We start from the raw sequence: 72089 nt of genomic DNA on the forward strand, positions 1-72089 counted from the left end.
ATTTTAAAGTGATAATTTCATAGTTTTACAATTTACAAAGCAAGGTATTTTAAACATCTTGATTTAGTAAGAGCCTACTCTATCAGACGATATAATGAGCACCAGGGAAGTAAAATGTAGGTTGCTGAGCCTCCTCTCAATTGGAAAATGAACAGTAGATAAATAATTACAAGGACATGTGAGAAATGCTTTTTTTAAAAGAGCATGCTGGTTAAATTATATATGGCACATCTTTGTATGAACATAGTGGAGAGGTGTTAAAAATGCCTGAAGAGGTATATATTTTTAGCATGGGAATATGTCTATATTACTTTGATAAGTGAGAAAGGTGCATTCTAGAAGAGTAAGAAGAATATGGTTCAATTTAAAAAATTTATTTACTTGCACACACATACACAGTAGAAAATATATAGCAGTCTTCCATAAAATAGTAGCAGTGAATATCTTTATGTTGAACAAAGTGGGTAACTTTTTACAGATTTGATTTCTAATATGCTGTCTAAGGTGGGATGAGTGAAGAATCTCAAGAATGAAAGAATGCTTGACGGCATCAAATGTTGCTTGACGTGTCTTGTAAGATGTAGACTGCGTGCTGACCATTGGACTCAGCAGTGTGGGGGTCACTGTGATGTGAAGTGCAGTGGCATAGGAAAAATGCTGACTGGAGTGAGATCAAGAAAAATAGGGAGAAACGTGTTGAACTTTGTGTGTATAGAAAATGCTTTCAAGGTGTTTTAAAGTGATGGAGAGAGAAATAATAAGGAAAAGGAGAAGATGAGGAAGAGGAGCAGGACAAGGAAGAGGAAGAAAAAGAGAAAGAAGAAGAAGGAGAAGAAAGAGAGAGAGAGGCAGAGGAAAGGCTATAGCAGAATGTGGGTGCCAGAGGTTTTTCCCTCCTTCCCTTTCTCCCTTCCTTTCTTTAGATAGAACAAATATCAGAATGTATACAGATAGAAGTGAGCCTGTGAAGAAAAGAACTTGTGATGGAAAGGACAGAGAGAAGAAGAATATGTAGACCAATGTCCCAAAGTAGATGAAAGGAAAGGGAACTACTTCACCACGTCAAGGAATGAAACAAACCAGGAAAGAAGAGTCCAGCAATTTTACATAGTTCATCTCTTTCCAAATACAAATCTAGGGTTAGAAACTAAGATTGGTTTATTTTTCAGACTGAATGAGAAAGCTCACCAGGCCATAAAGAAATCAATCTCTTATTATTGATCAAAGACTTTAAAAATCATGACCCCAAGCTTCTCTGTGGACTTTCTCTAGAAACATACACTCATTGAGATATTTATCTAATCTCAGCAGTCTTTCACCTACTAGAGCTACTAGAGCCTGCCTCATCTACGACTAGAAATGTTGAGAAAACAATAGTTTGGTTTCCATTCCCAAAGTCATATCTCTTTTGGAAACAGGATATGAGTCACCTGGTCCCGGATCTGTTTGGTCTTGATTCCATAAATGATGGGATTCAGCATAGGTGGAGCCACAATGCAGACGTTAGCCAACAAGATGTGGACATGAGGTGGAATGTGGCGTCCAAACTGCTGAGTAAGGGTTGTGAAGATCTCAGGCCCATAAAAGAGGATGATGACGCAGACATGGGAGCCACATGTGTTGAGAGCTTTGTGGCGAGCATCTCGAGAAGGCATGCGGAAGACAGCACAGAGAATAAGCATATATGAGACAAAAATTAGCATAAGATCTAAGACCAATGTTGACATTAGGACAAAAAACCCATACCAGATGTTTACTCGTACGTCGTCACAGGAAAATTTTGCCAAGCCAATGTGCTCACAACCAGTGTGTGGAAGAATGTTACTTCTGCAAAAGGTCAGTCTTTTCAGAAGAAATATTATGGGGAAAATTGTACCATAACTTCTGAGAAATATTGACACTCCAATTTTCCGAATCAGTGCATGTGTAAGTATAGTGGTGTATCTTAGTGGGTAGCATATGGCAATGTAGCGGTCAAATGCCATCACCAGCAAGATGCCTGACTCAGAGATGAAGGTGGAATGGATGAAGAAGAGTTGAATGATGCAGCAATTCAGGGAGATCTCCCCAGCATGGAACCAGAAGATGGCCAAGGCCTGAGGTACCGTGCACGTGGAGAGGACAATGTCTGCTCCAGCCAGCATGCAAAGGAAGAGGTACATGGGTTCATGGAGGCTGCGCTTTGTGAGGATGATGAAGATGAGCAGGCTGTTCCCAAGCAGGGCGATGACATAGGAAATGAAGAAGGGGATGGAAATCCACATGTGCTGGTCCTCAAGTCCAGGGATGCCCAGCAGGTGGAAGACTGTGTGGCTAACAGCGGTGTGGTTTAAGGTAGCCATACTTGGAGCACTTAGCCTGGGACCTCACTTCCTGTTTACAGAGATTGTCAAAATTTCAGACTGAACTCAAAGCTTATGGCATCTACCTGAATCTTTTCCATAGTCGGTGTGCCAGGAAAGACACAGGATGAAAAAATGAATAAGATATTGCCTGTCTTTTCAATGAGGTAACAATCTTACAGAGAAGATAGATATTTACATAGCTAACTAAAATAATTTGTTAAGTAAACATATTAGTGGTACAAAAAAACTACTACGGGAACTCAGTGGAATAGGTAATTCAGTCTATCTGGCTGTAGGATCCATTGGATGGAGGTGAATCAGGTGGAGAATGTGATGAAGTCATTTGAGAGTTTAAGGATAGACTGCTGTCATACAAATATTTAACGCATTTAAACAGTTTGCAGCCCTGTGTGGTTGTGTGATTGCATACATTGTGCAATGGTAAAAAGATAGAAACAAAAATATTTTGGCTCTGATTACAAGTTAAGAAGCATGGATGCCATCCTGGGAGGAGATAGTCAACCACCATGAGTTTTTAAATTGGAGAGTTTCAGGAATATTTATCTGGAAATGGCTGGATAACGGATTGGAAGGGAGAAATCATCTAAAAGGAAAGTTGAGCCTTTTCCTTATTTGAAGAAAATCATGTGTTGACATAATATTTTCACTGTGAAATAGGATTAACGAAATGGCTTTTTACTTCATGTCAGGCACTCATGTTAAAACTTGACTTATAGTCACTCACTGATTACTTGTAACAATCTAGGGAAGTCGATATCATTTTCAGTTTTTTCAGACTAGGAAGTTGAAGCTTGTGGAACTTGGCACAATTGTTAAAATGTAGGTCTTGAATTTGGTGCTTCCCTAACTGTGGAATACATCATCTTATGATCTATGAAATGGTTCAAAGGTCAAGAGATTGTTCTGAACTGAGGAAAATTGACAAGTCTTGTGGCTAGAGGTAAGAGGTGGTGGCTAGAGTCCTTGAGAAGTTAGCCATGCCTTATCCTTTTTACCTCTGTATGTAGAGTATACTTAATACCATAAGAGTTTTGAAATAATTTATAATTGAAATTCCAGCAATTTTGATATTTTGTTCCCTTTTCTATGACCCTTTAGCCACCAGTAATAAAATTCTGGTAAAATCATAAAAGAATTGTGCACCCAGGGAGGCTGAAGGCTGGGAAATTGAGAAAAGGGTCTGCTTTCCAAAGTACTACAGAAAGAGGGGCTCAGGTGCTAACAAAGAAAAAGGGCAAGGGGACCCACCCCAAATAACTGGTGGAGAAAAATAAGTCAGACTGACTCAGATTTAGATAATCTAGAGGAAACTCAGGTGATTAAGTAGCCAGAGGGCTTGTTATTCCTATGGAGACACAAGTAGTATTTTATATGAAATAAATGCTTTTTCATTCTCAAGGCCAAATTTTAGGTCAGTGGTTTTCAAATGGAGGTGACTTTGCTCCTCAGAGGGACATTTAGCAATAACTGAAGACAGTTTGGTTGTCACACTGGGGAGTGATTGCTGCTGGTATCCAGTGGGTAGAGGCCAGAGATGCTGCTAAACAGTCTACAATGCACAGGATGACCCCTACAACAGCACGTCTGGCCCAAAATATCAGTAGTGCCAAGGTTGAGAAATTCTGCTCTAGATCTTACCCTCTCTCATACCCTCTTTGACTTAATGTTAAACTTGATGTTCCCATTCCCGTTGTCGGGAGATGAGCTTGGTGCAGAACTCAGGCAGTGAGAAATTCAGAGGTCATGAAAAGTTTGGGGATCCAAGGGATGAAGAAGCACACATAAACAACTGCCAGCCTCTCTGCATGTATTTAGTCAGTGTCTGACTCAGGGCCTAGTGCATAGAGAGCAACTAATCTTTAGTTTCCACCCCTACACGTTCGATTTTGCTTTTTTCTCATCTTCAATATCTGGAGGAGGAAATCCATCTATTCTTATTTGTCCCTCTGAGAAAAGGCAGAAACTTGTGTTGACCATAAAATCATATTCGGGAGAGCCAGGAGAGGCTGATGTTGGGATGAAGGATATTGGATGGGGACTAGTTGCTCAAGAGTGAGAATCAGGCCTGCTGTTGACATCAATTACCACAAGGTCAGTCTATGACCACGCGAATACTGTGAGAATACATGTTCGCCTGAGGAAAGCCATCCTCCTGGAGGAGGTGGAAGAAATTAAACAGAAATGAAAATGGCATAGGCAGCTGAAGGCCAACTATATGCACCACATTCCTGAAAAGAAATAGCAGGGAAAGGAGATGAAGATAAAGCAAAATAATTCTAAAGTAAATAAAAAGAGGATCTGGAAGAGAACTAGCTTCCAGATGTGGCTAGATGTTGAATGCTTTATGGGTAACAAAGGAGAATTTTCTTTTGGGAAGCAGATAGGCAAGACTAGGAAGCTTGGAGATTGGGGGTTGATCTATGGGAGAAATTGCCTAAACTAGCATGGCTGCTTGTCCAACTAACAGTCATCTGAAAAAAGCTTCTCAAGTGCCTTCTGAAGGTTTCCTCATGAAGGTTGATGAGATTCAGGTATCTTTAGCATCCAGAGAAGTCACCTCCATCCCTCTGCTTTGTGCTGTTCAGGGAACTGGTCCTATTCAGAGGACACCCACCATCTTCTAATGTTCACCATGACAGGAATGTGCTGGAGAGACCCATCTCCCCAAAAGTCACCCCTTTCCTCTACTTTTACAAGGAGTTTAATCATTACAATTCTTATTTCATTTATTGTGACCTCCTTGAGTTCTGAAACTTGTTTTTGATCTGTGCATGTCCAGAATCTAGCACACAGAAATATTAGATGAAAGTAAAAAAACAGCAGTAGAATATTCTCAGTAGGCAGGACCTGGGGCCTAAGCAGTCCTTTCTTGGGAGGGGCTCAGGGGTTCTTGGCACACCAGTCTGAGAAGGCTTCCAGAGCCTCTCATTATCCCCTCCCAAACACCACTTTCATTCTACTAGGATAACCCCCATTTGTGACTCTGGTCTCCTTCACTCTGCTTACTTAATGTCAGACAAATGTCCGAATATTCTCAAACACCTACGTTACACCCCATAACCCTCTAGTCTTGATGGAATACTCTCTTTTTTTCCTCCCATAGAAGTTTACCCCACATCAGTAAATAACTTACCTGTTCAAATGCAGTCTTCATGGCCTAGTGTGTGATGAATCAAGGAGGACTCGGATCATTGGGCACCTGGGAGCAGAGATTTTTATGCATTTTTCTGGAGACTCTAGGGTAAGCTACTACCCCAGGGAACCCAGATTTAAAGATGTACTTTCAACAACACCCCATCCATTGCATACACATGGGTCAAGTTATCATGTCTCTCCATGCCCGCCAATGCCACCCTCTCCTCAACTCTATCCCTAGATTGAGTGTGAACATGTATTAAATAAATTAATTAAAGTAAATCAATAAATAAAATGTCAGTGTTACTACACTAAATATTCCTGTTTCTATTTTAATGATAATTAGACAATATTAATCCCATTTTAAATCAGCACAAAGACATTGACTATTGAATATATAGATTATTTAAAAAACACATTCTTGTAAGGATTTCTTTGTAATTTTGACAAGCTTGAAGTGAAATTTGTATCCTATTTTTCATATCACTTCATATTCTAGAACATGAAATAATGTTTTATTAGGTAATGTGAGAAAATTTTAATGTCTTTAATGTATTTATATGAGTCAGTACATGACAAAGGAATAATCTCCATGCTTCTCTCCTTTGGCTGCCAGTAAATCTGCAGTTAATGCTCAGTAACCACATTTCCTAATATCTTTTTGCTGATAACATATCTCCACCCTTTAAAATATTCTCTGTGTCTTATTGTCACTAAATTAGACCAAGTAAGTGTTATGTAGATATTGGTAAAGAAGAGACAGCTTTGTGTGTACCTGTATGATGATAAATTCATGGGTTTCTATTTAAAATGGTGTACTGAGCTTACTCAGAAAGACTCCATGCCTATTTAACTTATAGAAATACTTTATAAAATATTATTTTTCTATTAAATGCTTATTTTGGTAACATTAACATGCAGAAAATCTACATAAATATTACTATAAATTCCAATAAAACTTTCATATGGATCCAGCCATTGTTAACATTTGCCCACATTCTCTCTCTCTCTCATTACTATTTTTTTAAAAAAATTTACTTCATTGAAGTCACATTGATTTATGACATTATGTAAATTTCAGGTGTACATCATTGTATTTTGACTTCTGTATAGACTGTGTCGTGTTTACCACCAAAAGTCTAGTTTCCCCCCGTCGTCGTACACATGTGCCTCTTTACCCCTTTCGCCTTCTTCCCACCCGTTTCCCCTCTGGTAACCACCAATCTCCTCTCTGTATCAATGCGTGTTTTTGTTTATCTTCCACATGTGAGTGAAGTCATGAACAAGGACAATCTCTTTCATATAGCAGTGCAATTACCAAATTTATGATATTTAACATTGGTACAATGCTATAATCCAACATGCAGTACATATTCAAAACTTGCCAGTTGTCTTAAAGTTATTTTTCATAGTTAATTATTATTTTTTTCAATTGAGGACCACATATTGTATTAAGTTGCCATATATTTACTCTCCTTTAATCTGGAACAGTTCTTCAACCTTTTATTGTCTTTCATGATAATGTCATTTTTAAAGAAGAATATAGTCCCATATTTTGTATAATGTTCCTCCATTTGAATGTATTCCTCGTGATAAGACTCAGACTACACTTATTTGGCCAGAATACTACATAAGTGATGCTGTGTCCTTCTTGTATCACACCAGCAGTTATCTGCTATAAGTTTTTTGTCACATTATTGGTGATGTTATCATTGACCAATTAATTAAAGTGGGTCCACCAGATTTCCCCACTAAAATGATGTCTCTTCCGCCCTTGTAATCAATGAAATACATAATATATGAGGCGATTCTTCGAGGCTGTGAAATACACTGTTCCCCAGAAAACCTACATCGAGGGGTTTTAGCATTCATTGATGATTCTTGCCAGAATCAATTTTTATTTTGTTGGTTGCAACACGGTGGTTTTCCAACTTGGTATTTCCTGTTACATTTACTAGTTGATATTCTACTGTAAAGAATAGGCTTCCTGTTTACTGTTTATTTGTTTTTTCAGGATTAGTGTGGACTCATGGTTTCTTTTTTATTCAATAATTTGTATAATTTAGTGCCATCATTACTCATTTTTACGCTCAAATTCTCCAAGATTTGACTAGTGAGAGCTACATCAAGCTGGCTCTTGCAACCTTTGCTATTTCCCTATCATTTTTTTGAGCACCTCCTTATATTTTAGCACAAGACGTTCCAGAAAAATCTAATAATATTCCACCTCAGCCTTGGAATAAACTAGTCTCTAAGATCCCTTAAATAATTTAATGGTGAATAGGATTTAGAAAACAAGTTTGAGTGCTAGGTGTGTTCATTGCTATTTTGGTGTCATTGCTTCTAGGTTCTTTCATTTATCAGAGTCAGGAAGAAGAAAAGCTTTTTTTCCCCTCTCCCTGAATGATTAATTCATACTGATGGCTCTAATTCCAATGAAACGTCACAGGATTCTTCCTTGCCTTCTTGAATTTCTCTCAGCAATGTTTTGTGGTTTTCAGTGAACAAGTCTTAACATCTCCTTGATTAAGTTTATTCATTAGCATTAATTTTTGACGGTATTGTAGATGAAACTGTTTTCTTAATTTCAATTTTTATTGCTAGCATATATAAATACAAACAATTTTTTGTATGTTTTGTGTTCTTTGAGCATGCATCCTGCCCTAGGCTTGAGTGAGGCTTTCTAGAGTCTCCATTATGAGTAGGAGCTTTTCAAAGCCCTTATTCTCCAAAGTATCTCTCTCCAGATTTCCTCACCAATCTCTTGGTGCATCTATTGTTTGCACCAACTGTAGTCTTTTGTCCCAGGTGGTAATGGCAGCAAACGCCCCAGGTCATTGCCTTTCAATGTTTTTGAGAAACATTCTCCATATAGCTGCTTTTATGCCCCAGAGAATTCAGAGTTAGACAAAACAAGTGAGAGCACCTTGTGTCAGTCTTTTAGGCAACACTCAGGTCAAAAAAGACAAATAGAGTTCCTTGGGAACAAGGTCTACCCTACTCCCTCCAGAAGCAGAGACCCACACAAGGAATGCTAGTTTCCTTTCTTCAAGATTGCCACTAAGTTGAGGAGAGAGGGATTGAGCAAGGGTAAGTTAAAATACTGCAAACTTCTCCTACCATGTTTAAGTCATCTTTTTATTGACAACATTTGCTTAGATGATGGAAACTTTTGAGTATTTTCCAGAGTTCTCAGAAAGTTGATTCTGTCAGTTTTTGTTGATTCTTTTTGGTGTTTCTGCCAAACAACAGATCCTTGGAGTCCTCTACTCTGTCCTCTTTGCTGAGTAGAGGATCTATTTTTGGCAAAAGTGACAAGGCAATGCAATGGGAATAGCATTCATTTTGACAGATGGTGCTTGAACATTTGGATCACCATATGACCAGAAAAATCAAAAACAGATCTTAATCCCTATCTCACACCATATACAAAAATTTAACTCCAAAGAATCATAGACCGACATGTAGGAGTTAAAACTATAAAAATTCTAGAGGAAATCGTCTAGAGGAGAAGATCTTAGTAATCTCAGGTTTGGCAAAAGATTTCTTAAATATGACATAAAACTCATAAAATATAAAAGAAAAAAATAAATTGAACTGTATTTATTCAGATTGGATAACAGATAAAACCTATACACTGCTTACAAAGAAATATCTTAAGTATAGAGACATGGAAAAGTTAGAAGTGAAAAGATGGAAAAACATGTATCATGCAAATACCAACTGAAATAAAGCCCATATTGCTATACTAAGAAAAAAGAGAGTGGAGGGGGCAGCTGGTCATGTAGTGGTCAAGTTCTCATGCTCTGGTTGGCCTGGGGTTTGCAGGTTCAGATCCCAGGTGTGGACCTATGCATCTCTTATCACACCATGCTGTAGCAATGTCCCACATACAAAATAGAGAAAGACTGGCACAGATGTTAGCTCAGGGACAATCTTCCTCTCACACACACATACAAAAACAAAAAAAGAGAGAGAGTGGACTTTAGGGTAAGAATCATAACTAGAGATATAGAGGGATATTTCATAATAATTAAGGCATAAGTTCACTAGAAAGACATGAATATTCTAAATCTGTATATGTCAAGTAGCATAGCTTCAAAATACATAAGTAAAAATTGACGGTAGTAAAAGGAAAATTAATCAAATCCAATATGATAGTGGGAGACTTTGACACATCTCCCAATTGATGGAAAACAGAGACAAAGACTAATAAGACTGATAGGACAGAGAGGGTAGTCAACGTAATTTAAAAAATGGACTTATTTGATATTTATAGAACACTGCATTCAATAACAAGAGAATACACAATCTTTTCATATGCACATGGAACAGTTACCAAAATTGGCCATGGGTTAAGTTATAAAGGAATCTTTACCAAATTTCAAAGAATTGAAATCACTCAGAGCATCTGGTCTGCCATTAGCAAAATTGAAACAGAAACCAATTACACAAAGATAATTTAAAAATCCACAACTTTATAAAAATATACTTCAAATAACATTGGGTTAAGAAGTCACATGGAAATTAGGAACATTTTGAACTATATTAAAATGAGAAAACAAAATATCAAAATCTGCAGGATGCAGCTAAAGAAGTGCTTAGAGAGAAATTTATAGGCTTTAATTGTGCATAGTAGAAGAGAGTAAAAAGTAGAAAACCAATTGTCTATAATTCCACCTCAGGAAGCTGGGAAAGGATTAACAAATCAACTTAAAAAATCTAGAAGAAATGAAATAATAAAGATAAAAAATCAGTACAATTAAAACTAAAATATTTTAGAGAAAATAACCAAAGGCAGAAGTTGGCACTTTCAAAAGGTTAATACACTTGATATACTCCAACACAGATCAAACAACAAGGCCCATCAACTGATTGGATGAGGCCCACCCACATTATGAAGAGTAATCTTGCTTTACTCAAGTTGAAAATCTGATTTAAATGTTAATCTCATCTAAAAATATCTTCACAGCAACATCCAGACCAGTGTTCGACCAAACGTCTGGGTACTGTGGCCTAGGCAAGTTTACTAGTGGATAGCATTAATCATCACAGCCTCCACCAATGAGAATGGATATATTCATACAACAGAAGTACAACTCATGATAATCATCAACAAGAACAAAAAACAAACAAGTAAGAATTTTTATTGAGCTCCTTTCTAATTTAAGCGGGAGTAGTTTTTTTTGAATCAACTTCTTACATCATTTCAATTAGAATTCTGTGTATTTCTTATCATACACAGACACAAAGATGATTGTTAGACACGAAGCTGTTTCTTCTTTACTAATATGTATGTAATATTTACTCGGACAAACTAAATAAAAATGAAAAGATGTGAACATGATATGAAAAGGAGGAGATAATTTTATCAACCAGAGGAGCTTTGCTAAATAAGATAACTGAAAATTAAATGTAGACTATTTGGTAGCCAAAGGAAAAGAGAGTACAGAGTATTTTTCGTAGTTGACGTTGAAAAACATGGGTAGTGTAAATAGATTAAAAAAGGATATTAAAGTATTCTTGTGTAAATATTTAAAACATTATTATTACAAATTCTAAAGTTTAAATGACTTTAAATGTACGGTATATATTTAATTTCCAGTTTGTCTAAACTTTGAAGGAATATATTTGTTATAATCAGTGCTTAAAAGTAATTTATATGTTAATTTCAAATTGCTCATACTGACTAAAAATGGAATTAATACTTGCTAATTCCCACTAAAATGGAAACAGGAATATTTGTGCAGTAATACTAAGAATCAATTAATTAAAAGAAAGCACATGTGCCCCCATAATCCAGGAATGGTGTTGTGGAGGAAGGAGTGGTGTGGGCAGAGTGGGAGGGACATAATGACAGTACCCAAATGTATGGGTCAGAAAGGGTGTTGTCGAAAGGACAGCTCTATGTCTGCACTGCCTGGGGTCATAGTTGTCCCTTAGGGCTTCAGGCAGATGTGTAAAATCTCAGCTCCCTGGCCCCTATCGCTCTGAGATCCTATTGCAACTAACCCCATTTTAGTCCTTGAGAACTCCGTTTGAAGCTGGTGAGTGAAATTTTTTTTGTGGTGAGGGGAAATTTCAGCGGGGAAGACCTACTCCTGACTATATGTTATAGGACCTAAAATAGGTGGCTGAAAATGTTAAGATCTTTTTTAGAGTCAAATAGATCCAGTTGGAGAGAATAGAGCAGTTGTGTCCTGGAGCCATTTACACGGATTCATGAGAGTCAATAGCGCATATTGCGACACATATTGGTTGCTTAAAATGGTCCATGGTGGGAGTACATACATCACGGAAATTGGCAAATGCTACAAATCAGTCTTTGTTTTATTTTATTCATTTGAATTTGTGTGTGTGTGTTTATATATATGTGTGTGTATATATATACACACACATATATATATATTTTAAAGATTTTATTTTTTTTCCTTTTTCTCCCCAAAGCCCCCCGGTACATAGTGGTATATTCTTCGTTGTGGGTCCTTCTAGTTGTGGCATGTGGGACGCTGCCTCAGTGTGGTTTGATGAGCAGTGCCATGTCCGTGCCCAGGATTCGAACTGACGAAACACTGGGCCGCCTGCAGCGCAGCGTGCGAACTTAACCACTCGGCCACTGGGCCAGCCCCTACACATATATATTTTTTGATGAGCCAGTTTACCAGCACACCACTGGACCAGATTACAATTATGGAATGTCCTAGTAGAGTGGAAAGTGCTATCATGGAGGGAGAGTGAGGAACCTCTGGGGTTGAGGAGCTCTTTAGCTCTTAATGTGCCAAAGAGCCCTGAGTCCCTACAGATAATGTTCCATATTGGCCTCAGATCTTGACTATTAAACATCCAAGGTATTTATTCATGACTTCATTGCCCATTACCACACTCATTTAATATTTGTCATTGGGTTGTTTTCTTGAACATTTTGAGGACTTACACTGTACTTCAGTGTGCTAGGTTCTGGAAATGCACAAAGGAAAAAGGCACTACTCAGACCACGGAAAGTTCACAATCAATTGGGGGATCATTGACAGGTAGTCAGATATGCTCCCATCTGTGAAATAAATACTCTGACATTAGACTCCTTATGGAAGCAGGCAAAAGAGTAACTTAAGGGGAGATGTGTCATGCACGAGGTGAGAAGTGCTCCAAATAGGGGTAATTCTCTTAGAAGAACAAAGCAGAAAGATTGAGATGACTTCTTCAGGATGCAGAAGGCATCTGGATCAAGGCTGTGAAAACCTTCATGAGGCGTTTGAGAAGTTTCTTAGAGTGACCTTGGGTTAGACAATCAACCTCTCTAGTACATGCAAGTTCACCTGTGGACCAGACCTTAACTCCTAAGAAGAATTCTCTTTGCCACTTCTTCCATCTATTGACATGTTACACTATCTGTAAGGGTGACTTCGGATATGTACTCATTCTCAAAAACTTCACAAATACAGAATGCATCACTTCTCTTGTGTTACTGTATTGGTTTTATTTTGTACAACTAAGATATTGATGTAATAATTTAATTTTCTTTAGCTATATAAATGTCTATCTTGTTTTGTGATTAAGATATCATTTAGAGAACAAACTAAGTCTTGTTCGTCAATACATATAACATAGCTCCTGGAATCCTCTGAACTGAATGGGATCAGGTAGGTGCCAAAAGTGCTGATGATACCAAAGAAAACCTTCGAATGTAATCTATATTTTTCTTGTCTCTGCTCACAGATGGTGGAGTCCCAAGTGGTCTTGCCAGGTATGACTATCTTAAACCATACTGGCGTTAGCCACACAGTCTTCCACCTGCTGGGCATCCCCGGACTAGAGGACCAGCACATGTGGATTTCCATCCCCTTCTTCATTTCCTATGTCATCGCACTGCTTGGGAATAGCCTGCTCATCTGCATTATCCTCATGAAAAGCAGCCTCCACGAACCCATGTACCTCTTCCTTTGCATGCTGGCTGGAGCAGACGTTGTCCTCTCCACGTGCACAGTACCACAAGCTTTGGCCATCTTCTGGTTCCATGCTGGGGAGATCTCCCTTGATCGCTGCATTACTCAGGTATTCTTCCTCTCTTCCACTTTCATCTTTGAGTCAGGGGTCTTGCTGGTGATGGCATTTGACCGCTACATTGCCATATGCTACCCACTGAGATACACCACTATCCTTACATATGCACTTACAGGTAAAATTGGTGTGACTATCTTTCTGAGAAGTTATGGTACAATTTTCCCCATAGTATTTCTTCTGAAAAGATTGACTTTCTGTAAAAGTAACATCCTCCCAAACACTGCTTGTAAGCACATTGTTTTGGCCCATGTTTCTTGTGATGACATACAAGTAAACATCTGGTATGGGTTTTTTGTTCTAATGTCAACCTTGGTCATAGATGTTGCACTAATTTTTATTTCTTATGTGCTCATTCTCCATGCTGTCTTCCACATCCCTTCCCGAGATGCTCGCCACAAAGCTCTCAACACATGTGGCTCCCATGTCTGTGTCATCATCCTCTTTTATGCACCTGGCATCTTCTCAGTCCTCACTCAGCGATTTGGACATCACATCTCACCCCATATCCATGTCCTGCTGGCCAATGTCTATATTCTTGTTCCACCTATGCTGAATCCCATCATTTATGGAATCAAGACCAAACAGATCCGGGATCATGTGGTTCATATGTTCTTCACAAGGCAGAAATGAATGTGATGATGGAAACATTGTACTTTTCTTGATAATTCTCTCCATGCATGAGGTGAGATTCAGCATCAGGATATGGGAATGTACAGCTGAGAAACTAGTTAAATGAATCCATGTATTAGTGTCTCTAGAGCAACAGCATTGGGACAATTTTGTTCACGTTTCTTCCAAAACCTCTAATCAGTCATTAATTTCAGTGTCTTTGGATGCTTAGTTTTTTCGTTCATAACATTAGGAACTAGATCAGTTCACCTCTTTAAATCACTTGCACCTCTACAATCTTAGACTGGCTATTGGAATAATATGAACTGGAGACAGCAGCACTTCCTGGATAGTTGCTGAAATTTCCTTTCCTGATGTGTTTTAAACTTTGAAGAGCTGTACATGTATTATTTCTCTTATGCACGTATCTTCTTCCATTCTTTTGAATGTCCTCTGCATATTCAAATTTTTACCTCTCACACAAATTATTACAATAAAATCATCTGTATCTTATAATTTTAGCATAAATTATATGTATATATTTTACTTCTGTTTTCTGGAACACAAAATGGAGTGAAACTTTATTATATGTTCATGACGTTTTTATTCCTACTGTTAATTGTTTGGAAATAAATATTTAACAATAGCCCACTGCTTGGCTAAGATGCATTATATACACAATAATAATATATTAAACAATTATTATCCAAAAATTATGGTGAAGTATAAGAAATGATTTCTAAAAAGTAACACTCCCTAAGTTAACGACAGCACGTGCATTACGTGCAATACAATAGAGCAGTGAGAAATAAACCCACGTTGTAGGTCTATGTCTTTGGTAATTGAGCTATGCTCTAAATATGTTTGTAGGATAGAGAAGTATGTTCCAGATCAGAAAGTTAAATGTTATTCATTAAAGTATATTTTCCTACACAAATATGCGTCAATCTATGTGAAAATCATATGAATGGTGAATATAGATGAATCATAAGATACAGGTGATTTTTGTAGTAATTTTAGTCTGAATTGTCTAAATTTATTCATTGAACATGATTTACACCAAAAAGGCTAAGTGAAAGTTTTTGAAAAGGAGATATGGTGGCTGTTCAACTTTGCTATTTTATAATCCTCCACAAAAGTGTATTTGCTATTTCTGTTGTATTTACCACTTAATGCTGTAAGATCTAATATTTTTAAATGTTTATTTACTGCTTTTGAAATATGCCACACCATTATATTAGCAAAATATTAGCATTCTATCTATAGAAACAAACATGAAATGAAGTATTATCAGGGGCTGGCCTGGTGGCACAGCGGTTAAGTTTGCACGTTCTGCTTCAGCAGCCTGGGGTTTGCTGGTTCGGATCCAGGATGCAGACGTGGCACCGCTTGGCAAGCCATGCTGTGGTAGGCATCCATCCCACATATAAAGTAGAGGAGGATGGGCAAGGATGTTAGCTCAGGGCCAGTCTTCCTCAGCAAAAAGAGGAGGATTGGCAGCAGATGTTAGCTCAGGGCTAATCTTCCTCAACAAAGAACAAAAACAAAAAAGAAGTATTATCAAACACCATTGATTAATATTTCTTTTATTGTAAGAATGTAAGAGATGAATTATTTCAAGTTTTGCTTATCTGAAGATGTTTAAATTTTGTCTTCATTTTAAAAGAATTACTCATGGGTATAGAATTTTTAATTGGCAGGGATTTTTTTTTTCAGAACTTGAAAAATTTTCTTCTAGTACCATCTTTCTCCTTTTGTATTGAAAACTCACCTAAAAATTTTATTGTTGCTCTTTTGAATGTATTGTGCTTTTATTTCTTGAAACATTTAAGATTTTATTTATTCATTTTTTTTTCAGAATATTTGTTACCATGTATGGTTTGCTTTGCATGTATCCTTCTTGGGATTTTCTGAGCTTCTTGAATATGTGAGTTTATACTTTTCATCAGTTTGGGAAAATTTTCAGCCATTATCTCCCTGAACATTATATCTGCCCCACTTTCTCTCTCCTCAATGTATTTAGAAATTTTGAGTGTATCTATTATGTGTCTTATTCTCATTTATTATTATTTTTGCCGTTACTTTTTTCTTCCTACTTCAGTTTCTATTATTTCTGTCAATCTATCTTCCAGTTCACTAACCCTGTTCTGCTGTGTAAAATCTGCTCATTCATTAAAGCTTATTCTCAGATAAGCATGTTTTTCAGTTCTATAATATTCATTTAAATGTTTTCCAGATTCTAATTCTCTCGATAAATTCTTCATACTCTTAAGTAATTTCACCATATTTTGCTCTCTTAAAGAAAATATTTATTAAAATTCTATAGTTCCTTGTCTGATAACTCCAGTTACCGAGTCATCTATCAGTCTGCGTTTCTTTTTAGCTTTTTCCTTGATCACTGATTGTCAAGTTTTTCCTCTTTCTATGTCTAGTAGTTTTTAAATCTTATGCTTGATATTCTAACAAAACACCCATAGAGGCTGCAGATAATGTTATCTTCTGTCGCAAGTGTTTTCTCTGTCTTCTGTTACACAGATAAGGCAAGCAGTGGACCACTCACTCTAATGAGGACTTAGCTTGAGTCGAGGCCAGGTTTCAGTCAGACTCAGTCTTTGTCTTTTATGCTCTTATTCCTAGAACAGAAGTCTTTAGAAATTTTAATTAAGATCCTGGAAGGCCCTTTTGTTCTCAGTCGGTTTTTTTTTTAGTTTATTTAAAAATTTTTTTTAAATTTTGGTAACATTGGTTTATAACATTATATAAATTTCAGGTGTACATCGTCATATATTTCCAATTCTGTGTAGATGACATCATGTTCACCATTCAAAGGCTAATTACAATCCATCACCACACACATGTGCCTAATCACCCCTTTCACCCTCCTCCCTTCCCCCTTCCCCTCTGGTAGCCACCAATCCAATGTCTGTTGCTATGTGTTTGTCATTGTTTTTATCTTCTACTTATTAATGAGATCATATGGTATTTGACTTTCTCCCTCTGACTTATTTCACTCAGCGTAATACCCTCAAGGTCCATCCATGTTGTCACAAATGGCCGGATTTCATAATTTCTTATGGCTGAATAGTATTCCATTGTGTATATATACCACATCGTCTTTATCCATTCGTCCCTTGATGGACACCTAGGTTGCTTCCAAGTCTTGGCCATTGTGAATAATGCTGCAATGAACACAGGGGTGCATGTATCTTTACACATTCGTGTTTTATATTCTTTGGATAAACACCCAGCAGTGGAATAGCTGGATCATATATGGTAGATCTATTCTTAATTTTCTCAGGAAACTCCACAGTTGGCTGGACCAGTTTGCATTCCCACCAGCAGTGTATGAGGGTTCCCTTCTCTCCACATCCTCTCCAATACTTATTGTTTCCTGTCTTGTTAATTATAGCCATTCTGATGGGAGTCAGGTGATATCTCATTGTAGTTTTGATTTGCATTTCCCTGATAGTTAATGACGTTGAACATCGTTTCATGTACCTCTTGTCCAAATCTTCTTTGGAGAAATGTCTGTTCCAATCTTTTGCCCATTTCTTAATTGGGTTGTTAGTTTTTTTATGGTTGAGATGTGTGAGTTCTTTGTATATTTTGGATATTAACCCCTTATCAGATATATGGTTTGCAAATATCTTCTTCCAATTATTAGGTGGTCTTTTTGTTTTGTCGATGGTTTCCTTTGCTGTGCAGAAGGTTTTTAGTTTGATGTAGTCCCATTTGTTCATTTTTTCTTTAGTTTTGCTTGCCTGCTCAGACATGAGAAGTACCATTTTTAATTACCCCAAAAGAAAAAAGTATTTAGGTGAAAAGCTAGCAAAGTATGTATAGGATCTGTATGCTGAAAATCAGAAAACGCTGATGAAATAAATCAAAGGAGACTTAAATAAATGGAGAGGTATACCAGGTTCATGAACTGGAAAACTCAACATAGTAAAGATGTCAGCAACACTCTTCCTCAAGCAAAAAGAGGAAGATTGGTAAAAGATGTTAGCTCAGGGGTAATCTTCCTCACCAAAAAAAAGAAAGGCAAAATACACAAACTGACATTTCACTGAAGAGGAATGTTCAGATGACAAATAAGGACATGGAAAATGTACAATATGTACATTCTTTAGCATTTAAAGAAATGCAAATTAAAACCACAATGAATAAACCTATTATAATGACTGAAATAAAAAATAGCAAGGACACCAAATGTTGATGAGGATATAGAGGAACTAGATGACTCACATATTGCTGGTGGGAATGTAAAATGGTAGAGCCACTCAGGAAATCAGCCTGGTGGTTTTTTATACAGTTAAATATGCAGTATTGTACAATTCAGCATTGCACGCTTAAGAATTTATCTCAGAGAAATGAAAACTTACATTTACACAAACACCTGTGCATGAATGTTCATAGCAGCTTTATTTATAATAGTCAAAAACTAGAAACAACTAAAATGTTATTTAACATACGAATGTTTAAAAACACTGTGGTACATCCATATCATGGAATTCTACACAACAATAAAAAAACCCAAATGATTGATACACAATTTGGATGGATCACAAGGGAATTATGCTGAGTGAAATAAACCCAGTCTCCAAAATTTATGTGCTGTACAATTTCATTTATATAACATTGATGAAATAGCAAAATTGTAGAGATGGAGGACCAATTAGTGGTTGCCAGAGGCTAGGTATGGAAAGAGAGGAATGTGGGTGAGGCTACAAAAGGAATCCATAAGTGGCGATGGAACAATTCTGTATCTGAATTATGGTGGTGGTTCCATGAATCTGTAATGTCATATAATAGAACTATACACACACAGACATAAGCACACACACAAGCAGTGCATGTAACATTGATGAAATCTAAGTTCTGTGGTTTGTACCAATGTCAACTTTACAGTTTTGATATGGTACTACAGTTATGCAAGATGTTACCATAGGGGAAAACTGGATGAAGGATAAACAGTACCTTCTAGTACATTACATATTTTTTGCAACTTCCTATAATTATTTCAAAATAAAAGATTAAAAAAATTGTTGAATGTGAAACAAAGATATTATGACAAATGAAAATAAATAACAATTATAATAGCAAATACATATAACACTACATGCCTGATGCCATTCTAAACACTTTATATACATTAACCCATTTAATCCTCAAAAGAACTCTATAATGTTGATAAAATAATCCTAATTTAGAGATGAGAAAATGAAAATAGAGAAGTGGATGTGAATAAAACTCAAATCCTAGCTTAAGGAGAATTTCCTGTGGTTAACCACTGGAAAAAGACAAAATAAAAGACATACATATAGCTACTGATATTTAAATCAGTTTATAAAAATATTAAGAATAAAAGACAAACATATTGGACAAATACTTAAATACGAGAGTGAAAACATACATCATTATCAATAAATTAAAAAAATATTGAAAAGCAATAAGGACAACATAGAGTTTTCAAGAGTTAAAGGGGCAAAAGCAAGAACAGCCAGAATCTTCTAGGAGATTTAGTAGGCAAGAGAAGAAACTTGAGAAATAAACAAGAAATGGATTTGTTCCTGCCTCTGCCATTTTCCTTGGTAGAGTTTCCATTTCCTCATCTTCAGTACTTATTTTATGGAGCTCAGATGAAGCTTATGTGAAGCAATGTACATAAAATGCTTAGCTTGGGTGCTGTAACATCACAAGTACTCAACAAATGTAGTTATCTCTACTTCGTGAGATGAACTATGACTATCTAATAAATGCTTGACCTCAGTAGCAAAAAAAAATATAAGTAAAAATTGCAGTATAATGTTATTTTTGTCCTTTTGAGTGGCAAAGTTTTAAAAAATGAAAATACTCAACCCCATTGTAAATGCAGAGAGATATATTATGCATCTTCTCTGAGTGCAATTTTATAGGATTCATCAAAAAATCTAAAAAGTCTGCAATAGCATTTCTAGGATTCTATCCTTAAAATTAAAATGGAAAGATCAGAGTAGCTTTATGTATAAGATGTTTAGAGAAGGCTTGTTTATATAGTTAAAAATGGAAACCTCCAAATGTCCAACAAGATTGAAAATGAATGAAAATAAACATGCATAGAACAAGAAATGTCAGGCAGTATACCAAAATGCTACCAGTGGATTTCTCCTGACTAGGGATTTTCTTTATATTTTTGTTGTTTTCCAATTGTCTTGCATAGAGCATTTGAATTTTATTTTAGAAGACAATACTTATAAATAATTTATTTAGAACATATCTGGGATGTGTACTTAGGCAACAAGTAGAACTGAGCCTTAAATTTGTAAATATATAGCCATTATGCCATCCAAAAAAGACTTAGAAGATGAATGCCTGATCAAATAAATTATAGCAAAATCTTGCAATGAAATTTTATATAGACATAGTAATTGATTGTATAAATCCATATATATTAGAAACCAATACTGTCAACAATGTACTGCTAGAAAAGAAAAGTAGGTTACAGACCATTTACATAGTATGATAGGTACTCTATGTATCATATGATACTTCCAGATTGATATAGGTATAGATACAGATGGAGAAAAAATACAGACACTGAATCAGATACAGGTGTAGAAATAGATATAAAAGTTCTAGATTTGGATGTATAGCTAAAGAAAAAAATTCGACAATAAAATTGGTTGAGGGCTGTAAGATTATGGGTTTATTAGTTCCAAGTCACATTTGTCTTTTTTCATAACTTCTAATGTTTTCTACAAGGAACATAGATTTTAGTCAAATAAGTATTAAAAAAGAAATATGGACAATATACTATTTTTCTCAAAGGGGAGTTATGAACTAAACAATAGTACATTGGGAAGGAATTGTGGTTAGAGAAAGTGTCACAGAGGAGTTGAGATGAGAATTGGGTATGAAAGGAGGAATAAGAGTTTTCCACAAGTCAAGGGAGGTTATTCCAACACACCAGAGATACATGGAGAGCATGGCATGACCTGGAAAAGCCGAGGAGTTAATGGCCTCGTGTGTCTGAAGCTCAGGATGCTTTGAAAGTGATATATGGGAAGTTTTGCTGTAAAGGAGGTCAGGAACCAGGTCATCAAAGACCTTGAATGCCCTGCTGAGGAGGAGATCTTTGAAGAACATGGCCTGACACTGAGATGGAGGCGTTCCCACTCCCCACGGTTCTCCCAGCACACACCACCCCTTCGGAAAACACATTAGTATTCTGCCATCACAGGAGTGGTCCGTCTCAAGCCCCTCAGTCTCCTCAAGGATTGTTCTGCAAAATACAAAACACGCGATTCATTTACATTCCCTTATTATACACAGGCATGTTGACAGGATATAAATTATAATATAGTAGGAATAATTACAAAACCTAGGAATCACTGATTCTAAGAATGTCATATAGCTAGAATGAAGGACATTAAAAAATAGAGGTTTATATGCGATTGCCTAGAGATATCACAAGATATCTCAGAGAGTGGGAAACTCAGTGAGGAAGGGCTGAACAAATTCCTTGGTCAGAGCGCTATTCTCACTTCATCTATTTCTAAAGATCAGGCTAGTGTCCTTAAGGTCAGACAACTTCTGAAAATCAATTCAGCCTGTTCCAAGTTCTTTGTAGGAGGTAGTTTCCTCAGTCAAACATAGCACTGCTTTCGCAGGTTGTTTTGACAGTGGAAGAGAAAGTCCTGCAACCTCCCTGGTTAACTTGCTCCAGAGACTGTATTCATTGAACTATTTCCTAGTGTTTCAGCTGAACTGTCCTACCCACGACTTCCATAGACCACTCACAGATAGCTAGAGATGCTGAAAACTCAGTACTTACATCAAAGTGGTTTCTGCTTTACCAACAAGATGTGAACCAGCTGCTCTTGTATTTGCTTGGTCTTGATCCCATAAATGATAGGATTCAGCATAGGTGGAGCAAGCATGCAGACATTAGCCAACAAGATGTAGATATGAGGTGGAATGTGGCGTCCAAACCTCTGAGCAAGGATGGTGAAGATTCCAGGCCCATAAAAGAGGATGATGATGCAGATATGGGAACCACATGTATTGAGAGCTTTATAGCGAGCATCTAGGGAAGGCATGTGGAAGACAGCACGGAGAATCAGCACATAAGAAACAAAAATTAGCACAACATCTAAAACCACTGTTAACATTAGGATGGAAAACCCATACCAGATGTTCACTCGAATGTCATTACATGCATATTTGGCCAAGCCAATGTGTTCACAAAAAGTGTGTGGCATAATATTATTTTGGCAGAAAGTCAATCTTTTCAAAAGAAATATTATGGGGGAAATTGTACCATAACTTCTCATAAAGATAGTCACTCCAATTTTCCCAATCAATGCATGTGTAAGAATAGTGGTATATCTCAGTGGGTAGCATATGGCAATGAATCGGTCAAATGCCATCACTAGCAAGACCCCTGACTCAGAGATGAAAGTCGAATGGATGAAGAAGAGCTGAATGATGCAGCAATTCAGGGAGATCTCTCCAGCATGGAACCAGAAGATGGCCAAGGCCTAAGGTACTGTGCACGTGGAGAGGACAATGTCTGCTCCAGCCAGCATGCAGAGGAAGAGGTACATGGGTTCATGGAGGCTGCGCTTTGTGAGGATGATGAAGAAGAGCAGGCTGTTCCCAAGCAGGGCGATGACATAGGAAATGAAGAAGGGGATGGAAATCCACATGTGCTGGTCCTCTAGTCTGGGGATGCCCATCAAGCGGAAGACTGTGTGGCTAACGCCAGTGTGGTTTAAGGTAGTCATGCCTGGAACAGAACACCTGGGACCTCACTTCCTATTCACAGATATAGAGGAAAATACATATTCTTTTTTAATATATTCTTAAGAGGAATTGTAGTAATACTATTTATAAAGCCACTAGGAGTTTTGGCATATCTCATACTCTTCATCTTCTTTGAACATGCAAATAATAGGAAATTTGCAAAGGTGAAAGGATATGGTCTGTACTCCAGTAAGTGACAGCCAATTACACTTATCTCCAACTAATCAAAGTAAGAGATATTATTGTATGCATTTCACTTTCAAACACAGGATTATGAATACACAGAGGAAATCATTATGCATGTCTGGGAAGGCTGTAACAAGATGATACTTGAACATGACTCTGAAATTGACTAGTTTATCATAAAGTGAAGAATGAAAAGAGAAGGGAAGCAACATAAGAAAAGGTGAATATACAGATCGATGCACAGCATGTTCATGAATCATTTCCAGGGTAGGGTGACGGGGCATAGAGAGTGCATAAGCAGTGGTACAGGCAGATTTTCCTGATTATGAAGGGCCTTGATCACCATTTCACACTTAGACTCCATCCTTTACACAGGGGGCAGCCAACAGATGTCTTGAAGCTGGTAGGTTAGAACAATTATTCTAGTTTAGAATGATTACCTGTGAGGTTTATTGGAGCAGTAAGTGACTGAAAAGACAGGATGCTAAAAGGCCAGTCATGTTCCAGGAATAGAAATGGACCTGAACGTAATATAGTCAATTAAACTAATATTTATTAGCATTGTTTTGTTGAAGGGATTGTAACATGCACATTGCATGTAGCATTTTATATATTCTTCACGTAGAGAGTAGACATCCACCCTAGTAAGTGGGTATTATCTCCATTTCACACCTAAGGGAAGTGAGACTCGGAGAATATGAAGCACATGTCCAATTTCACAACCAGTAAATGGTAAAAAAGAGTTTGAAATCTCTCTGACTTCACCATACAGAGTTTGCTCACCTGTGAAGACAGTCAAGGGACCTTTTGGAAGTAACGTCAACAGGGCTTGTGTGCCTGCGGTGAGGCACTCCTTATGCTCACAGTTAGGGAGCTAAGCTGGAAATGACTGGAATTGGAAAATGAAAGGCATTACGCTGGAGTGGGGGTGTTGCAGTACTTGATATTTGGAAGATTCTTCTGCTGATTGAAATTAATGTGTAACTTCATCATTTATTTCCGAGTATACTTTTCTTTATTTGTTCACTTAATCATTCACAAGCACATTTCAAGCGGTGACCAATTTCAGGCATCATGCCATGTGCCTGTGTCCTAACTGGGCTTGTGATTTGAGAGAATGGTGGATATGTAAACAGAAGAGTTTTGTAAAATGTTCCAGGTGAAATGGTCTCAGAGGACACCTTCTGAGAAGACAGCTGTGTCCAATCCCATTTTCATTGGAATGAAGAGATGGAGACAGATTATAAAAAACTCTCTTCAAGTGGTTTCTGAGGATATTAAATGAAGGGGCATCTTAATGCATCTAGTTCAGTGGCTAAAATGTATCTTACGCTCATTGACATTATTTCTTCCACTCCAGTCACCCTCTTGGTGCCCCAGATTTTTCTTTCTGGGGAGGAAAATGGACTCCTAGTTCTCACATCTGTCGAGATGCCCTGGCTGCCTCCCAAAGCCCCCTCTAATGTCTGGCTCGGGGCAGGTGACCACAATTCCCTGCCATTCTTAGGACTCCTTTCATGTTTTTCAAGAGGGATCTGTAATCTAACTAAGCATGTTTTCTGTTTTCTTATCTCTAGTCTGATTAAGGCACTTTCCATTTATTGGATCCCGTCTCTTTATTTACCACCCTTCTGTAACCTCCATCCAGCCTGTATACTCTCAACCTCCCTTCCCGGACCTCACTCTCCACATCTGCTATAACCAATCAGATTGGTGCCTGCGGTCTTCGCCATTCTTTGTCCACACGTATCAATAGCCTCCAAGAATCCTGTCCCCTCTGGCCTGTCTGAGACATAACACTAGCCCAGTCCTCACCTTGATTCCGAAACCACGCCACCTGCAGATGTGTAATTCACTCACCAGTCTTAGACTGAGTTTTCAAGAACAGATATGAGATTGGTGATGAAAGTCAGCTTGCTGCAGGCCAGGAATTGGGCTATTTATCCTCTGTCGTGAGAGCCCTCGGGGGAAGCACTTACACCGGGGCTCCAGGGACAGAGCTGTCTCCACCAGACTTGCCCTCTTCCCAAATTGGCTGAGTCTCTGAGACCATTTCCCCCCTCACTTCCTCCTGTTCCTTTTCTCCCTTGCTTCTCTCCAGAAGATCTCATACAAAAACCATCCACCACCTAACCTAGCCTTGCTACAGGCCTATTTTAATAGAAAGGGAATACAAATGCTTACAATTAATACAGACTCATGGTTTCTAAAGTTTTATTCTTCGTGAGAAGGGTCATGTTGAAATTATATGATCTCCGGGGCTCACATGAATTTCAAATTCCAGAGTCACGAATCATGATGTTTAACTCTGTTATCTAAGGGTATATTAATGTACAAGCTTAACAGTTAGTAGAAGACATGTGAATCTGGATTCCCTTCTATTTCATTTGCCTGGCTCCTTTGGTTGCATTCAAGATTTTTTTCTTAATCTTAATTTTCAGTTTGATTTGGATGGGCCTAGGCAATACTTTCCTTGTTTTTATCCTCCTTTAAGTTCACTGAGACTTTCGAATCTGTAAATTTATTGTTTTTACCTCATTTAGATATATTCAGAAAGTGTTTCTTAGAAAACATTTTTCTGTCCCCTTCTCTCATTTCATTTTTTGAAACCCCAACAACATATATGCTAGACCTTTGACGTCATTGCATCAGTACCTGGGGGTCTTTTGCTTTATTATATTCTTTTTTTCTTCTTCTTTAGCGAGATAATTCTATTGAAAGATCTCATGGTCAATTTCTAGAAGCAGGATTACGTTGGTCAAAGGGTAAATGCATTTATAGTTTTGTTATATATTGAAAGAGTCCTTTCATAGAGGCTATACCAGTTTCATTACTGCCAGCAATGTATGGAAGTACTTTTTCCTCACAACCTGTCAGCAAAATATTTGTCAAACTTTTGAATATTTGTTAATCTGATAGTTTGTCAAGTGTGGTTGACCATCTGCAAAAATGGCTGCCAGTAACTCTTCCCTCTGCTGCACACAAGCAAATTCTCCTATGAAGCGCAGTCTATTACCCATTCCCTTGCATCTGTGTGGCCTCATGACTTGCTTTGACCAATGGAATGACGTTGCAGTATTATATCCTCTGCCCGGTGGCTCCAGAGTGGAGTGAAGGCAGGAACAGTCAGAAGGTGATTATATAACCAAGAGGCAACATTGGGGTAGATTGGACATGGGAAATGAGGAATAGGAAACAAAATAATTACAAATAAAGCTATTGACATATTCATAATCTTAGGTTGCTGCCTCTTGGACTATAAAGTATTTCATTTTGGGCATTTAAAAAAATTTGTTATTGTAAAGAAAAAATAGAAACACAAATATAGAAAACAAAACAAAAAAAAGCCAAATGGTTTGATGAATTATTATAAGGTCAACATCACTTAGGTCAAGAAATAAAAGGGGCTGGCCTGGTGAGGTAGTGGTTAGTTTGCACTCTCCGCTTCTGTGGCCAGGTTTTCAGAGGTTGGGATCCCAGGCATGGACCTACACACTGCTCGTCAGGCCACACTGTAGCCGTGTCCCACATACAAAATAGAGGAAGATTGGCACAGATGTTAGCTCAGCGGCAATCTTCTTCACCAAAAAAAAAAAAGAAAGAAAGAAAGAAAGAAAATTTGTCATACACACCTGTAGTGATGTCCCAGTCACAATGCCCTTCTTTTTGGCATCACTAACTCTTGTAATTACATTTATATTCAAGTGTTTTAGCAATTTGCCACCAAATGCTGTTGGTTTTCGTCTTCAACAATGTTGTGAACATTTCATTATCCTCTTAACTGAAACTGTCACTGTCTACTCAAGAAACCACTATATATCCAATATAGCAAAACTACATCTAAATCTAAAGCTCCCACTCCTTATAGTACACGGGCAAGCTATTAATTGAACAGATAATATTAGATTTTAGAAATAATATGCAGCCTATTATCTACCTTGGGTTTCTACTGAAGTTGGCAGTAGTAAAAGAGATATAATTTAAAAGCAAAGACATTTATAAGTTCAAAATACAATATAATTCTTTGTCATTAAAGAAAAAAGTGTTTTTAATTAATATACATAAAATGAGCAAAAAGAAATTATTTTAAAATGATGGGCTAGATAGTGTTATTTTCTTGTTGAATATCCTAAGAGAAATCATTTGTCCAGCCCTCCATTATAAGCTTTGATTGCTCATCTGCAAAATGGAGTCCTTGGTGGTAACTTCCTTGCAAAGCAATGTGAGCACTGAGTTACTTCCTCCATGCAAAGTACCTAGAACAAATCCCCCATATTTGGAGTGTTTTCATGACTATTAGTAGTCCTTGTCCTCATTTCCCATAAAATGCTTTTCTTGCTCATATCTCTTCCCTGGTGGACACCTAAAAATCACACAAACAGTATTTAGTGGAAAGGGCTGTAGAGACACTTCTCACAGAAAATACAGGCTAGTCAAAAACTTCACGCACAAGTTCTTACAGACCCAGGAGCCAAAACCAGCCCAGCTCTGCAACAGAAGCAGCCCCCGTGAAGAAATTTCTTTCCTCTTTTCTCCTCCACTGCAAGGAGCAGTTTAGCCAGACTGTCTTCCATATTGTCCATGTGCTGGAGGCACTGGCAGAGCTCACAGATGAGCAGAGCTCCAAGGGTGGCGTCCTCCGGGGTGTTTTGGATGTCCACGTTGATCACGTGCACAGGCTGGAAGGTCTCCTGCTCTCTGGCACATAGATCTTCCACCACTCTGTCATGGATGCTCTCCCCACAGGTAAAGATGACATCGAAGGCCTCGCAGCACTCTTGAAATCTTTCTGGCCGGGGCTTGATTCTCTCATTTCTTCCCAGGATGTGTAACATTCCATTCCTGGTATAGTGTTGTCTGTCTTTTCTGAGGAGGTCGTTGTACATCTCTTTATATGTGGTTGAGAAATAGTAAGCCACGGGAAGATTGGGTGCCTCCCCTGGGAGCCTCACTCGAGATCCAGTTCTGAAAGACCAGACACTGAAGGCTTTTTTCTTGAGGATGCTGTGGGCTTCCATGCTCCTGTTCATGTTACTCACACATACCACAGCCACCTTGAGTGGGGATGAGGGCATGGTGGTGGGCCCTTGGGACTTCACTGAGACGTGTGTGCTTCAGTCACTTCAGGGGCTCTGAAGCCAGGGGAATGACCACCTGGCTACAGCTCTTCCAACTAGCAAAGTCCAAGAACAGGAATGGGGCTTAAACTGAATCACCTTCTCAGAGTGGGAGGAAACTTCCAGGACGTCTTGATTGATTGGATCATGATCAACGGAATGTAATCTAATCAGGAGCGTGTTGGAGGTGATTGAATCAACCAAACCACTAAATCGCAACAAGAGTGTGGCCACCTAATGGGAATGTTTGGAAATGTGGAGTTGGCCCTGTTGGTTCAGATGGTGAATGAGGGGTGATGTACATAGTGACCAAAACAACTACATTCACTGTAAGTAAGCTACTTGCTCTGCAACAAACTATTCATTAATTTGAGTGGAAAATCTGTTTAAAAATTTTGAACCTGCATCCAATGTAAGTATACGTATAATTACTAGTATTGTTGCGTTTTAATACACATTTGGATTTTCTTGAAATGCAGTTGTGTAAATCATAGGAATATTGAATAAAGCTTTGCCCCCAAATTCACAAAATCTTTCAATAATACAAGCAAATCACATTCAGGACAATATCTTTGCTGAGAGTAAATGAGGAGTTACAACAACACAGCATTTTCTGCATTTGATATTCTTAAAATCATGATTCTCAAGGGAATTCAAGAATTGTTGCAAGCTTCTGCCTACATTTTGTGCCTTCAAGTACAGCTTTGTCTGAGCATTTCCATTCTGAAATACAATATATTTAAAATTATTTTAACTTTATGTGTCATGATTTATTATGTGAATGTTACAGACTTTAGAATTATGAACAGAATATCAAACAAAAAAGGATAAACATATGACTTTGTAATTATGCAGGGACAAAATCTATCTATGAGGCAACAGAATGTATTTTTCATGCTTCTCTTATGGGAGGTGACTGTTAATTGCAAATTTTCCTAAATGGTTATACACTCTAAGGCAGGGCTTCCCAAAGTGTGATCCCCAGAGAAGTAGCATCAGCATCAACTGGGAACTTGATAAACATGCAAATTTGGACCCCAGCCCTGCTGAGTAGATACTCTGGGGATGGAGCCCGGAGATCTGTGTTTTATTTTATTTTTTTCATTTTCACTTTAAAAAAATTTAAAAAAATGTTTAAATTAAGATTCATAATACGTTACATCATTGTGAAATTTCAATTGTACATTATTTCTTGTCTGTCGCCACATAAGTGCTCTCCTTCACCCCCTGGGCCCCCCGCCTCCTTCCCCTGGTAACCACTGAACTATTTTCTTTGTCCATGTGTTTGTTTATATTCCACATATAAGTGAAATCATATGGTGTTTGTCTTTCTCTGTCTCGCTTTTTTGCTTAGCATAATACCTTCCAGGTCCGTCCATGTTGTTGCAAATGGGATGATTTTGTCTTTTTTTATGGCTGAGTAGTAGTCCCTTGTGTATACATACCACATCTTCCTTATCCAGTCATTGGTCGATGGGCACTTGGGTTGCTTCCATGTCTTGGCTATTGTGAACAGTGCTGCAATGAACATAGGGGTGCATATGTTACTTTGGATTGTTGATTTCAGGTTGTTTGGGTAGATACCCAGTAGTGGGATAGCTGGGTCATATGGTAGTTCTATTTTTGTTTTTTTGAGGAATCTCCATACTGTTTTCCATAGTGGCTGCACCATTTTGCATTTCTACTCAGAGATCTGTGTTTTAAAAAGCCCTCCAGATGACTCTGATGTACGCCAAAGTTTGAGAACAACTGCCATAAGGCAGAGGTTTCTGAAGATGTAAATCCCATCCTTACACTTGACTGTACATTAGAAGTACACTGGGAGTTGTTAAAAATCACTAGATTTAGGAAAAAAAATGTTACGTTGAATCTGGGTCTCTGGTGGTGGGAACTAGATAGCAAAAGATCCTCAAACTACCTGGGTGTTTCTAGTGTGCAGCCAAATTTGAGAATCTTTACCCTAAAGCAGTGCTACTCAAAATACCTGCATTCAGATAACCTGAGGATCTTCTTAGCATGCAAATTCTGATTCATTAATCCAGACTGGGATCCAAGATTGAACATTTCCTACAAGCTCCCAGATGATGCCAAAGCAGCTAGGCCGAGAACTACATTCTGAGCCTAGAAGTTGTACAAAAAATAGCCGACACCAGGACAATTGAGGTCTGGGGGCAACTATGCTTCAGAAGTAGATTATCTTACAGGAAATATCTTCCATCCCTCACTTTGCAAGCCTGAGATTCCCTCAAGTCTCTCTGCTCCTACTCTGCCCCATTACAGCCTAGGTCTCAGAGCAGATGGAGGTGTCCTTGGAAAACACAAATCTGATCAGGAGCGGTCCTTGCTGAAAGACTGCAATGGCTTCCCTTGTTTAAAGAAAAATGAGACAGGTCCTAACCTGGCCTGTGAGAAAGACACTCTGGGATCTTTTGGTCCTCTTTAGCTCTTTTAAGTTTCCATTCTCCATCTAGCCTCAATGTCTTTGCACAGGCTGTGTGCTCTCCCTTCAAAGTTCTCCGCCTCAACTTCATCCACAAACACATTGTAAATGGTCTACTCAGCCCTCAGATCGCAGCCTAAGGTCACTTCCCTCAAGGAAGCCATTGCTCACCCCCAGGCTCAAACAGCTTTTCCTTTGAAATCCCAAAGTGCTCATGAAAGCCTGTTCACTTGTGTGATAATTTAATTATCTTTCTTTCTCACCTGATTGGAAGATCCTAACGTACTTTTGCTTGCCGTGTATCCTACTACCTGGTATAGTGTCCAGCCCACAGTAGTGGTCCAGTAAAATTTGTAGAATTAATTAATTAAAGGCAAAGACTTTAAGAGTTAAAAAAAATCCTAACTAGTTGAAGTAGCACATATGCTCTTTTTAACAAATATTGGGAATAAATTGTCTAATAAAACTCACATACTTGAGTATCTCTATTGTTAAAAAAAAACGAGAAAGAAATGACAGGCCCCAAATGGCCCCACGACAGCAAACCAAGACTTAACACAGTTTCAGCCCCTCCTATAATATGACCTTTAAATAGTCAGTCTGAAATTTCCGGAGCTGCAGTAGTGAAGTGATCTGCATGATAGAACCCCTGCCATTTCCTTCCCCCCCAAATAAGATGACTTGCCTGAAATAATCCTTTTCTTTTGTTAATAACTCCCTTGCCCCACCCTCCTCTCTATAAACGCCTTCCATTTTGTACAGTCCGTCAGAGCGCCTGTCTACTTGCTAGATGGGATGCTGCCTGATTCAGGGAGGACACCTTTTCATAGGAAACTGTATGGCCGGTTTTTAAGTAGAAAAGGTTAGGTCAGAGAGCCCTTCTTGCATCTGCTATTTTTCAAGGACATTCTTCTCAAAACAATCAATATGCCAAAGTGGCATATTTTGGGATGGCATGTCCTGAAGTCCTTCATATCTAAGCCCTTTCCTCGTTCTCCCCCTGCCTATCTCATAAGGACCATCTCTTGCCACTCCTCTTCCACACACTGCTTTCCTCACTTTGCCCTTCTCAGACTGGCCACTTCCTCTCCCAAGCCCTTGACCTGGCTCTCTCTTGCTGCTTGTCAATGTGCAGCACTGGAATCAGCTCCTGTAGGAGTTCTCTCACTCCCAGCTGGGTGAAGTGCCTGTCCTTCATTGTTCTACATAATTTACAACAATGCATTTTAATTGCTTAACTTTTCTACTCTAGTTTATCTCTGGGAGAGGGGACTATGATTTCTATTTCTATATCCCCAGATATTAGCTTACTCCTGTTAATTTATAACAGGCATAAATTAATGTTTGTTGAGTCACTCCTTTTATTTACAAACTTTTAGTTTAGTTTGTTTAGGATGTGTTTATTGAGAAATACATGCCTAATACATTTTAATCCTGAGAGTATTCTTATATAAATGACTTGAATCCTTTTATTCAAGTAGCTCATTCAATAGTCTGTGGTGTTGGTGGTGGCTAGTGTTGCTTCTAAGCAAGTTGGGGAGGGAGGGAAGTGGGATGACATTGGGGTTTGTGAGTGCTATTCAGGCTGCAATATGGAGTCAAAGACCCAGAGTAGGCAAAGGGGGAACACACAAGTGGGACAACTTTTTTTGGAGGGCGGGCAAGATTGGCCCTGAGCTAACATCAGTTGCCAACCTTCCTCTTTTTGCTTGAGGAAGATTGTCACTGAGCTAACATCTGTGCCAATCCTCCTCCACTTTGTATGTGGGACACCATCACATCATGGCTTGATGAGCAGTATGTGGGTCTGCATCTGGGATCCAAACTCATGAACTCTGGGCCGCCGAAGCACAGCATGTGAACTTAACCATTACACCACCAGGCCAGCCCTGGGACAACTTGTTAAAGCAAAATTTTACTCACTGTTACTCAGGATGGCAACCTCACCATGAGCTCACATCTGTTTCCATGTTTGTCCTGCATTTGTGTTTCATAAAGGAGGCTTTGGGGGAGTTGTTTCAACTCCATCTCTATGGAACGTCTTTCCTGGGCACAATTATGTCAGTGACTTCTAAGGTAACAGTCTTGCCTTGGGCTCATGAGGTGCTTCCTGGTCACATTCCCTGTGTCTAGCGCAGACCCTATTCTACCGTCCACTGTAACATGCTGCTATAAAAGGAACTGGGGGAAATGCATGTTGTGGTTCCACCATTCAGGAACTGGCTGCAATAGGGTAGCTCCCTTGAGCATCATGAATTCTCCTTTTGCTGCCCAAGAGTCAATGTCACACCAGAAAGATTATTCTTGGTCAAGAAGAGGAACCCCCCTCCAGGGTCCATGACCAGTGTTCTCCAAACAATCCCCCTTCCCTTTTCAGGGATCAACATTGACCCATATTGCTCTCTCACAATTTACTGATGTAAGTCATGGACAAGTCAGGTGACAGCACATCAAAAACTGCCACTATTAATATAATTCTACTTTTCTAAATGCACAACTATGTGTGTTCTGTCCATATTTATGAATATATTCATATATATTTATTAGTTTACACAAATAAAAAAGATACAAAGAGAAAAGTATGGAAGAGTACCAAATTATTGACGAATCTAATGGTTGTATTTCAGGTGAGTTCCTTTTTTTCTCCTTTACTAGGGTATAATTGACAGAGCTTGTATATCTTTAAGATGCACAATGTGATGTTTTGATATATGAATACATTGTGAAATGATTACCACAATTGTGCTAATTAACATATTCATCATCTTTCATAGTTGCAATTTGTGTATCTGTGTGGTGAGAACACTTCAGATCAGATCTCTCAGCAAATTTCAAATATACAATACAGTATTATTAACTATAGCTACAATGCTATCCATTAGGCCCCCAGAAGTTATTCATCCTGCATAACTGAAACATTGTGTCCTTTGTATGTGATTGTCCCGGGGTGTCACACGATGTCTCAGAGGATGAGAACCTCGGTGAGGAATAGTTGAAAAAATTCCAGGACCAGAGCACCGTTCTCATTTTACCTATTATCAAAGATCAGGCTAGTGATGTGAAGGATACGTGAATTTGGAAATTTGTATGTCTGGCCACAGGTTCTGTGCAGGAGGTAGCTTGCTCCGTCAAACATGGCACTGCTCTCTCTGTTGCTTGTCCCTGGTGAACTTGCTCCAGAAACAGAATTCACTGAGCTATTTCCTAGTGTTTCAGCTTATTGCTAGTGTTTTCCACCCACCACTCCCATAGACTACATCATGGATAGCCAGAGATGCTGGAAACTGTTCCTCTTCCAAAGTTATTTCTGCTTCGGAAACAACATGTGAGCCACCTGCTCTCGAATTTGTTTCGTCTTGATCCCATAAATCATTGGATTCATCATAGGTGGAACCAGAATGCAGACATTAGCCAACAAGATGTGGACATGAGGTGGAATGTAGTGTCCAAACTGCTGAGTAAGAGTTGTGAAGATTGCAGGCCCATAAAAGAGGATGATGATACAGACATGGGAGCCACACGTGTTGAGAGCTTTGTGGCGAGCATCTTGAGAAGGCATGTGGAAGACAGCAAGGAGAATCAGCACATAAGAAACAAAAATTAACAGGACATCTAAGACCACTGTTGACACTATGACAAAAAGTCCATACCAGATGTTCACCTGAATGTCATTACAAGCATATTTGGCCAAGCCAATGTGTTCACAAAAGGTATGTGGAATAATATTATTTTGGCAGAAAGTCAATCTTTTCAAAAGAAATATTATAGGGAAAATTGTACAATAACTCCTCAGAAATATGATAACACCAATTTTCCCAATCAGTGCATGTTTGAGAATAGTGGTGTATCTCAGTGGGTAGCATATGGCAATGTAGCGGTCAAACGCCATCACTAGCAAGATCCCTGATTCAGAGATGAAAGTGCAGTGGATGATGAAGAACTGAGTGATGCAGTGATCCAGGGAGATGTCCCCAGCATGGAACCAGAAGATGGCCAAAGCCTGAGGTACTGTGCACGTGGAGAGGACAATGTCTGCTCCAGCCAGCATGCAGAGGAAGAGGTACATGGGTTCATGGAGGCTACTTTTTGTGAGAATAATGAAGATGAGCAGGCTGTTACCAAGCAGGGCGATGACATAGGAAACGAAGAAGGGGATGGAAATCCACATGTGCTGGTGCTCAAGACCCGGGATTCCCAGCATGTGGAAGACTGTGTGGCTAACACCAGTGTGATTTATGGTAGTCATACCTGTGGAAATCACCAGAGACATCACTTCCTATTCACAGACAGAGATGAAAATACAGATTTTCCTTAATATTCTTTTTGAAGTCACAAAGATCTTTTGGCATATCTCACACCCTCCACCTACTTTGAACATCCAAATAATAAGAAACATAAAGGGTCAATAGGGCATGTTCTCTACTTCAATGAGTGATAGTCTAATTAAAAGATATCAATATCTACAGCTAATCAAATACACCATTATTATATGTATTTCTCTCACAAACAGAGGATTATGAATATACAAAGTAAATCATTACATGTCTCTCAGAAGGCAGTAAGAAGATGTTTCTTGAACTTGACCTTAGGGTGGGTATTTTATCACAAGAAGAAGAATGAAAAGAGGGGGAAGCTATAGAAGAAAACATGAGTATTCAAATCAAAGTATAGCATGTTCATGAACCAGTGTTTGGTCAGCTCCAGGTGGTTGCGTGTTGGGAATACTGAAGAAAGCAGGGCAGGTGGTTCTACAGACAGGTTTGGCCTAATTGTTAGAAATGAGATTTGAAATTTCTCTGCCTTTACCACCTATAGTTTGCTCACTTGGGAAGAGAGTCAAGAGACCTTTAAGAGGTAACATTGACAGAGCTTGTGTGCCTGAGATGAGGCACTGCTAAGGGAACTAAGTTTATATATGACTGAATTTGGAAAATCAGGCATTATTGCTGAGAGGGGATGTGCATGATATTTCAAAGATTTTTCTGCACGTGGAATTTTTTCATTTAGTTCTTAGTGTACATTCATTCATTCATTAATTCAGTTTTAGAAAGGACTAATTATTTTTCAGGCACCATATTACAAACTGGGGATATAGAAAAAATAGGAATTTGCCTGAGTCCTGTGGGCTTATGGTTTGAGAGAAATTCAAATTTGTAAGCAGATAGGTTGAAGAATTGGAAGCAAATGTTAATTCCCCCTAATGAAGAGGTACTTAAAAATATCTAGCTCAGTAGCTAAGTTATATCTTCTGCTCATTAACAGTATTTCTTTACTCCAGTCACCCTCTTGTTGCCCCTGATTTTCCTTTCCGGGGAAGAAAATCAGCTCCAATTACCATCCTCCAAGTGCTGGGAGAAAGGGTTCTGCCATCAGAGTCACCTATCAAAGGAGTTCAGCCAGCTGGCCAAGGTCAGAGCAGTGTCTCCTGTAGAGTAAGGGCTGCTCTGTGAGAAAGTTCTTTCCAGTGAAGGCAGCTGACCTCCTTTAGGAAAACCAGTGGGATGGCACCAGAGGGGTGTGAGGGCAGGTGTGTGCCCCACAGACCTGGCTGGGAGAGGAAAGGAGGAAAATGGCAAGAAGAGACCATGGAAGACACAATCGACAAATGCAGGGTTAGACACAATCAACAAAGGTAGGGCGAGAGAGGAGTGTAGATTATGAAAGCTGGTGATGGCCATGCATTTGGGGAAAGGAAGTAGCAGAGGAAATTTCATTAATTGGAGCCAGAGAGAGAAGCCAGGGAGCTCAGGCATTGAGGATTTACCTGTTTTATTGGTCTCCTCATCAAGTTAGACTGACTTTGGTCTGACACAAGTTCATCCTAAATGCCCCACTTAATACTCTGCCCCCACAGTTCTCTTTTCATACCTGGCTGAAATGGCGTGGTTCACTTCCCACACCCTGCGTTGGGAAGCTCGGCCCAGATCCTTGCCATTCTAAGGGATCTTCTCACAGTTTCTAAGAGGAGTCTGCTGTCTAAGTCAATATTTTTTCTGTTTTCTCATGTCCAGTCTAATTATTAGGACATTTGTTATATATTGGATTATTTCTCTTTATTTACCAACTTTCTTTAATCTCAGTTGCCTTTAACCTTTAACTCTCAACCTCCTTTCCCAGACCTCACCCTCCCCCTCTGCTCTGACCAACCAGATTCGTGCCTCTGGTCTTTACCATTCTTTGTCCACATGTGCCAATAGCTTCCAAGAGTCCTGTCCCCTCTGGCCTATCTGGGACCTGACACCAGCCCAGTCCTCACCTTGATCCTGGAACCGCCCCACCTGCAGATGTCTAATTCACTCATCAGCTTTTCCTGGGTCTTCAGGAAGCAATGTGAGATTGGAGATGAAATTGAGCTTGTTGCAGGCCAGGCAGTTGGGCCATTTATTCTCTTTCATGAGGGCCCTTGAGGGAAGCACTTACATCCGAGCCCCAGGGACACAGCTGTCTCCACCAGCCTCGCCCTCTTCCCTCATGGCCTGGATCCCAGACCCCTAAGTCCTTTTCCCCACCTCCCTGGCCTTCTCCTGACTATCTTCTCTCCTGCTCCTCCCCACATGCTCTGATCTCTATCCCACACCGAGTGTTCACATTTATGATGTTTCACTACAAAAACCCTCTCCCAGCTAATCCGGCCTTGCCACAGGCCTGTTTGAATACCTACGCTGGCATTAAATATTGAATTAAATCACCGATTATTAAAGTTATTTTCAATCTGCAATATCAGTGCATGGAATTAGTATGTAAAGATGATTTTCAAATTTTTGTTCTTGATGCAAAGGATGATGTTGCAGTTATAGTCCTCCCTGGAGTGTCATAAGATTCATATTTTGGGGTCATAAAGAATGAGTTTTAACTCTTTCCTAAGGGTACATAAATGTCCATGCACGATTTGTAGAATACATGATTCTTGATATTTGTGACACATTTGCCAGCCTAGTTGATGATTCTGTTTAGTGCTTAGTCACCAAAAATCCACATTTATGGTTGCTGGAAAAAAAAATCCCCTGCTTTCTTTATATTCCTTCATAAGTAATTTTTCAAGATTTTACTCATCCTGACTCTATATAGTGAACTGTTTTCATCTTGGACATGACTTTATATTCTCACTGATTTTAAAACTAATCTTGTACATTATTTTAAAAATCAGATAATAAAGACAGAAGAATAAAGGAATCCCACTTAAAAAAATGTGTTTTGGTATAAATATATACAGGTGTATTGTCCTGGCCAGTCCTCCATACTATATGCTCTTCTGAAAATCCTACTAGTTTTTCATTAATTAATTAAATTATATGAAATTAATGCATTTTACTTATTCATACGACTTTGTCATAGAATTAGCCTATCCATCACTTCAGACTCGAGGCTTAGGAAGCCCGATGAGCAACTGTCAGGACAGGAGCAGGTGCAGATTCCAGAAGGGATCAGATCCGTGGGGACCTATTGTGGTGACAGACTCAAGATAGAATCCTGGTTTTGTGCACTGCATTTCATTCACAATAGGCGGTATTTTTAAGTTTTATATTTTCTGTAAATTCTAAAATCTATTTTTAATATTTTCAAAAAGACCCATAAATGCCTAGAAATGCATTGCACCTTCTTGTAAAGATAATCCACCTCTCTCTTCTCCATGTCAGCAGGTGTAAACGAACAGCCATAATTGTATGTGACCAGTGGACTCTTGATGACTCCTTGGCTGAAGCTAATATGTGAAAACTTTGTGCACCAAACAGTGGAGAAAAGGCTCTAAGCATTTAACATGACTATATGAATGAGGCTTCTCCACACCCAGAGGGGCACCAAATATACATGTGAAAGCTAACCAACCGGTGTAAAATGTCAGTGATGGGAGATGAATTAGATATAGACATCCGCCGTACACATTGTGCCTAAAAATAACAACAAACACTGTATTGTACATTTAAAAATCTTTTAAGAGGGTAGATCTCATGGTAAGTGTCTTACCACAATAAAATAAACTTTAAAAAGAAAATCACATAGAAGATGGCCTGGTGGCCTAGTGGTTAAGTTCGCACACTCCACTTTGGCGGCCAGGTTCACAGGTTCAGATCCTCTGCATGACCTGCAGACCATTCATCAAGCTGTGCTGCGGTGGCACCCCATATACAAAAATAGAGGAAGATTGGCACAGATGTTAGCTCAGGACCAATCTTCCTCTCCAAAAAAAGGAAAAAATCACATAAAAGCTTTCCAAGCCAATGACGGTATGGCAGAAGGACCTGAAATAGAGTGGGGCTGGAGAAGCCTCATGGTCAGAACAAGGATGTTGCAGTGTCAGGTCAGAGACCAACAATGGGAGAACTAGAATGGACAAGGTCTATTTCACAGATATCAGCAAGCATCGATGCTGATGGTCAGAAGCCACCCTGAACGCCACCACCGTGCAGATGTCTGTGTCATGAATGACTTCCTCCCCACATGTGCCCTGGCCCCATACAAGGCCCTGGAGCTAGAATCAGCCGTGGAGAGAAAGGAGGAGGGGATGCACCCTGAACTGGCTGAGAAAATTCTGAATTGACAGGATTACGTTACTCAAAAATGACTAGTTTCAGTTTTTGACATTAGGTAGGAAAAGGCCTGGATATAAAAACTATATATAACATGAACTATGTTCAGCCTAGTGTCTAAGCAAGCAGTTTCTGAGGTCAACTGCCCAAGTTCACATCCAGCCTCCAAATGACCAACCACAGAGCTACATTATGTAATCCCTCTATGCTTCAGTTTCCCAAGACGGAATCTGGGATAACAGAACCTACAGTAGTCCCCCCTTATCTGCAGTTTCTCTGTCTGCAGTTTCAGTTACCTGCAGTTAACTGATGTCCAGATATTAAATGGAAAATTCCAGAAATAAAGAATTTATAAGTTTTAAACTCCCTGCTGTTCTGAGTAGTGTGATGAAATCTGGAGCCATCCCCCTCCCTCCCGCCCAGGATGTGAATCATCCCTTTGTCCAGCTATCCACACTGCACATGCTACCTGCTGGTTAGCCCATTCGTTAGGAAAAGGAACAGTATGTATAGGATCCGGTACTATCTGCTGTGTCAGGCATCCACTGGGTGTCTTGGGACATATTCCCCACAGATAAGCGGGGGCTACTGTACTGCTGAAGATTGTTGTTAGGGTTAAAAGTTAATACCTACAAAGTAATACATACATACAGGTTAACCTATAAAAATCAGGTAATAAATGTTAGCTATGTATATTGGTTCTGGAAAATAAAAATACTTTTTTCACCCCAGGATTTTGATGTCTAAAAATACCATACCTGTTAAGTGAGACCATAGTCCATAATTTTAAAACCTGCAGTGCATGCTGCACCATAAAAATTTGTGGGCCAGAATTTTATCATGTTTCTAAGGTAAAAGTACATGCAAAGTAGAAATAAACTCAGCAGAAAGGCCTCCCCCTTACCCTGTTCTCAATGCACTGATCTGGGCACAGGGAGAAAGACTCTGGTTGGCAAGAGGACACCAGGCTCCGTAGAAGGGATAGACAATGAGCTCTGCTAGGCCCCCAGGAGAGCTGCTTAGAAACTGGGGAGTCCAATCATCTTGTTTTGGGCTTGCAGGAAAACCCAACTGCCCATGGTAGACCTTTATGTGGAAGCTAAGGCAGACCTGGGAGTTATGGGGATACCTGCGGGCGACAACTTGTCCTTCAAGAACACGGGTTCAGTCACACCCATATCCCTGGGGCCAAAGAGCTGCAATGTCTTTCCAGGAGGGCAGGGGTTAGCCTGCTCTGTTCCCTGCTGCTCTTCCCCTCAGAGAACAGTGCCCACCATGTGGTGGGAGCTCGATAAACATTTGCTGAATGAATGCATGTATCCAGGTTGTGGATTTGAGGATCAATACATTAGAGGGAAGAAACAGGCTGTGATGGATATTAACTATCCTGGAGAAGAGTTTTTGGAATTTATCCTAAAGGCGGGAATTGAAGATTTTGAAGCAATACATACTATGATCACATCTTTATTTCAAAACTCAATTTTGACAGCCGTGTGAAAAAAAATACTGAAGGAGGGGAGATGGGAAGTAGAGAGAAAAAGAATCTAACTAATGCATTGATATATAAGGTCAGTTCATAAATTGCATTTATCACTTCTTGCTTAAGAAAAACAGTTCTGAGGTATGATAGGCTTCCTTAAAGGTTGCTATGTGACAGAGTCTATAAAGGTAAAGGCGTCTGTGAAGGAATATTATATTTATAGGCACAAGAGCCTCAATCAGGATTCAGAGTCCGAATACATCTGCTGGACTCAGTCTCCCCCTAATGACACCCGATATTGGTGTATATTTTCCAAGAGGTGATAAGTGCAAAGGGAGGGAGATTGTTAAAGCTTAAGTGTGAGCACCTGGACCATAAGATAAAGAGGAAGAGAAAGGACTAAGGGGCATCTGATCTGCAGCCCAATTCCAAGGAAACAAAGAGAAGTGAAGGTAGAAGATTACTCTTATGGTAGACTTGGTAAGATTTTGGAGCATTAACCTTAATGATGTGGGGCTACAGATGCAGCTTTTGGAAGAAAGGACTCCCCTCCCCTGCACTGTGCTGAACACAGTCTGGCACAGTGAATGTAGTATCATTTGTTACCTTGCGACAACGTTGGGAGCAACCTGAGAAGGGCATTGTGGTAGTCATGGAAGTCCCTGTTTTTTGCAGTTACAGTCCCAAGGATCAGTAAAGGAGTAAGGAAGCATGGTGGAGAGCCAATACGGAGATCAGTTATCTAGCCGACCAAAATGGTTAGGGGGTCTAGAAGTTCAGTCTGCAAAACTAGCCCTTGAGAAACCATACAAATCGTGTCTCAGTGCCATCCTTTGATTCAAAGAAAGGATGAAGAATTTATTCTCTGGCTGAGGTTCCCCAGTAGAGTGTTAACTCTCCTAATTCTGGGTGTGCATGGGCACAGCCCCAGAAGGACATCTGTGGCGGTCTCAACAAAAAACCCGCGAAGTGGGAGGTTTGATGCCTCCGGAAAGGAAAACCAAGAGGAAATTCATTTTGTGTCATATGGACACGCCTTGATTTGTTCTCACATAATCCGGTTAGGTAAATTTATGAACATTTTAAATACAAGATCTATTGTAGGAAGAACTATTTGTTCAGTTTAGTTGCTAAAGCTTAAAAGAACGTGGCTTAAGAGTTTGAAGATCATCCCCCAAATAGGAAAAAAATACTTCTCATCAAAATTAAATCAGTTCATTTATTTCTTTTCATTTGAGGATGTTTCTCCTTATTCATAATTCCAAGTTCTTAGCAATAATATAAAATTCATTTTCTTACTCGGGTTTTGAAGTCAGCCTTACAAAGTAGATAACAATCAATAAGTAAAGCCATCCATGAGTAAAAATGCAATATACTCCTTTTTCACTAGAAGAAACCTTTATAATTAATATACCTCTCAAAATGAACAAAAGAAAATTGTTTAAAAAAGCGATGGTCTAGTCTTCTAATTTCAACACACCACTTTATTGTGTGATTAATGAAATCCAAGGAGCTCCCCAAAATTTATACCAGTGAAGAGTCATCCATGCTTACTTTCCTAGTGACTTCTAATTGTTTCATTCTGTTGTATTTCCAGAGGCAACACCCTCAGATATTGCAAGCAGTACACTTTAAATTAAAGTGTGCAGATGGAATAAAGTTTCCTAATCCACTGACCTTAAAATAGGGAGATCAACCTGAATAATTATCTGGGTGGGTCCAATGCAATTACCAAGGCCTTCTATATGCAGAAGGGAGGCAGAAGAGGAGATCAGAATGATGTAATATGAGAAAGACTCAATCCGCCATGAGTGACTTTGAAAATGGAGGAAGGGGCCATGAGCCAAGGAATGTGAATGGTTTCTAGAAGCTGGAAACAAGCAAGGAAACTAATACTCCCCAGAGTCTTCAGAAAGGAGCCTGAAAAAAATAGTTATGGCTTATACAATGTCCTTTACTTCAATGCATTGTTGAATACCCGTCAGCAAGTCACTTGTGCCACACTCCATTATAAGCTTTGGTTTGCCCATCTGCATAATGCAGTCATGGTGGTAACTTCCTTACAGGACTATGAGAGCACTGAATTACTTCTTCCAAATAACGTACCTAGAACAATGTCGCCCACATTTGGAATGTTTTCAGGACTGTTAGAAGTCCTTGTCCTCATTTCCTATAAAATGCTCTTCACGCTCATAGCTCTTCCTGGTGGACACCTAAAAATCAAACACACAGCATTTAGTGGAAAGGCCTTTAGAGACACTTCTCACAGAAAATACAGGCTAGTCAAAAACTTCACACACAAATTCTTACTGCTAAGGAGCCAAAACCAGCCCAGCTCTTCAGTAGAAGAAGACCATGTGAAGAAAGCTCTTTCCTCTTTTCTCCTCCACTGCAAGGAGCAGCTTAGCCAGACTGTCTTCCACGTCATCTGCATGCTGGAGGCGCTGGCAGAGCTCACAGATGAGCAGAGCTCCAAGGGTGGCATCCTCCAGGGTGTCTTGGATGTCCACGTTGATCACGTGCACAGGCTGGAAGGTCTCCTGCTCTCTGGCACACAGATCTTCCACCACTCGGTCATAGATGCTCTCCCCACAGGTAAAGATGACATCGAAGGCCTCAAGGCACTCTTGAAATCTTTCTGGCTGGGGCTTGATTCTCTCATTTCTTCTCAGGATGTGTAAGATTCCATTCCTGATATAGTGTTGTCTGTCTTTTCTGAGGAGGTCGTTGTACATCTCTTTGTATGTGGTTGAGAAATTGTAAACCACAGGAAGATTAGGTGCGTCTCCTGGGAGCCTCACTTGAGATCCAGCTCCGAAAGACCAGACACTGAAGCCTTTTTTCCTGAGGATGCTCTGGGCTTCCATGCTCCTGTTTATGTTACTCATGCACACCACAGCCACCTTGAGTGGGGATGAGGGCATGATGGTGGCCACTTGGGACTTGAGTGAGATATCTGGGCTTTGGTGGCTGCAGGAACTCTGAAGCAAGGGGAATGATCACCTGGCTACAGCTCTTCCAATTAGCAGTGTCAAAGAACAGAAGCCAGGTTTATCTTGAATCACCTTTTCAGGGTGAGAGGATACTTCTGGGATGTCTTGATTGATTGGATTTTTGACAACATACTCCCACCAGAGAACCTAATCTAATCATGAGACCAATCAGGTGATTAAATTATCTGAACCTCTAATTCTCAATAAAAGTGTGCCCTGTGGGAGCACTTTCAAAACTGGAGTTAGTTCTCATGGTTCAGTTTTTATGGGGCTTCTATTTTTTAAAAAATTATTTTATTGAGGTCATATCGGCTAACAACATTGTGTAAATTTCAATGTACATTACTATAGTTCAGTTTCTCTGTAGACTGCATTGTGTTCATCACCAATAGTCTAGTTTTTATTTGTCACCATACATATGTGCCCCTTTATCCCTTTGGCCTTCTAGCCCCTTCCCCTCTGGTAACCACTAATCTGTTTTTATCTGTGTGTTTGTTTATTTGTCTTCCACATATGACTTAAATCATAGGGTATTTGTCTTCCTTTGTCAGACTCATTTCACTTAGCGTAATACCCTCAAGTTCCATCCATGTTGTTGCAAATGGCACGATTTTGTCTTTTTTATGGCTAAGTAGTATTCTACATCTTCCTTATCCATTCATCATTTGATGGGCATGTGGGTTCCTTCCATGTCTTGGCTATTGTGAATAATGCTGCAGTGAACATATGGGTGCATGTATCTTTTTGAATTATTTATTTCATGTTCTTTGGATAAATACCCAAAAGTGGCATAGCTGCATCATATGGTATTTCTAATTTTTTGAGAAAATTCCATACTGTTTTCCGTAGTGGCTGCACTAGTTTGCATTCCCTGCAGCAGTGTATGAGGGTTCCCTTTTCTCCACATCTTCTCCAACACTTGTTATTTCTTGTCTTGTTTATAGCTGTTTTGACAGGTGTAAGGTGATATCTCACTGTAGTTTTGATTTGCATTTCTCTAATGATTAGTGATGTTCAACAACCTTTCATGTGTCTGTTGGCCATCTGTATATCTTCTTTAGAAAAATGTCTGTTCATATCCTCTGCCCACTTTTTGATTGGGTTGTTCATTGTTTTGTTGTTGAGTTGTACAAGTTCTTTATATATTTTGGAAATTAACCCCTTGTTGAATATATGGTTTGCAAATATTTTCTCTCATTGGTGTTTTGTCTTTTCGTTATGCTGATGGTTTTCTTTCCCACTAAGAAGCTTTTTAGTCTGATGTAGTCCCATTTCTTTATTTTCTCTTTTGTTTCTCTTTCCTGAGTAGACGTGGTATTTGAAAAGATGCTGCTAAGACCAACGTCAAAGAACATACTGCCTATGTTTTCTTCTAGGAGTTTTATGGTTTCAGGTCTTACATGCAAGTCCATTTTGAGTTAATTTTTGTGCATGATGTAAGATAATGGCCTATGTCCATTCTTTTGCATGTGGCTGTCCAGTTTTCCCAACATTGTTTATTGAAGAGACTTTCCTTCCTTTATTGTATGTTTTTGGCTTCTTTGTCCATAGATGTGTGGTTTTATTTCTGGGTTCTCAATTCTGTATCACTGATCTGTGTGTCTGTTTTTGTGCCAGTACCATGCTGTTTTGATGACTGTAGCTTTGTAGTATATTTTGAATTCAGGAAGTGTGATACCTCCAACTTTGTTCTTTTTTCTCAAGATTGCTTTGGCAGTTCAGGGTCTTTTTTTGTTCCATATAAATTTTAGGATTTTTTTGTTCTATTTCTGTGAAGAATGTCACTGGGACTTTGATAGGGATTGCATTGAATCTGTAGATTGCCTTAGGTAATATAGACATTTTAACTATGTTTGTTTTTCCAATCCATGAGCATGGAATATCTTTCCATTTCTTTGTGTCTTCTTTGATTTCTTTCAATAATGTGTCATTGTTTTCAGTGTAGAGATTTTTCACCTCCTTGATTAAATTTATTCCTAGGTATTTATTCTTTTTGTTGTGATTGTTAGTGGGATTGTATTCTTGATTTCTCTTTTTGTTAGTTCATTATTAGTGTATAGGAATGCAACTGATTTTTGTATGTTGATTTTGTACCATGCAACTTTACTGTTTCTGTTAATTATTTCAAATAGTTTTTTTGTTGAATTCTTTAGGGCTTTATATATATAGAATCATGTTATCTGCAAATAGTGAGAATTTCACTTCTTCCTTTCCAATTTGGATCCCATTCATTACATTTTCTTGCCTAATTGCACTGGCTAAAACATCTGGTACTATGTTAAATAAGAGTGGTGAGAGTGGGCATCCTTGTCTTGTTCCTGTTCTCCAAAGAACAGCCTTCAATTTTTCACCATTGATTATGATGTTGGCTGTGGGTTTTTCATATATGCCCTTTATTCTGTTGCAGTACTTTCCTTCTACACCAATTTTATTCAGAGTTTTTGTCATAAATGGATGTTGGATCTTGTCAAATGCTTTCTCTGCATCTATTGAGATGGTCACTGGATTTTTATTTCTCATTTTGTTAATGTGGTGTATCACATTGATTGATTTGTGAATATTGAACTATCTCTGCATCCCTGGAATAAATCTGGCTTGATCTTGGTGTACGATCCTTTTAATGTATTGTTGTATTTTATTAGCTAATACTTTGTTGAGGATTTTTGCATCTATGTTCATCAGTGATTCTGGCCTGTAATTTTCCTTTTTTGTGTTGTCCTTTTCTGGTTTTGGTATCAGGGCAATGTTGGCCTCATAAAATGAGTTAGGAAGCATCCTGTCTTCGTCAAGTTTTGGAAGAAGAAAATTTCTTAAGAAGGAAGGTATTAAATTTTCTTTGAATATTTGGTAGAATTAACCAGAGAAGCCATCTGGCCTGGACTTTTGTTTTTTGGGAGGCTTTTGATTACTGTTTCAATCTCTTTGCTTGTGATTGGTCTATTCAGATTCTCCATTTCTTCTTGATTCAGTCTCGGGGGGATGTATACTTCTAAGAATTTATCCATTTCTTCTAGGTTATCCAATTTGTTGGCAAGTAGCTTTTCATAGTATTCTCTTATAATCCTTTGTATTTCTGTGTTGTCTATTGCAATTTCCCCTCTTGCAGTTCTGATTTTATTTGAGTCTTCTCTCTTTTTTTCTTAGTGAATCTGGCTAAGGGCTTGTCAATTTTGTTTATCTTGTCAAAGAAGCAGCTCTTATTTTCATTGATCCTTTCTATTGGTTTTTACGTCTTTTTTTCTGCTCTGATTTTTTATGATTTACTTCCTTCGACTGACTTTGTACTTTGTTTGTTCTTCTTTTTCTAATTCTTTTAAGTATAGTGTAAGATTGTTTATTTGAGATTTTTCTTGTTTTTTAAAGTAGGCCTGTATTGCTGTAAACTTACCTCTTAGTACTGTTTTGCTGCATCCCATAAGTTTTTGTATGTTGTGTTTTCATTTTCATTTTTTTGATTTCTCTTTGGATTTTAGAGGGTTAGATGTTCTCTTTAGACATTTTTTGATTTCTCTTTGCATTTCTTTACTGATCCAGTAGTTGTTCAGTAGCTTGTTGTTTGGTCTCCACATATTTATGACTTTTCTGGTTTTTTTCTTATATTTGATTTCTAGTTTCATAGCACTGTGGTCAGAAAAGATGCTTCATATGACTTCAATCTTCTTAAATTTACTGAGGCTTGCTTTGTTTCCCAACATATGGTCTATCTTTGAGAGTGTTCCATGGGCACTTGAGAAGGATGTGTATTCTGCTGTTTTTGGATGGAATGTCCTCCATATATATCTATAAAGTCCATCTAGTCTAGTATTTCATTTAAGGCCATTGTTTCCTTGTTTACTTTCAGTCTGGATGATTTGTCCTTTGATGTAAGTGGGGTGTTAAAGTCCCCTACTATTATTGTGTTGCTGTCAATTTCTCCCTTTAGGTCTGTTAATAGTTGCCTCATATACTTTGGTGCTCCTGTGTTAGGTTCATATATATTAGTAAGTGTTGTGTCTTCTCGGTGGAATGTTTCTTTTATCATTATATAAGTCCATCTTTGTCTCTTGTTATCTTTTTTGTCTTGACGTCTGTTTTGTCTAATATAAGTACGGCTACACTCACTTTTTTTGGTTGTTATTTGCTGGAGTGTCATCTTCCATCCCTTCACCCTGAGCCTATGTTTGTCTTTGCAGCTGAGAGGGGTCTCCTGGAGGCAGCATATTGTTAGGTCTTGTTTTTTAATCCATCTGGCCACTCTGTGTCTTTTGATTGGTGAATTCAATCCATTTACATTTAGAGTGATTATTGATATATGAAGACTTAATACTGCCATTTTATCTTGTTTTCTAGTTGTTCTAAATTTGTATTGTTTCATTTTCCTTGTACTTATGTTTTCCATTTCAGTTTCATGGTTTTCTGTGATGCTTTACTGTTTTCTCTTTATTTATGGTTTGTGACTGATTTTTTGTTTTGTGGTTACCATGAGGTTTGTATAAAAGATCTCATACATGAGGTAGACCTTTTGCTGTTAGCCTCTTATCTCCACTAACCTATGCAGGTTCCATCCTTTTCCTCTCCCCCTTCTATATTTTTGTTGCCCCAAATTATTCTTTTTAGTGTTGTGAGTTTGTGACCAAATTGAAGTGGTTGTAGTCATTTTTGTGGCTTCCTTCCCTTTATTCTTTATGTTATAATTAAGTATTTACTAACCTAGTCTGATATAGAGCTGCAATTTTCTGGTTCTGTCTATTTATGTCCTTGCTCAAAGCTTTGTTATCCTTTGCCTTTTTGTTTCAGGTAGGAGGGCTCCTTTCACCATTCCTTGTAAAGCAGGTCTAGTGGTGATGATCTCCCTCAGCTTTTGTTTGTCTGGGAAAGCTTTTATTTCTCTGTCATGTCAGAAGGATAATTTTTGCTGGTCAGAGTATTCTTGGCTGCTTCCAGCGTCACCTGGGTCTCAGGTTCCCCCACTGGTTCTCTGCAGGCTCTCCACTGGCTTGAGTGCTACTGCCCCATGCACCACCTGTGCTGCTGCTCTTGGGTTGTCTGGAGGTGCTGGCCTCACTGCTGCCAGGGGTTCTGAGTTCACAGGTGTTGCTGTTGCTACTGGGAGCCTGAGGACTTGTATGCAGCTCCTACTGCTGGTGGAGCTGGTGTCACAGATGCCACCACTGGGAATTGGGTCACTGATTCTGCTGTGGTTCCTGAAGCTTTTGGTCACAGGTTCCACCTGCCGCCATCCAGGGTCAGGGTACAGGAGCCAAACAGGGAACAATTGTTGCTGCTGTTTGCTCCTGCAGCCTCTGGTCTCTGGTGCGAGCCACTGTGTTATGAAAAATCAGGTCAGGGTTCCCCACCCCTGCTATGAAAATCTGAGTTTTGTAAACTGTCTCCAGTGTTGGAAAGACCTGGCCACTGCTGGGGGATGTGGGGTGGCTCATGCTGGATCCTCTGGGATATGGGCATGGAGCAAGCCACATCTATTTTTTCTGCTCCTGCCACATCACTCAGAGTTGCATGAGCTGCAGTTCCTGGTGCCTCTGCTTCTGAAGTGACCACTCACTGGTGTGTGTGCCTTATCCTGGATCAGGCTGCTGGGGGAGGGGGAGAGGACTGCTCCCCTAGTTCTGTTGCCTCATGAAGGTCCAGTCCTCCCACCTTCAGATGTAAAATGCATGGATCTCTTATGCAACCTGTGTGCTGTGTAGGGAATCCTCTGTTGGTCCATGGATGTCTGATTGGTTGTAACTTATAGGGGAGAGACAAAAGGAATAACTCACTCTGCCATGATGCTGACATCACCCCTTTTTTTCTTGTCGAATTTTTTTGATAGCTACACATTGCCACGGGCACTATGATTTTGTGTTTCCATCTATGGAAGTAAAGTCATCATTTTTCTTGAAAAAATGATTTATGGAGGAATTTCTCAAAATCGAAATTTATTATTTAAATTTTAATTTAATTCACAATGGTATCCTAATTTAACAAATTTCCATTTAATTATTTTCAGTCTAGTGTGCAAACATAAACAATTCTGGTACTTATAATGTGTATTTTATTAACATTTGTATGTATTCAATCTGTCCAGGAAACAATCAAACGTAAATTTAAAAAAGTTCAAGATCCTAGCTTACATGAAAAAAGAACATAGAACACAGAAAAAGATTTATGGATAATTGTATTTGTGACAACTTCATTAACAGTGGGCAATGATTTGAAGATAAATGTGTACTATTTAACACTTTTCTTTTTCATTTAATGCTCTATAAGTGTCCATAGAAATCTTCCTCATTATTTTACACTTGTATACTATGCTATTACGTATATATGCCACAGTTTATTCAAATAGTCTCTCATGTATGGGCTTTTAGGTTGTTTCCAATATTTTGCAATTATACTACCTTACAATGAAGAAACTGGTATATACATATCTTTGCACTTTGAGATGTTTAATGTCAAGTTTAGTTTATAGAAGTAAAATTACTTTGGTGAAGGATAAATACATTTTTGGTTTTGTTAGATGTTGAAAGAGTCTCTCTATAGAGGTCTTACCATTTTTTTATTACTTCAAACAATAGATGAGAATGACTTTTTCCTCACAATCTTACCAGCAGAATATGCTGTCAATATTTTGAAAATTTGTCATTCTGAGTTTGTCAAATGTAGTTCACTATCCGCAAAAATGGCTAACAATAATTCTTCCCTCTGTTGAACACATGCCTTTTCCCACATCATGAGATGCAGTCCATTAACAATCCTCTTGAGTCTTGGATGGTCTTATGACTTTCTTTGACTAACAGAATAAGGTTAAAGTGATGTGTGAATTTCGGGGCATATGCTTTAAGAGGAATTGCAGCTCTCATTTTTGCCCTTTTGGAGACCAGCAGCCATTTAAAGAAGTTTAAGCTGGACAAATGAATGATAAGAGAGCATTTGGGGAGAGATCATTTTGAGGAAAATAAAGACATAACATCTAGTCATATGTTTTATGTTTATTTTGCATAATTTTTTGTGAATTGCCTTTTACCCACTTTTTTTTTTAAAGATTGGCACCTGAGCTAACATCTGTTGCCAATCTTTTTTTCCCTTTTCTTATTCTTCTTCTCCTCAAAACCCCCCAGTACATAGTTGTATATTCTAGTCGTGAGTGCCTCTGGTTGTGCTATGTGGGACGCCGCCTCAGCATGGCCTGATAAGCAGTGCCATGTTCATGCCCAGGATCCAAACCGGTGAAACCCTGGGCTGCCAAAGCGGAGTGCATGAACTTAATGACTCTGCCACAGGGCTGGCCCCTGACCATTTTTCAATCAGATTTTCAGTTGTTGTTTTCTTATTTTTAAAAACAGCTTTGTGGAGATATAATTAACATAGCATACAATTCACCTATTTAAAATGTACAATTCAATAATTTCTACATATTCACAGACATGTGCAGTCATCACCATAATCAACTTTGGCACATTTTCCTTACCGTAAAAATAAACCTCATTCCTTTCAGCTATATATAACCCCCTATGCATCTATCAATCCTAGCCCTAAGAAATGACTAGTCTACTTTCTATCACTATAGATTTGCCTGGTCTGGCCATGTCATATAAATGGGATCATATAATAGAGAAAAATGAGTGAAACCAAAAGCTGGTTATTTGAGAAATCAATAAAATCAATAAAGTTTTACTTCATGTTTTCTCACTCTTTGCCCTATTGACTTCTGAGCTGGATAATTGTTTGAGGGGCTTCCTTGAATATTGTAAGATATTTAGTAGCATCTTTCACTTCTACTGACTAGACGGCAGTAGTATCCCTTGCACCCTGCCCAGTTAGGACAACCAAAAATGTCTCTAGACATTGCCAAATGTCCCCCAAAAGGCACAAAGCATCCCTGTTTGAGATTCAATCTAGCCAGACATATTAGGGAAAGTAGACAGAAGACACAAATAGGCAATACCAGGAGTGAGAGAGGTGACATCACGGCAGATTCTAGAGATATTTAAAAAAGGATAACAAGGGGTTTTTATGAACAACTTTATGACAATAAATTTGACAACTTAGATGAAATGGACAAATTCCTTGAAAAACACAAATTACTAAAACTCAAGAAGAAATGGATATTCTGCATAGCCCCATATTTATTAAGTAAATTGAACTTTTGCTTAAAATGTTACCTACAAGGAAGACTCCAGGCACAGATCCATTAACTGCTGCATCCCACCAAACATTTATGGGAGAAATAATGCCAATTTTATACAAACTCTTCCAGAGAATTGAAGAAGAGGGACTAATTCTCACTTCGTTCTACGAAACCAGCCTAACTCTGATACCAAAATGAGACAGACATATTGCATGAAAAGAAAACCATGGATCGATAACTTTCATGAACATAGATGCAAAAATTCTAAACATAATATTAGAAAATCAAATTTAACTGATACAAAAATGTTCATGAGCAAGTGGAGTTTAACCCAGGAATTCAGGTTTTTTTTAACATTTGATAATCAATCAGTGTAACTCACCATTTTGACAAAATAAAGAAAAATCATATGAAGCTCTCAGTTGGCACAGAAAAAGCATTTGACAAAGATCTAGCATTGATTCATGTTAAAAACTCTTAGCAGACTAGAAATGGAGGGAACTTTTCCAGCCTGACTAAAGACATCTAATAAAAATTATAATTAGCATCATAATAAATGGCTTAAGATCGAATACTTTTTTCCTTGAGATGAAGAACAAGATAAGCATGGATACCCTCACTGCTTTTTAACATTTCACTGAAAGTTCTAGCCAGAGCAATAAAGCAAGAAACAACTAAAAGGCATCCATACTGGAAAAGAAGAACTATAATTATCTTTATTTGTCAAAGATATGATAATCTATTAGAAAATTATAGACAGTAGAAATCTAGTAGAAAATTTGATAGAATTTAGGAGAAAAAATATTAGAACTAAGAATTAAATTTAGTGAGGCTGCAGGATACAAGATCAATACATATACGAAAAACAACTGTAGTTTTTGTATTAGAAAAAGATCAGAAATTGAAATTAAACAATACATTTACACAAAAATTTGCACAAACTTTTTAAATACTTAGAGATAAATCTGACAAAATTTGTCTGAAAAACAGAAAACACAAAATACCAATATCAAGAATGAGACTTATACAAAGAAAACTGTAAAACGTTGCTGAGATAACTAAAGAAAATGTAAGTAAATGGAGTGACGTTATGTTCATAGGTGGCAAGACTCAAGATTGTTGGGATCTCATTTCTCCCCCAAATGATCTATAGATTCAATGCAATATCAATCAACCTATAAGACTTTTCTTAAAAATGAAAAGCTGATTCAAAAATTTGTATGGAAGAACAAAGTACCCATAACAGCCAAAACAACTTTGAAAAAGAAGAATAAATTTAGAAGACTAACACTACCTGATTAAAGACGTTATTAAGCTACAATAATCAAGACAGTGTGTCATTGGGTTAAAAAAGATAAATAAGTCAACAGAAGAGAATAGAGTTCACATTTATATGGAAAAATGGTTTTTTGTCAAGTTTCAAAGGCAATTTAGTAGATAAATTTCAACACATTTACTAGAGCAATACACAGGCAAAAAAAAAAGACTTCATCAAAATTAAAATGTTTACTGCTTAAAGTATATTGTTAAGAGAATAAAAAGATGGGCCCTGGACTGGGGAAAACATTTGCAAAGCATATTATTGATAAAGGAGTTATATTCAGGAAACATAAAGAACTCTCAAAACTTAATAAAAAAACAACCAACCCAATTAAAAGAAAAATTGGACTTTCAGTTCCAGACAAGATGGAGTAAATTCATTTCTCCCTATTCCTCTTACCAAGTACAGCTGAAAAACCCTGGATATAATGTACAGAGAAATATTTTCTAAGAATAGATGCCAATTAAATAAATGGATGCCTGTTTTAAGTAATGGAGAGTGTTTATTAAAGTAGGTGTAATACTTCTTGAAAAAGGCACAGGGATTTCTCGGGAGGGAATATGAGGTTAGGAGTGACAGCCTTAGAGTATGGAAAACCACAAATATGCACACATAAAATTTGAAGATAGAGATCAAATAACTGGGGAGCTGTCAGAGGACAAGGTGTCAAGACAAAAAGGTAGTAGGAAGTAGGCTTAATGACTTGGCCCATGTGGGACTGTGGGCAAGTTGGTAGAGTCCAAACCCAAGGGCAATGGGGCCATGGAATATAAGTGACCTCCTGAGAACTCATGAAAATAATCACTTCTGTAGTCTAATCTTCAACTCTCTAAGTTTCCACCAGTCACTGATTCCATTTCTGCTTCAAAAGACTTGGTCTGAAGTTGAGGACTGATTTTATCATATGTGAGGTAAGATTCTAGGAGTAGGGGAGAGTAGAGCTAGATATTAGAATTCCTCACAGGCTCAAGGTAATGGACCTAATTTGGAACGTTGGAATATCAGTATCTTTGATTGGAGTCTTGTGAACAGACTGTAGAGGAGACTAATGGCTAACATTTGGGATGATGGGGCAGAAATAGATGGTAGGTTCTCAGAGGACGTTTTAAATCTCATTTGGATTTAGGAAGCTGAGTACTCAAAGGAAAGCCTTGTTTTGGCCATTGATCTTAAATTTGCTCTTTCACTGGCCTTCCTTCCCTCTCACCCTCCTGTTTGCCTTTCCTTCTGTGCTATGCTGTAGGCACACATTGATGAAATGACATGGCCCATCTATCCAAGAATTCACAGCTTGTTAGAGATGCTTGATAGATAAGATAGATAGATTAATGAGATATGTTTTTTATATTTAGAAAATTGTCACTTAGGGGAGATGGATCAGGTAGGCAAAACACTGCTACACTTGGCAGGGTCTAAGTAGTTCCACGTGAGAGGGATAAGGAAAGTGCTCAGGAGCACAAAGCAGGGAGATGTCTGGGGCAGGTTTAGAAAACTTCTTTAGGAAGGAGGCATGCAGTAGATTCTTTCAGGCAAAATAGAATTCAATGAGCAGTTGTTCTAGGCAACTGTTTCCAAAGGCCATTCCCCAACTCCTCGACTTTACCCTATGGATCGAACCAAAACAAGTCTCCATGGCTGTTCCTTTTCTCAAAGCCTCCATCGGCTTCTGAAGGCTGTTTTCCATCCAAATTGTGATCGTGTTTGATCTCTGGCTGTATTCTTCTTGCCTTCACCTGTTCTTTTGTCATTAGGTCTATGGCACACACACTGTGCCCTCATTCTTTTTGGTGCCAATTTTCCATTTCCTCTAGGAATATGACATTCCTTGGAAAAGTGTATTTTCTTCAGCATCTGTGTGACCATGAAATAAAAAGGAAGCAATTGTCCATTGCAGGAAACATCTCCATCAGACCGTCTATGCCTGCTCCAATGCCAGCTCCTAGACATTCTTCTCAAGAGAGAGGAGGCAGTTCAGTTGAGCCAGTCTGTGTTCTCTAAGGAAGTAATCTGGTGCCTAAAGAGAAGAAGGATATTTTGGCTCCAGAAATTAAAATGGAGAAAGAGAGAGGGAGGGAGAAAGAGGGAGAGAGCGAGAAGGGACCTTATAGTTATGAGCTGCAAATTTATTTTAGGTGAAGAGCTAGGTACTTTACTAAGATAACTTGTTTTTAATTTTGTTTTTGTGAATATTATACATATAAATAGTTAAAAAACGCTCAAAAGTCCTACCAGGCTTACAATAAAAATAAAGGTTCCCTGCTCCATCCCACCTCTGATTCTGGCTCCTCCGAAACAACCACTTTAACACTTATAGCTGTTTTTTTGGTATTTAACTTGATATAGATAATCAGCATGTTTACATTGTTATTTCTTGATTTATATATATTCTATATCATTATTTTATATGTCACTCAGTGACTTTCTTGTATGGAAGGTGGGCATTTAGCTTTCCTACAAGTAAATCTACCCCACTCCCACATTCAGACACACACAACCTTCTCTTTTCTTGACTGGGTTAATACATAGAGTCATATCATGATTTTAAGATGCATATTTATGTTTATATTACTATGATTACAATAACTGAGTTATACAGTGACATATGATCACATTTCTTTTTTTGTTCAAATTTTTCTCTTCCCTGAAGTAATTGTCTATTTTTTTTGTTTGCTTAGTTATGTGCCTTACTTTCCACCAGAAATATAAATTACATCTTAAAACAAGCTTTTCCTTTTTTCCTTTGAGAATTTCCTTTAGGTGTCCTCTATGTCCTTGATCCAGTCTAGACTCAGGATACACTAGGATTCTTCACCTCGTCACCCTTCACTGTCGTTGAAGGAATTCCCTCCCTCCCTCCCATCTGTACTCTCTCCTGTATTGCATCACTTTGTTTTAGCTGCTTTGTTGGGGTCTATGTCTCTCTATTTTTGGGTCATTTCCTCATTTTTGTGGTGCTTATCTTCCAGTAGTTTCCTGTGAAAGGGTTAATGGAAGGTAAATCTTTTGAGGTCTCTGAAGGTCTTATGTAGCTTTTTCCACTCTTAGAAATTTTTGACTTATTTTGCTGTAAAATTCTGGACTGAAGTAATTCGACAGGAAGTCTCTCCTTAAACAAATCCCATGCCTACACATGGAACCTCTGGTCACTTTTTAGTGCCTCCTTCATCAGCTGGAATGAATTGGAAGATCTGGATATAGGGTTATGTGAGCCAGCATTACTAGACAAAGGTAGAAGTTCACTGGGGTTTCATTTTGTTCAATATGTAGCCTTTCATTTAATCCCTTGCTTTTAGTATAGTCCCCTTGCCCCAGCCATTCCTAGAGTCTCCAGAATTTTCTAGGCTTAACCTCACCAGAGAGTAATCCTCCAGTATTCTTCTGGATAAGGAAAGTGGCGCCTGGATAGACAGTTTGGGAAAGAGGATGCAGGAATCTAACTGCTCTTTATATGGATTTTCAACCAATAATTCTTTTCTAAAAATCCCATCCTTATCCTTATTTAGAGAAGTAACTTATACCTCTAATTCTTGAGACTATCTGGATTCTGCAATGAATATCACCTTGATTCTTGTTTTCAATTAGAAGCTTTTAGTTTTATTCCATCTGCTTCGTCAAAAGTCCTCCATCTGCTTTTAAGCTTTCAAGATGTTGCCATTTCTTCTCTGCTATAATCTCCTCTTCTGCTTTCTGTTTATAATATTTTTGTTATTTTACTGACATTTTAGCAGGGTATTAGGAGGAAACAGTGGTAAATACAGGCATTTAATTCGATATATTTAATCACAAAACTCAAGGAAACACTTATATATAATCTGTATTTCTCTTTGTCTCTATTAGGTGAAATTAAAGTCCACGTCAGCCTGCCTCAGGAGTGGCTAGCTTCAACCACACTGGTGTTAACCACCTAGTCTTCTATCTGCTGGGCATTCCAGGCCAAGGAGACCTACACATGTGGATTTCCATCCCCATCTTCATGTCCTATGTCTTTACCCTGCTTGGAAATAGTCTGCTCATCTTCATTATCCTTATCAAAAGCAGCCTCCATGAACCTATGTATCTTTTCCTCTGTATGCTGGCAGGAGTTGACATTGTCTTTGTCACAACCACAGAACCTAAGGCATTGGCCATTTTCTGGTGCAATGATAGGGAAATCTCTCTTAATAGCTGCATTGCCCAGCTCTACTTTCAGCACTCCTCCTTCATTTCAGAGTCAGGCATCTTGCTGGTTATGGCATTTGACCGCTACATTGCAATATGTTACCCATTGAGGTACACCATGATACTCACCACTCTCTGACAGGAAAAATTGGAGTGGCTGTTTTCTTAAGAGCACATTGTGCAATTTTTCCCATGATATTTCTTCTGAAGAGGCTGACTTTCTGCAGAAATAACATCCTTCCACATACATTCTGTGAACACATTGGCTTGGCCAAATATGCCTGTGATGACATCCAAGTAAACCTCTGGTATGGGTTTTTTGTCTTGATGTCAACAGTGATGCTAGATATTTTCCTCATTTTTGTTTCCTATGTTCTGATTCTCCATGCTGTCTTCCATATCCCCTCCAAAGATGCCCGCCACAAAGCTCTCAACACATGTGGCTCCCATGTCTGTGTCATCATCCTCTTTTATGGGCCTGGGATCTTCTCAGTTCTTACTCAGCAGTTTGGACACCACATCCCACCACACGTCCATATCCTGCTGACCAATGTCAGCATGCTTGCTCCACCTATGCTGAATCCCATCATTTATGGGGTCAAGACAAAACAGATACGGGACCAAGTGGTTTACATGCTGTTTCCAAAGCAGAAATGACTTTGGGGATGGCAGAGACTGGTTTCTCAGAAATTTTGGTCCTCCATGAGACGTGCTTTGTCAGCAGTGAACAAGAGAAGTAGAACCGAGGCACTAGGAAAATGGCTCATTGAGTATGGACCTCTGGAGCAACTTACCTGAGGCTTTGAGGCTTGCCTCTCTAATCCATCTGAAAGCAGTGCCTGTGGGTTGATGGAGATACTTACAGCTTATTATTTGGGGAATGACAGGTTGCTGTCTAGTAGCCATGTCTACTCTGTAATATTCAACTCAACTTTGGGAATAGTCAATGTAATATTAAGTCTTGTTTAGATAAATACTAAGTTTTCTGTTTTGAACTATGTCAAGCCCTTAGACATTTCACCACAACCCTGGACACCCATGTAAAACCTGTATTCCTTCACTTCCTTTCTCAAAGTGTGACGGGCAGAATGATGGGCACCATTAAGGGAGCTAACTCCTAACTTTTGACTTTTTGGGAGTTGTTTCTCAAAGATCATCCCCCTCCACATGGTACAGAAAAAATTCAGACTTCCTTTCCAGTAGTGATTTCCACACCACTTTCATGAAATCTGTGCTTCAGTCTCAAGGAACTGTATATCTCTAATTTCTCCATGTTCAGTCATGTTTTTAAGTGTCTTGGTACGTTTTCCCTAAGTGATCCATTTGCCTGCAATGACCTCTGAAATGAATTTCCATCATTCATCTTTCAAGGCCTAGCTTGGTGTCCCCTGCTCAGTGAGGTCATTGTAACCATCTCATCTTAAGATTAGGTACTTCTTCCTCTACAAGATTATACCATATTGATGCTGCTTCTTTTGAAGACATTTACTTTTTAAAATATACGTATTCCATAGAGCAATGATAAGAAGAAAATTAAAGTTGCATACAATCCCGCCACGTAGAGAAATTTACTGTTATCATTTTGGTGTATAATCTTCCAGATTTTATGCATAACTATAACTCTAACAACTATAACAATACACACATTCGCAGCTTATGCATGCTTCTGTATTCAATATTATCACATAGACTCATAATGTGTCCATTTTTACATGACAAAACATTTAGAATTCTATAATATTTTTATTGGCTATATATTATATCATTTAATTGTTTATCAATGAAGCATGCATTAAAAAATTCTTTTTACACTAGTTGAGGTAGTGTTTATCCTTTTATTTACTTATTATTATTTTTTTTTTGAGGAAGATTAGCCCTGAGCTAACATCTGCTGCCAATCCTCCTCGTTTTTTACTGAGGAAGACTGACCCTGAGCTAACATCTGTACCCGTCTTCCTCTGCCTTATATGTGGGACGCCTACCACAGCATGGTGTGCCAAGGGGTGCCATGTCCGCGCCCGTGATCTGAACCGGCAAACCGCAGGCCGCTGAAGCAGAACATGCAAATTTAACCACTGCACCACTAGGCAGGCTCCCTTTTATTTTTTAATACTTATGTTTTCCTAGTCATTAACAATATAAATGCTATGCTAGGGAAACTTTTGTGCATAAGATTTGTCTGATTTTTGTGCATTTATCTTTGCATGATTTTAGCCTCAAGCAGAGTTCCTCTGGCACATTGGAAATTTGCATCTAGAGCAGTTATTATTAATTTCACTCTTGTCAGAAATACATGAAAGTGCCAAAATTTATTACACCCTTATTAGCATTTAGTAAGTAGTTTTATTTTTAAAAATTTGCTGTGTGATAGGGTAAAATCATTTTTTCATTATCCTTTAATTTGAATGTAGTTAGTTAATAGACACACTGGACAACTTTTATTGTGCTTATTGTATATTGTATTTCTTTGTGGATTAGTAGTAACAATCATTTATTGAACCTGTGCAAAACTTATTTCATACCTTATCTTATTTAATCTTCACATCAGACTTGTTATTGTTTCCATTATTTCCATTTTACAGACATGTAATTTGAGGCTCAGAGAAGTACATAAAATCCCCCAAGGTATTAATATTTATTGAAGGTATTTTCTCAGGTTGTTTAAATTATAATTTCTGTAATTTTCTTTGGTTGGTTTGGCTGGCTTTTGTTTTACCTAAAGAAATATATAAAATATTTTCAAATTCATCATTCTTTTCCTTTGTGAGTTTTACTGTTTTAATCTTAGGCTATTTTCTTCAATTTAAGATTTGATTATTATTCTTAGATTTTCTTCTAGTTATTTTATGGTATAGTTTTTTTATATTTAATTTTCAAGAACACATGATAATAAACAAAGCCAGGCAAAGTAAAGAAAACAAACTTCAACTACCAATATCAGAAAACTGAGGCATAATTGTTAAATTTTAGCATATTTTTCAGTTTTTATATGATTACATCTTTCCACACATGTGATAGTTATATTTTTTCTGCAACATTATAAAATATGATGTTTGTCATGCAATAAAAAGTGGTGCAAATTTCCTAATCTGTAGTATGAATTAAGGAATAGATAAAACAAGCTTGTTAGTTGTACTGTTCAAACCTTCTATATAACGCAAATTTAAAAATTATTTTGCAATTATTGGGAAAGGAGTTAAATTTCTCACAGTGATTATCTGCCAGTTTCTTGTGATTCTTATAACTTTTTTCCCTGGAAGAGTTCATCTCCTAAACATGGCGATTTTGAGATTGTTTGTTTATTCTTTAGTTAAATATGAATATAGCTGTGAAAGTTTTCTACAGGTTAGTGTTTTCTTAGTAAACCAGTTCATATCCTTTACTTCCAAGCATTTTGTGCCAATATCGTTTAGGTTGATGTCCTCTAAGCCACACAAAATTGGATTTTTTGTTTCCATAATAGCTGATAATCTTCGAATTTTAACTGATAAGTGTAGTCCAGCTACATTTCTTACGAATTTAAGATGTTCTTTTTAAAAATTCTATCTTCTGTCTATACTGCAAGACATTTAACACCAGTTTACATTCTGACCAGCAGTTTTATGAGGGTTCCCTTTTCTCCACATTCTCTCCAACACTTGTTATTTCTTGTCTTTTTCATGATAGCCCTTCTGGTGGGATTGAGTTGATATCTTGTGGTTTTGATTTACATTTCTCTAATAATTAGTGATGTCGAACATCTTTTCATGTTCCCTTGGGCCATCTGTATATCTTTTTTGGAAAAATGTCTGTTCAGATACTCTTCTCATTTTTAAATTGGGTTGTTGGTTTTTTGTTGTTGAGTTTTATGGGTTCTTTTTAATTTTAGATATTAACCTCTTACAGAATGAATAATTTGAAAATATTTTCTCCCAATAAGAAGGTTGTCTTTTTGTTTTGTTGATGGTTTCCTTTGCTGTGCATAAGCTTTTTAATAAAAATTATATGATTGTCTTAATAGATGCAGAGAAGCACTTGACAAAATTCAGCATCCATTTATGATAAAGATCTCAATATAATGAAAGGAAATACCTTGACATAATAAAGGCTATATATGACAAACCTACAGTCAACATCACACTTAACAGTGAAAACCTGAAAGCTATCCTTCTAAGAACAAGAACAACACAAGAATGCCCACCCTTCCACTCCTATTCAACATAGTATTGGAAATCCCAGCTAGAGCAATAAGGCAAGGAAAAGAAATAAAACATATATAGATTGGAAAGGAAGAAATATAACTGTCAATAATTTGCAGATGACATGATTTTATATATAAAAAACCCTAAAGAATCCAACAAAAAGCTATTAGAAATAATAAATGAATACAGTATAGTTGCAGGGTACAAAATCAACATACAAAAATCAGTTCCATTTTTATACACTAAAAACAAAACAGCAGAAAGAGAAATTAAGAATACAATCCCATTTACAATATCAACAAAAAGAATAAAATATCTAGAGAGAAATTTAACCAAAGACGTGAAAGATTTATACACTGAAAACTAGAAAACATTGAAAGAAATTGAAAACACAAAGAAATGGAAAGATATTCTTTGCTCATGGGTTGGAAGAATTAATTAACACTGTTAAAATGCCCATACTTCCTAAAACAATCTACAGATTCAATGCAATCCCTATCAAAGTCCCAATGACATTTTTCATGGAAATAGAACAAAGAATCCTAAAATTTATATGGAACAATGAAAGACCCTGAATAGCCAAAGCAATCCTGAGAAAAAAGAACAAAGCTGGAGGTATCACACTCCCTGATTTAAAAATATGCTACAAACCTATAGTAATCAAAACAGCATGGTACTGGCAGAAAAACAGACGCAAAGATCAATGGGACAGAATTGAGAGCCCAGAAATAAACCCACACATCTATGCACAGCTAATTTTCGACAAAGGGGTGAAGAACATGGAATGGAAAAAGTGGCTTCAACAAATGGTGTTGGGAAAACTTGACAGACATGCAAAATAATGAAAGTAGACCATTATCTTATACCATACACAAAAATTAATTCAAAAGGGATTAAAGACTTGAAGGTAAGGCCTGAAACCATAAAACTCCTAGAAGAAAACATAGGCAGTACAATCTTTGACATGGATCTTAGAAATATCCTTTTGGATATGTTTCCTCAGGCAAGGGAAACAAAAGAAAAAATGAACAAAAAAGATTGAATTTAAAAAAATTAATAGATATTTTTTTAGAGCAGTTTTAGGTTTATTGAAAAATTGAGTGGAAAATACAGAGAATTTCCATATACATCCTTCCCCCTTCCATCCTCCCTTGCTCAGAGAATTTTCCCTATTATTATCATCTTGCATTAGTGTGGTACATTTGTTACATTTAATGAACCAATACTGATACATTATTATTAACAAAATCCCATAGTTTACATTAGGGTACACTCTTCGTGTTGTACACTTCTATGGGTTTTGAGAAATGTCTAATGACATGTATCCACCATTATAGTATCACATGGAGTATTTTCAATGCCCTATAAATCCCCATGTGCCCCCTATTTATCCCTCCTTGCTCTCCCTGAACTCCTGGATACCACTGATTGTTTTACTGTCTCCGCAGTTTTCCCTTTTCCAGAATATCATAAGGTTGGAATCACATGGTATGTAGCCTCTATAGACTACCTTCTTTAACTTGCTATTAAGCATTCAAGGTTCCTCCATGCCTTTTTGTGATTGATATCACATTTCTTTCTATTGTTGAATGATATTTCATTGTATGGATGTGCCAGAGTTTGTTTATCCATTCACCTGTTCAAAGACATTTTGGTTGCTTCCAAGTTTTGGCAATTATGAATAAAGCTTCTATAAACATTCATGTACAGGTTTCTGCATAGATGTAAGTTTTCAACTCCTTTGGGTAAACACTAAGGAACATGATTGCTGGATCATATGGTAAGAGTATGTTTAACTTTGTAAGGAACTGCCAAATTGTTTTTGAAAGTGGCTGTACCATTTTACATTCCCATCAGCAATGAACAAAGAGTCCTGTTGATCCACATCCTTACCAGCATTTGGTGTTGTCAGGGTATTGGATTTTAGCCATTCTAGTAGATGGGTAACCTCATTGTTGTTTTAATTTGCAATTCCTTAATGAAATATGATGATGTTGAATATCTTTTAATATGGTTATTTATCTTAATGGGTTCTCCACACCTGGACAGCTATTGATTAATTTCTGAGCTTGTGCTTTCCCAGACAGTACAGATACTGCAAAGTTTAGCTCTAAATAATGCTTTGCTGACCCATGGTTGTGAGTGCTCAGGCTGGTCTTTCTTAGATGGTGTCTGGAAAACAAATGGAGGGATTAGTCCTTCGCAGGAGAGACTGTTCCTCCAACAAGAAGGAAAGAGTAGTGGGTAGGAAAGATGCAGATACGTTTTTAAATTTAGTCTTTAATTTGAGTGGGTTTCTGGCTGATTGATTCTGATTTAGGAGGCAAGCTTTTCTGACAAGAGTAAGGAGAGAGTTCTGGAATCAAGGATGGAGGTCTGAATAGAGTGTATATATGAAGCTTTAATTAGGTGGAGCGGGAGAGTGAGCTGATTTGAGCAAATGTGTAAGTTTGCTGGGCTCTGTTAATAGTTTAGGTTGGTAATCATCTTAGTGGTACCATTCTGCTCTCCAGATGACTACCCAACTATGATTACTGATTTGGTTCATAATAATGTTGAGATGGAATAGAGAGAGCGAGTGAGATTAGGAGGAAATGGAATCAAGAGCACAAGGTGAAGAATTAACTTTCCACAGGGACATTGAAGTCTCTATGATACCAGCGTTAAAGACTCGCATGCATTGGTTTGTGGGGGAATCTAAAAGACCTTCAGACAGCACTGAGGAGTAGGAGAAGGTAGATAACATGAGTCTCAAAGCAGCATTAGCTTTTACAATAAAGTGAATGAGCATTAGTCTGGAAAAATCCTAGGAAATAGTTTGAAGTAAAATGGCCCCCAAATGGGTTTATATCTTTAAAATATCAATGGCTTTCACAAGTTCTAAATATATAGCACCAAAATGTTAATGGACAAAAATACTTAACTAGAGGATTTTGCTTTTTATTTTTTCCTTATTGTCTATTTTTCACTCTGTACCATAAATTCCACAAAGGTACTTGTCTTGTTCCCCTCCTTTGAAAAATGCCTGGCGCAGAGTAGGTTTCCCATGAAAAAAATAACTTCACACAAAAAAAGAATTATAATCATTAAATTGTGATAAATTTACATCAATAATAAAAAATACTATATGGAAATTGAAACACTGCCATAACAATTTCCTTCTTTTGCATATCAAATATTTAAATAAAATAATCCAGAATACATACAGAAGTTTATTATGTGTTCATCACAAATTCTTTTTTTTATTGGGTAACATTGGTTCGTAACATTATGTAAATTTTACAACTTCTGTATAGCCTGCATCATATGTTCACCACCAAAAGTCTAGTTTCCACCCATCACCATATACATGTGCCCCTTTACCCTTTTTGACCTCCTGCTGCCCACTTCCCCTCTGGTGACCACCAATCTGTTCTCCATACGTATACATTTGTTTGTTATTTTCCACATATGAGTGAAACTATAAGGTAATTGGCTTTCTTTGTCTGAATTATTTTGCTTAGCCTAATACCCTCAAGGTCCATCTATGTTGTTGCAAATGGCAAGATTTTGTCTTTTTTATGACTGAGTAGTATTCTATTTTCTATGTATACCACATCTTCTTTATTCATTCATCCATTGATGAGCACTTAGGTTGGTTCCAGGTCTTAGCTATTATGAATAAAGCTGCAATGAACATAGGGGTGCGTACATCTTTTCAAATTAGTATTTTTGTGTTCTTTGGATAAATACTCAGAAGTGGAATAGCTGGATCACATACTATTTCTAATTTTTTGAGGAATCTCCATACTGTTTTCCATAGTGGCTGGGTCAATTTACATTCCCATCAGCAGTGTATGAGGGTTCCCTTTTCTCCACATCCTCTCCAACACTTGTTATTTCTTGACTTTTTAATAATAGCCATTCTGAAGGATATTAGGTCATAGCTCATTGTAGTTTTGATTTGCATTTCCCTAATAATTAGTGATGTTGAACATCTTTTCAATCACAGAATATTTTTAACAGAGAAAAGTGGGAGCCGTATATTCAATAATAGTAGAATGTTTAAACACATTGTAGTACATCAAAAAGGTGAAATATTTTGTCACTCAATTTCTTCAGGAAATATTTGTAGAGTACTATGTGTGTGGTATTGTGTCAAACTAAAGACCAATGCAGCTGCATGAAAGCAGCTATGTGGTTTACAGAACATTTGTTACCATTGAAAATTCCTTTGTTATGACATTAAAGAGCATACCACATGTATAATATGATCTCAACAATATAAAAATCCATAAATAGGGGAGTAAAAAGCTTGGAGGGTTATCAATGAAAATTTTCCATTGATAATTCCTGGATGATGGAATCAAAGCATTAGTTCAATACATGAAACAATATAAATAAATTTTCAGTGGATTTGATTTTGTTCAACATTTTATTATTTTTATTATATTTTATTTTTTATGAGGAACATTACCCCTGAGCTGACATTCATGCCAATCTTCCTGTATTTTGTATGTGGGATGCTGCCACAGCATGGCTTGATGAGTGATGTGTAGGTCTGCCCTGGGATCTGAACCGGTGAAGACTGGGCTGCTGAAGTGGAGCATGTGAACTTAACCACTATGCCACCGGGAGATTCCCCACTCAACATTTTATTATGGTGCTGTCAACAGACACTTGCTACATGTTGGTTGAATGGGTGGTGAATGAATAAATGAATGTTTGAGAGAATCTATGGGATTCCAGCTCCTAAAGTGCTTCTGTGCCTTCTGGAAGTCAGGGCTAAAGAGGATGAACTGGAATAAGTTCTGAGGCCTTGATCAAGGTGCCTAACCATATTCCCATCCTCTGCCCTCACCTCTCCCCTCTAAAACCTCTCTCCCACCTCCTTTTCTCTGTCAAGCTCACATAACCTCTCAGGCACACTTTTCACAGGGGGCTTCTGGTGTTCAGACAAGGAAGAGTTAAGGGATTTACAGTGATTTCACTGGCAGCAGAGGAGATCCTAGGGGAGAAGAAAGGTACACGAATAAGCCCATGGTCCCCAAAGATGCTCAGATAAAAAAATAATTTGCCCTGCATTTCCTCCTCTGGCTTGGTCCCCTGACCACCGCACATAGTCTGCTGGGTGTAGAAACACTCTCCCATCCAGGAAGGGGCATGGCTCCAGTCTGGTTCCTGATGGCTGAGATGGACAACGTGGGGTAAGGAGACATGAAGGTTGGTACTGACCAGGATAGTCTCATGCCTCTGTGGGCCCTTCTGCCCAGGGCATGAAAGGTGGGGTCTGACTGTGTGTGGGGACAAAGAAGGTGGGAAACAACTGAGTTTATTGATGAGAGACACGGGAAAAAATAATGGATTGCTTCCATCATTTGGTCACCCAATAGAGGCCATTTTTGGCATTCTCCATCCCATGAGGGGAGAGTCATAGAGGACAGAACAAAATGTTTCTCCAGAAGCTTTGTGGCATGGTGGAAATACTTGTGGAAAGAGAAGCAAGAAATCTTCTTAACTCACTTCCTCTGTGACTTGGGAAAATTGCCTTTCCTTCTGTGGCCTTTGTAAGTAATAAGTTGTGTGGCAAGATTAATTCTAATGCAGAGGCTTGCAAAATTTTTTTGTAAAGGGCAAGAGTAAATATTTTAAGCTTCTAGCATGGTCTCTACTGCAACTACTCAATTCTGTCCCATTAGAACAGTCATAGACAATAAGTGAATAACTAGGCATGGCTATGTTCCAATAAAATTTTATTTACAAAAGCAAGCAGTAAGCAGGATTTGGCTCACAGGCTGCAGTTTGATGACACCTGGTATAAAGTGCCAACCAGCATTGATATTTTGTGTCTCTGACTCATGCGTGGGCAAATCAAGAGTGGAACTGGTGAAGCATGGGTGTCGCCCTATGAACTGCATTTCTGTGAGAGTCCCTTCCGGCATAGGCAAGGGACTGTAAGGCTGGAGGCAGGAGTAAGAGTGGAATGACCTCTGGAAACTCAACCTCCCTGAGGAAACTGATTTAATGAGAGGAGAGTCAGTGTGCTGAATGAAGATAGGCCAATTTATGACTTAGATAAGTCATAACTTATCTCTGTGAGAGTGAGTTTGACCAGGTAATGACTGTGTATGAATTTGGATAGGTATAGATGTGAGGGCAAGTTTAAAAGTGTGTGTGTGTGTGCATGTATTCATAGTGAAGGGCTGTTTGTGTGAATAGTGAAAATGTGTGTTAGTGTGTAAGTCTTCACTAAAATTTGTCTGAGTGAAGGTGTGTGTGGTGACTGTATAAATGAATATGTGGGATAACATGCATCTGAATGGAAGTTTGTGTATGTTTGTGGATTTGTAGCAGGCTGCGCTGGAAGTGAATTCAGGTAGGTCTCACTGTAAAGCCCATATCATTTTTCCTGTATTACATGGTCTTAGACATTGTGGAATAAATAGGAGAATTAGAAGGAAGTGGGGAGGAAGCCAAAGAAATATGGTTTAGGTAGTCAACATAAGAAAATAGAAGTTTTTAAAGCTAATGGAAGCTTTGCCCTTACTAATCTTGGATTCAAATATCAGCTTAGCTACTAACAGGTTGTTTGACTTTGGGCAATTACTTATCTGAGTCAGTTTTTTTTTTGCATGAACTAATGTCACTTCAATTTCATAGGTTTTGTGTGATGATTAGAAATAATGAATATATCTAACACTCAGTATTTAATGGTTGCTATTATCAAAGAAGTATTAATAATAGAAATTGGAGATTACTAATGATAAGAAGTTAAAAGTAACATTAGATTTGGCAACTGTGATATGATAGGCTATTTTAGAGAAGGAAGCTTTAGTGCCATATTGGGGTTATAAGTCAAATGGCATTGGGTAAAGATTAAGAGGGTGGTGAGAGGATAGATGAAGAGAGAGCACATCCTTCCTTTTGTGAACCCAAGGTGAAACGGGAAGACACAGTTGAGCACATTTATACACTAAGGAAAAGGAGCCAACAGAGAGGAAGAGTTTGAAATTACTAGAGTGACACATTAACGGGGAGAGGTACTCACAGGGAAGAGAAGGTTAGGGTCTAGTGCACAGATGGAGGGCTAAGCCTTGAATAGGAAGGAGAGGGAAAAGATGAGGCAAATATAAATAAATTGGTAGGTGGCAGAGTGAGGGTAGGGAGATTAAGGGAAAGAACAATAGATGATTTTTTTTGTTCTTCTCCTTGAGCCAGGAGTCAGGAAATCACAATCACCTGATGATGGGGACCAAGGTGGAGTAGGGCAGCCATGCAGTGATTCAAAGGATGGTATGGGCAGCCAAATTCTAGCTCCACCATTCACTAGCCAGGCGACTTTGCATGGGGGAACTATTTAAACTCTCGAAGCTCTGTTGGCTCACCTATCAGTAAAATGGGGGAAATGACCAGTTATCTCACACTGTGGTGACTGAGGTAGTGTCCATGCAGTCCTTAGCACAGAGCCCCCCTGACTGATCTCTGTCTCCATTCTCCAACCCTCCTCCTCCCTTCCCTACCCGTCTTCCACAACACTGCAAGAGGGAGCTACCTAAAGTGCTAACTTTACCATGCCATTCTCTTATTACAAATCCGTCAGTGTCTCTTCTTGCTCAACATAAATTTTAAACTCCCCAGAGTAGCGCTCAAAGACCTCAGTGATTTGGCCCCTCCCTTACTGCCTGGCATTATTTTCTACCATGTCCTCTTTGCTGTGGTAACCCTGAATCATCATAATTTTCCTCCAAACTCCGTGTCCTTTCAATCTCTGTGACTTTTCTCATGGTCTTCCCTCTTCACATAACTTTACATGGCAAGCTATTACTTATTCTTCGAGGTTCAACTCAGGGTGGCACTTTGAGAAAACTTTTTCTGAATTCCTAGGAAGCTCACCGTGTTTCCACAGCTCCCTGTGTTTAAATTTTTCTCCTCATTATCTGTGTTATATAGATAGATATTTTGCTTAATTTTCTGTCTCCTCCCAAGTAGGTCCTCCAGAAGCCATGGGAGGTGCTCAGTGAGGTTTGTTAAATTGCTAGTCAGCTCAGTTACCATTTTCCTTTTGAGATGCAGATCACATTCTGATGGTCAAAGTGGAACCTGCAGGATCGGTTATTCACAGCTCTTAACTGTTTACAACAACCCAAGACTAAGATCTATGGTGTTAAAGAGCTGGAACAACTCTTTTACAGATGATCTAATCCACCTTCTCCCCAACTTAAGTTTTAAAGTGATAAGAAAGAGACCCAGAGCAAGGAAGTAATTTTACTGAGATCACATAGCAAGTAGGTGAATGGCAAGATGTTCTAACCCATGTTTCCTGACTTCCTGACCAGGATGCTATCACTGCTCATCCAGTAGAAAAACCTCCCCTACTCCAACTCTATTCACCTTTTTTGTAAGAGAGAAGAGGTGATTGCCAAATCCTATACACCAACACTCAGGTGTTTTGTTCTGGGCATGGCAACCCCCAACCACACTGGTACCAGTCACTCGCTCTTCATTCTTCTGGGCATTCCTGGCCTGGAAGACCAGCATACATGGATCTCTCTCCCATTCTTTATTTCCTACCTTGTTGCTGTCCTTGGGAATAGCCTCCTTGTCTTCATCATCATCACTGAACGCAGCCTCCATGAACCCATGTACCTCTTTCTCTGCATGCTGGCTGTGGCTGACCTGATCCTGTCCACTACCACTGTGCCCAAAGCCCTGGCCATATTCTGGTTCCACGCTGGGGAGATCTCCCTTGATGGCTGTGTCACCCAAATCTTCTTCATCCATGCCACCTTCATTGCTGAATCAGGGATTCTGTTGGCCATGGCATTTGACCGCTATGTGGCCATCTGTGACCCACTGCACTATAGCACAGTGCTCAGTCATACAGTAATCATAAAAGTTGGCTTGGCTGTGGTCCTGAGAAGCTTCTCTGTGATACTCCCAGATGTGTTCTTGGTGAAGAGACTGCCTTTCTGCCGTAGCAATGTGCTACCACATACCTACTGTGAGCACATGGCTGTTGCCAAGTTTGCTTGTGCTGATATTCGTGTCAATGTCTGGTATGGCTTGTCTGTCCTTCTCTCTACTGTAGTGCTAGATGCCCTGCTCATCTTGGTTTCCTACACCCTCATCCTCAATGCAGTCTTCCGCCTTCCATCCCGAGGAGCTCGGCAAAAGGCCCTGGGCACGTGTGGCTCCCACCTTGGGGTCATTTCCATGTTCTACTTGCCTGGCATTTTTACTATAATTACCCAGCGGTTTGGGCAACATGTTCCTCTCCATACTCACATTCTATTGGCCAATGTCTGCATGTTAGCCCCCCCCATGCTGAACCCCATCATTTATGGGGTCAAGACCAGGCAGATTCGAGAACGTGTGGTGAGTACTTTGTCTTCATAGTGGAAACACTGCTGAGTTTGTGTGACTGATCAGGTGGTATGTTTACCAATGTAGGCTCTCACATTTTCTTTGCCCACTTTGTAGATTTATGAACTAAGGGTTCTGCTGACTGTGAACAAAGTGATTTGTCATGATTTTGATAGACTGCCATGTTACCTTGAGAAAAGTAGTATTTAGAAAAGAGTTTTTGGATCAGAATTAGATTTGAATCCTGGCTTCACCAAAAATGATGTGTTTGACCTTGGGGAAGTTACTTATTCTCTTAGAGACTCTTCTTAGCACATGTATAGGGTCCCTATCATCAAACCAGGCTAAATCATATTGAACAATGAGAATTATTTCCTATAATGAACTTATCTGGGACGTTGTAGTTAAAACAGCTAGAAAGAATATATGTTAATTTAATCATATATGCAATCGATAGTAAAAAGAAAACCGCTTTGTATTAGAAATGGGACCAACGGAACAGAATATAGAGAGCACAGAAATAAACTCATGCATATAAGGTCAACTAATCTTTGATGAGGGTGTCAAAGAATACAAAATGATAGTCTTTTGTCCACATGCAAAAGAAAATGGATTCATCTTACACCATATATAAAAATTAACTAGAAATGAATTAATGACTTAATAAGACCTGAAACTGTAAAACTCCTAGAAGAAAACACAGGGAAAAGCTCCTTGACATTTGTCTTGGTAATGATTCTTTTGGATATCACACCAAAAGCACAAGTAATAAAAGCAAAATAAACAAGTGGGACTACAGCAAACTAAAAAGCTTCTGCACAGCAAAGGAAATCATCAACAAAACGAAAAGGCAACCTATGGAATGGGAGAAAATATTTGCAAATCATACATTTGGTAAGGGGTTAATATCCAAAAAATATAAGGAACCTATACGACTCAATAGCAAAAAACAAAACAAAACAAAACAAAAACCTGATTAAAAAATGGGCAAAGGACCTGAAGAGACATTTTTCAAAAATGACATACAAATGGCCAACAGGTATATGAAAAGGTTCTTAACATCGCTAATTATGAAGGAAATAACACCGCAAATCAAAACCACAGTGAGATATTACCTCACACCTGTTAGAATGGCTATTATCAAAAAGACAACTAAGTGCCGGCAAGGATGTGGAGGAAAGTGAACCCTTCTGCACTATTGGTGGGAATGTAAATTGATGCAGCAACTATAGAAGACAGCATAAAGTTTCCTCAAAAAATTAAAAATTGAACTACCAT

At 38.4% G+C, this 72089-nt stretch overlaps 6 protein-coding genes and 2 pseudogenes across 6 annotated transcripts; 3 read left to right on the top strand and 5 right to left on the bottom strand.

Moving 5' to 3' along the window:
* Positions 1-1397: 1397 nt before the first annotated feature.
* On the bottom strand, positions 1398-2342 carry OR52B4E (olfactory receptor family 52 subfamily B member 4E). Its single transcript, NM_001391257.1, has one exon. The coding sequence runs from the start codon at positions 2340-2342 to the stop codon at positions 1398-1400; it is 945 nt and encodes a 314-aa protein (NP_001378186.1).
* A 10905-nt stretch (positions 2343-13247) lies between these two features.
* OR52B4N (olfactory receptor family 52 subfamily B member 4N) lies at positions 13248-14192 on the top strand. Its single transcript, XM_001500481.1, has one exon. It carries the CDS (start codon positions 13248-13250, stop codon positions 14190-14192), a length of 945 nt encoding a protein of 314 aa, XP_001500531.1.
* Positions 21986-22936, bottom strand: OR52B4GP (olfactory receptor family 52 subfamily B member 4G, pseudogene; annotated as a pseudogene).
* Positions 27584-28216, bottom strand: LOC100066687 (RNA polymerase II subunit A C-terminal domain phosphatase SSU72 like protein 3-like). Its single transcript, XM_070275033.1, has one exon. It carries the CDS (start codon positions 28214-28216, stop codon positions 27584-27586), a length of 633 nt encoding a protein of 210 aa, XP_070131134.1.
* Positions 28217-33999: 5783 nt separating this feature from the next.
* Positions 34000-34944, bottom strand: OR52B4F (olfactory receptor family 52 subfamily B member 4F). Its single transcript, XM_001496909.2, has one exon. It carries the CDS (start codon positions 34942-34944, stop codon positions 34000-34002), a length of 945 nt encoding a protein of 314 aa, XP_001496959.2.
* Positions 34945-43045: 8101 nt separating this feature from the next.
* Positions 43046-43630, bottom strand: LOC100053374 (RNA polymerase II subunit A C-terminal domain phosphatase SSU72 like protein 3-like). The gene has a single exon (XM_070275041.1). The coding sequence runs from the start codon at positions 43628-43630 to the stop codon at positions 43046-43048; it is 585 nt and encodes a 194-aa protein (XP_070131142.1).
* Positions 56999-57945, top strand: OR52B4OP (olfactory receptor family 52 subfamily B member 4O, pseudogene; annotated as a pseudogene).
* On the top strand, positions 69909-70844 carry OR52B3 (olfactory receptor family 52 subfamily B member 3). The gene has a single exon (NM_001391830.1). It carries the CDS (start codon positions 69909-69911, stop codon positions 70842-70844), a length of 936 nt encoding a protein of 311 aa, NP_001378759.1.
* The last annotated feature ends 1245 nt before the right edge of the window (positions 70845-72089 follow it).

Source organism: Equus caballus, chromosome 7, assembly GCF_041296265.1.
Source record: "Equus caballus isolate H_3958 breed thoroughbred chromosome 7, TB-T2T, whole genome shotgun sequence".
NCBI classification, from domain to species: Eukaryota; Metazoa; Chordata; class Mammalia; order Perissodactyla; family Equidae; genus Equus; species Equus caballus.

Bases quoted from the DNA above. Each gene is read 5' to 3' on its own strand.
- OR52B4E (NM_001391257.1), bottom strand. From the start codon at position 2,342: ATGGCTACCTTAAACCACACCGCTGTTAGCCACACAGTCTTCCACCTG.
- OR52B4N (XM_001500481.1), top strand. From the start codon at position 13,248: ATGACTATCTTAAACCATACTGGCGTTAGCCACACAGTCTTCCACCTG.
- LOC100066687 (XM_070275033.1), bottom strand. From the start codon at position 28,216: ATGCCCTCATCCCCACTCAAGGTGGCTGTGGTATGTGTGAGTAACATG.
- OR52B4F (XM_001496909.2), bottom strand. From the start codon at position 34,944: ATGACTACCATAAATCACACTGGTGTTAGCCACACAGTCTTCCACATG.
- LOC100053374 (XM_070275041.1), bottom strand. From the start codon at position 43,630: ATGCCCTCATCCCCACTCAAGGTGGCTGTGGTGTGCATGAGTAACATA.
- OR52B3 (NM_001391830.1), top strand. From the start codon at position 69,909: ATGGCAACCCCCAACCACACTGGTACCAGTCACTCGCTCTTCATTCTT.